We start from the raw sequence: 72,089 nt of genomic DNA, 5'->3' as shown, positions 1-72,089 counted from the left end.
TCGATCACAACAGTCTTGTAACCTCCCAACAACAATTGAAGAACCGTGTGGCTTCCTATGTATCCCGCACCCCCTGTCACCAGTATATTTTGCGACATACCTATACACACAATGTATCTATATAGAGAGAGAGAGAGTGACGAAGGCTGACTCTGTGTGTGTGTGTGTGTGTGTGTGTGTGTGTGTGTGATAGAGAGAGAGAGAGAGAGAGAGAGGAGAAGAAGAAGAAGAAGAAAAAGAAGCTCTGAGATTTATAATTTTGTAGTGATGTGAGGTTTAAGGAGTTTTGGGGAAAGGAGGAACAGTAGAACCACGTGGGTACTAGGATTGTCAGGTTCTTCTCAGTTTGTGAATTGACGGTACTGCCCCTCTGGTGTCTTCTTCTTCTTCTTTTCATTTGATTCATGCCTGATATAAGAATTTTAGGGTTGGCATTTTAATATCTAATTTCCAAAAGGAATTTTATAGCATGTTTTGGTGAATTAAGATATTTAACATTTGAAAATGATTTAGAAACAAAAGTTTTATATTGCAGCAAAAAAAAAAAAGAAACAAAAGTTTTACAAAAAATAAATAAAATAAAAAAAACAGGTTGGAAATGACGCGTTAATGATATTTTTTAATGAATAAAGAGTAAATTACAAATATATCCTCGAAATTTGCTTAAAATACGAATTGTCTCCTGTGATTTGAAAAATTACAAATACTTTCTTATCAAATTTTTTTATTTAACACAATTAATTGAAAAAGTAAAATTTCTAAATGTTCACCTATACAATAATAAAATTATATGAATTATTAATTAAAAAAAACTTTTAACATTATTAAAAACTGTTGATTAACTTGATGATTTATTAATAAAAAGACATATTTGTTATGAAATTAGAAACTTCAGGGGGCATAATATAATTTTTAGAATCACAGGAGGTAATTTATAATTTAAATAAATCTCAGGGAGTGTATTTGTAATTTACCCATGAATAAATTATGTTAGTTTTTCTTGATATCTAGAGAAAGTATAATAAATTTATCGATTATTTGGAATGATTTAAATAAATGTACTTTTTAATTTTTTATAAAAATATGTGTATAAAAGTAGAAATGTAATGTGACAAAAAAAAAAGATTAAAAAATGTACTATTTTAATATACCCCAAACAAGCTCTTAGGGATTATTTGGGAAGTATAAGATTAGTATACTTTTTGAATTTTTACGAAAAAATATGAAATGTGAATTGGAATTGAAGTGATGTGATAGAGAGATGATATAACCCAAATAAGATAACTGTGACCCAAATAAAATAATGAATAATGCTTGCGGGTGGTGATTGGAGGAGCAGGAAAAAAAAGAAAAAGAAAAGGAAAATCTAACCAATGAGAGAGAGAGGGGGTCAAAGGGGGTGGGGGGAAAAGGGGGGATGAATCATTGTTGTAAAATAATATATCAAAATACTATGTACTATTTTAGCACATGCCAAATAAAGTCTTAGTATAATTACATGTAATACCTAATCCTATTTTTATTTGAAATTCGTTAGTCATATAAATAGAAAAATAACGTTATCATTTCATTTAGGGTAAATTACTAATACACCCTTTGAGATTTACTTAAAATACGAATTGCCCTCTGTGATTTGAAAAATTATAAATATCTCTTTATCAGAATTTTTTATTTGACAAATTAATTAAAAAAGTGAAATTTTTAACTGTTCACCTATACAATAATAAAATTATCTGAATTATTAATTGAAATAAAATTTTAACATTATTAAAAACTTTTAATTAACTTCATAATTTATTAATAAAAGGACCTATTTGTTATGAAATTAGAAACTTATGAAGTATAATGTAATTTCTAGAATCACGGGAAATAATTTGTAATTTAAGTAAATGTCAAAGGGTGTGTTTGTAATTTATCTATTCTTTTACATTTTGAATATATACTTTAACTTGTTTGTCCTTTGTGCATTTACATTGTATGCATTAATTTTGATTACTTTAACACTACGAAAGAAAATCGATGTAATTATATTAAAACAAAAATGTTAGAAATCTTAAAAATTCTATTAAAAATTTTACCAAATATCTCACATAGTTGTAAGACATACATGGGACCTACATTGTATGGATCCCATACCCATGTGAGACATTTTGTATAAACTTGATAGAATTTTTGAGATCTCTAACATTACTCATATTAAAATTTTGGAATTTGTTATATTTTCTTTAAATTTCAAGAAAGATTAGTGTAATTTAAGATTGTAAAAATGGTCCGCAGCTTGAGGTGGGCCCGCAGCTTGAACCCAATCCGGGACTCTAGACTTGGGCCTAAGTCGTCATTTTGAAACTTGGTTCGGCCCACCAGTCTGCTCAAGGCCCACTCAAAGCCCAATCCAAGGCTGGGCCCGCCCGTGGCCTAGTGTCATTTTTAGTGAAAAAAAATAAAGAATTTGATGAAAAAAATATTTAAAAAAAAAAATGTTCAGGCCCAAGCCATCAACTTGTCCCGCCTAAAGCCCGAATACTTTCTGGGCCTTAGCCTACTTTTTTGGCCCTTGGCCCAATCCGGCCCGACCCAACCCGAATTTTAGCGAGAGCTCGAACGGCTCGATATGGGCTAGCCCGAGCTCTGACCCAGATGGGCTGGGCCAAATTTACACACCTAATGTTATTTATCATTTTTTAAATTATGAGACGATAGTATGAATTTTGATTAAAAATAAAATAATCATAATAAGTTAAATCATTTTGTATGAAAATTCAGATTTGTCAATATATACTCTAACATATTTAATTGGAGACATTAAAAATAAATGAGAGAGAGAGATTAAAAATAGGGAAAAATATATTTAAAAATATATATATTTCAAAGTTTGATCATTGTAACAAAATAAAATTTTAATTTTAAAATTTATCAATTTAAACTATAATTTTTTTTGATTTTCAATTTAAACTGTCAGTGTGTTTTCATTAAATAAAACCGATCAAAAAAACTTATTTTAGTCATTAAACTCAATGTATTTAATGACTAAATATTATTTTTTTTGGGGATCAATTTTATTTAACGAGAATAAGCATATGGTTTAAATTGAAAATAAATAAAAAAAATTAGAATTTAAATTGATTAAATTAAAAATTAAAAATTTATTTTGTTAGAAGGATCAAATCATGAGTTTATTTTTTATAATTTCTATTTAAAAATGAGAGAGAGAGAGAGAGAGAGAGAGAGAGAGAGAGAGAGAGAGAGAGAAATTAACAATAAATTAAAATTTGGAAAAAAAAATAATTCAAATAAATTTTTTCAAAGTAGGACTAAAACTTAATGTATGTAATTTTAACTTCAATTTTATATTTATATATATGTGTGCGTAAAAATAGTACAGAATAAGATCGAAAACTATAGATAATTTTGTTAACTAATAAGTTCGAATACTGATAAAGATGAAAGTTGGATATTTTTCATTCATAAAATTAAAGTAATTTGATTGAAGTAAGTGAGTGTTTCTGACCTATCATGCGATTGGCAAATACTTGTAAAATTGAATATTTATAATATAACTATAAAACCAGCAATGTTTTATGAATTACGACCCAGAAAATATATAAAAACAACTTCATATCTATTAAAATATAAGAGGCTCCAAATGCACTCCACACAAATTGTTAGGCACCCCATTTCCTAGGACACTTCAAATCTAAATTTGAATTTTGTTGAACACCCACCTTTTCTTCCTTCATTGCAACCTCTCTCCCTAGCCCGTTTCCATCAAATTTTTCATTTCCACTTCTACAAACCGCAACAAAGAGAGATAGAGAGAAGTTATGACGAATAGAGATAGAGAGATTGCAAAGGTAGGACATAAAGAAAGAGGTTGAGGTAGCAGGGGGGATCACGATGGTGGAGAGGATAAGGGGGTAGGAGACTATGCTGGCGGAGAATTGCAAGAGCAAGTATGCGTAGGCAGGGCCGGCCTTGGCTTAAGGCCAATAAGGCATGTGCCTTAGGTCTCAAAATTTTGACCTACAAATAAGGCCCTCAAATTTATTAAAATGTTATAGGCCTAATTTTTTTTTTTTTTTTAAAATCTATTTAAAGGGCTCCAAAATATTTTATTGGATCCATATATAGTTTAACCCATATTTATTTAAAAGTGTAGTTTGGCCCATATTTATTAAAATGAAAATATATATTAAAAAAAAAAAGTGTTTGGGCCCAAGAAGAATAATACATACAATATATGTTCCCTAATTTATTTATTTTTACCTTCTTTATCTATTAGATTTTAGTGGAATAAATAATTTTGCCCCAATTTTTTTACCTAGGTTTTTATCAGTTTTAATTGAATAATTTTTTCCTAATTTTTTTGCCCTAATTTTGTTTCATTAAATTGTTATGTTTATAATTTTAATGATTATATGTGCAAGTAATTTTTTTTATTGTTATAAACAAATAAAAAAATTATAACTTATCGTTTTATTTATAAATCTTTTTTTTCAATGTAAGTGAGCCCCATTTTCAAAATTCACATTAAGCCCCCTAAATCACAAGGGCCACACTGTGTCCAGGAAATGGAGAAAGGTTAGGAGCAAGTGACCAGAGATATGGAACGGATCAAAGATGGCTGGCAAAAATGGTGGTAGCAACAATTGTGGAAAAGAGAGAAGGTGGTGGCCAAGGTTTTGAAAAGCGGTTGTGGTTATCGTAACAGTTGTGGTGACATGGTTATGATTGCAGAGTGTAAAGGCCATAGTTTAACAGTTGCGATAACAGAAACTGTGAATTTTTTTATTTTTTGTACAATTTGAAAAAAAATTACTAATATGCATTCCCCCCAAATCACATTTATTAGGATTTAAAACAGGTTTTAATCAATTTTTGTTAGTTTATGATTCAATATATTTCATATTTTTAAATCACTATAAATTGAACTTTTTACATTTTATTTCAATAGTTAATAACTTTGAAAATAATTGATTTTAAATATCTAAAAATTATTTTTTACCAATATCTAAACTAACTAAATAAAAAATATTTACAATTATTAAATTAAATGATTACAAAAATAAAAATTGTGCTATAAACAAGAATTATTTTTGAACTACTGATTTTTTTTATTTTTTTAAAAAAACAATTTTTAGGCAACACATTACGATAACAAATAAAAAATATTTACAATTAAATATTAAATAAAAATTATAAAAATAAATACAACCACTATTTATATATATATATATATATTTATTTTACATGCTAATATAATGAAATAAAATTTTTTAAAAAAATCATTAAGAAAAAAAATTCATGCAAGGTTTTTTCTTTGGGTTTGGATTACTTAAATATTCGTTCTTGTTTTTGTAAAGTTTTTTTTTTTTTTTTTAAATTTAGAAATGAAGCTATTTAGAATATTGTAAAAGTGTATAATAGTGTGTAATGGGCCGTTACGATACCATTATGGCCATTATGTAACACCAAAATGGTCATTACACATACGAATTTCTATCACACCGCAAAAGCGAGTGTAACGAGTAGTGTTTACCACCACAACCTTATCTAGCACCGCTTTTTGAAACCTTTGTGGGGGCTGAAAGGGTATGAACAACATATAGAATGAAATAGGAGGTTAGGATTTTGTCTTTGGTTCCAAAGTTTTGAATTTATTTTTCAGAAAATTGAATATTTTATTTTTCGTATTTTTTTATTTTTACCGAATTTTTTTTAATATTTCAAGAAAAATTTTTAGTTTTTAAATACATCTAAATATATTTAAAAAATATAATATTTGTGGAAAACATCTTTAAAAATTTTATTGAATACCAAACATGCAAAGAAAAAATATAAAAATTTAGCACATTTTTGTATTCTTGTATATATATTAATTTTTTAAATATTTTTTTTAATATAAATATTTTACGTTTTAGGTAAATCTAGGTGATGTGCATCTAAAAAATAAAAAATTTGCTTAAATATTAAAAAAATTCACTAAAAATAAAAAAATTAAAAAACTCAAATTTCAAAAATTTAGATCCAAACTTCTGGAATCAAATAAGGTGATGGTACTGAAAAAAAAATTGGGATGTCCAATAATATTTCTGGGGCGCATTTAGAGGCATCCGTAAAATATATAACTAGGGCCTCGTTTGGGAACAGGCTAATTTAGTAACTTTTTGGCTATTTGGTTAAAAAAGTAGGTAAAAAAAACTTATATGTTTAGGATGACTTTTTAGCTAATTACGAAAAGATGTGCAAAAAGTAGAGAGAAAAGAGAATCTTTGACTTTTTGATATGAGTTGTTGACTCTTTGCCTAAAAAGTAACTTTTTGACTTTTTGGCTAAAAAGGTAAGTCCCCCACGGGGCCTAGGAGTTTTTTATGCACAAATTATTCCGCAACTCTCACTTTCTTATTTTTAAATTTATAATTTCTTTAATTTTCTTTTTCTCTTTATTTACATGTTTTTTTTTTTTTTGGGAGATTTATATATATATAAATTCCATTTAGTAGACTTATAACTCAATAAATTCATAAAGTTTTTAATATTTCATCAAGTTTTATATATTTAAACTTATATTCAGCCTCCGTTTGGGAAGTGGGTTGGCTTTTTAGCTTTTTGACTTTTTTGGCTATTTTAGCCTGGCCTTAAAAGTTTGGTTTGGGAAGGGCTTTTTGGCTTTTTGGCTTTTTTGAGTTTTTTTGTGAGAGAAGAATGTAATGATTATGGGTTGGATGTGATGTTTTGTTTGTTATGGCTAAAATAACCTATTTTGTTTTTTGTGGCTAAATTAGCCAAAAAAGTCCAAGAACCAACTTGCCAAACAGAGGCTCAATAGGTCCTTTTTCTCCCATTAAAATTATTGTGTGAACTATTTTACCATTAGGCCCTATTTGTTTTCAGAGATAGAATAGAAGAGATTCATAGAGATAGAATAGAAGAGATTCATAGTGAGGCAATTGTTAGTGAGGGGATTGATAGTGAGGGGATTAAGTAAAATTGTGTTTATTTTGATAATAGTTGTTAATGTAGGAATTGTTAAATTATTTTTATATAAAATAATAAAACAAATAAAAAATTAAAAAATTAAACATTAATGTTCAAAAAAAAATTCCCAATATGTAAAAAATAAGAAAATTAATTTTTTTTAATCCCCTCACTATTTTTCTAATACCACCTCCACCTCTTCCATCCCAATCTCCCTCCAACCTCCATGTTAATTCTCTCCTCCATTATAATCCCTTCCCAACACTACAAACAAATACAACACTAAATAGCTTCACCTCCATCCTAATCTCATTCCATCCTTTACACCCCAAAACAAATGGGGCCTAAGACTTTTATTATAATATATGTATATATATATTATACCATATCTAGGAGAGAGAATATCAATTATGAGATATATTTTATTTATGACATATATAAATCATTGTGTATAGAATATGAAAAATCATTATTCTTAGCATTTTCTTTATATCAATGTGAGCGATTTAGTTAATAGGAATGTTCCTTCACCATTACTTTGCATTAAAGTCCTGCCATAAAAGAATATTTGGGAGAGAATGTTAGTTGTGAACCAATAACAGAGATGAAGATGGACTCGCAACAGAGATGATGATAAACTAGCGATGAACAATCATTTTTTTACCACTGTTACACATAAACCGTAATATCTTCGTCGATTTGTGTAGTCACCGATATTGTGCACTTTATTTACCTGTATTATACACGCATTGATTATATACATATTTTTTAAGGTGCATCAATATATATGAACTATTTTATAATTTTTTATATATTATTTGATAATTTTTTGTATATTGTTTGTTACTATACTTGTTATTTGAAAAATCTTTTTTTGTTGCCATTAAATAATTGGAATAGCCGATTTTTTTTTTTTCAATTTTGTTTCATATTTTCATGTTACAGTGTAAATGTTCACATTGGTATGAATTTAGTTTTTTTAAGGCTAACTATATGTTAATGTAAATTGTGAACATTCACATTATATTTTTGTATAAGTTTTTTTTTTTTTTTTTTAAATCAAAAGTTAATTATATGTTTGTTATTTTTATTACTATAGTTGTCGGTTGAACAATCATTTTTGTTACCATTGAACAATTGAAATAGTCGATTTTCACTTTTTTTTTTTTCAATTTTGTTTTATATTTTCACATTATAGTGTAAATGTTCAGTATGAGTTTATTTTTTTTAAGAATAGTTATATGTTAATTGTAAATTGTGAATATTCACATTGTATTTTGGTATGAGTTTGTATTTTTTGAAAGTTAGTTGTATGTTTGTTGTTTTTGTTACTATACTTGTTAGTTGAACAATCATTTTTGTTACCATTGAATAATCAAAATAGTCAATTTTTACTTCTTTTTTTTTTTTTATTTTAAAGTTTGTTTTATGTTTTCAAATTACAGTGTAAATATTCACATTGATATGAGCTTTTTTTTTTTTTTTTTTTTTTAAAGGTTAGTTGTATGTTTATTGTAAACTGTAAACATTCAAATTGTATTTTGGTATGAATTTTATTTTTTCGAATGTTAGTTGTATATTTGTTGTTTATTGTGAACATTCACATTGTATTTTAGTATGTGTTTTATTTTTTCAAAAGTTAGTTGTATATTTATTGTTTACAGTAAACATTCACATTGTATTTTGATTTTCGTTTATATTTTTTGTTGCGTTATATTTAAAATTTTTACATTATAAAAAAGTTAAAAATTCATAATTTGAGATTTTCTCTGTAGAATAAGGGAGAGATTTTTTTCTTTAAAATGAGGGTTTTCTCCATAGAATAAGAGAAATATTTTTTCCTTACAATGAGAGAGAGACTTTCTGCATTAAATGAGGGACTATTGTTATTTTTTATTGTGTATTAATTTCAAAATAGAAACATATGCAAAAAAATAAAAGGGTGATTTAGTCACATTATATTAAATAAGACCTAATGAAATACTTAAAAAAAGAAAAAAGAAAAGATAGATTAGGTATGGAATATAATACTTAGAAAAAAATTATCAAAAAATAATCCTAATTTTTTTTTTTATTATTATTATTTTTAATTCGTAAAAGATCAACCGGTTGATTTTTATAGCATGCTCATGCATGATTAAAACAACAAAATCAAATATAGTAATTCGCCTAATAGAAATTGATGAATCCAGATGTTTGCTGAGATCGAACTCGGCTCGTTTACTTATCGAGCTCGTTTATTGAGCTTAAGTTCGGCTCAATAACTAATTGTGTTCGAATTTAGTTCGACCCGATAAGATTTGTTATATTTATATTATTTAAATAAAGTTATATTTACAAAATTATTATGTGTATTATTTAATTCATAAATTATGTATTTTGTTATTATTTATATATATTTATATATTATTTAATATTTATATATATATATATAATATATTTATTAAATAATTTAAATAAAGATAAACAAATCGAGCTTGACAAGCCGAACTTGAGTTCGGCTCATTTACTAAACGAACCGAACCCTTAATGAGCCGAGCCAACTCGCAAATATATCTTACGTGATATACCTTTATAATTCTATTGGTTATATCCCATTACTTTCTTTTCTTTTTTTTTCTTTATGTGTTTTATAAAATAATTAATACAATTAAAAAGATACATAACCTAATTAAAATTCATGAAAGACATGAATAATGCCTCCATGATACGAATGCCAGCACATATGAAGGATCTTCGTCCTCCTACAAAACTTTCGTAGTCTTTTTTTACACACACACACACACACACAAAAAAAAAAAACTTACTTGCTTTTCTTTTTGAGAATGCAAAAATGGCATCATATCTTCGAAAAGTATGAGAAAATGAAACGGAAAAATTACAACTCAGTGTAATTTTAAAAAATTAATATTAATAATTAAAATTATGTATATTTTTATCTCTATAAAAAAAATTATGAAATACCCACTCAATTGTAAATTCCCAAACAAAAATACTAAATAAGAGAAATAATATATAATAATCAATTCCTACATTTATTTAAGGGGTATTTTTTTTAAGGTCCTTGATATTATGATTTTATAGTATAAAGGACATCAACTATTTTCATGATGTCTAAGGTCCCTCAACATCAATCCAGAGAAATTTCGATCCAAAGAAAATTCAACCAGAGAAAATTCATCCAGAGAAAATTCAATCCAGAGAAAATTCATCCAGAGAAAATTCAATCCAGAGAAATTATCTTCCTCTCTTCAGTGCAATATTTTCATCTTAGACACCATCAAACCTGTGAAAACTCAATGAAACCTGTGAACTCAACGTTCTGACCTTTATGTTTTGTGTACTGCAACAAGAAAGGATAGATATATTTATAGATTGGCGGTGTCGGTAGCATTTACAACTATTAATTCACGGATGAATGAAGAAGAAATTAAAAAACAAAACCAGCCAAGAAAATCAAGCCCAAACAATTGAAAAGAAGATCAATGAATTCAAAAAACACTGGGACACCAACTCAAAGAAGCTTCAACATCACCTGAAAAACCAAAAATTTCATGTTAGATATACCAAGCAACAGCATAAGAGAGAGAGTAATCAGAAAAATTGCCACTCTAGCCTAATTTTTATATGTATAATAGACAACAACCTTGCAGCTTCGGTAGAGTTGGATCAACAAGAGGCAATTTAGAGTTGGACCCCCTTGCTCGCCTCAAAAGAAACCGGTCAAAATGAACCCAGAGAAATTTGAATTTTCTCTGGGTTGAATCCAAAGAAAATTCAAATTTCTCTGGGTTGAATCCAGAGAAATTTGAGCAATTCTTGGGGCATGAGCTCCAAGACAGACCACAACCTTGCAGCTTCGGTACAGTTGGATCCCAATTTGGATGTTGAAGCTTCGTTGCAGTCTGCCAAGTACTTTCCAGAAACGTTTTCAAGCCTCAGCTGACCTTCCCTAAACCTCCCACTGTAAATTTCTCTGCCCTCCTGGACTCAACACTCCAGAGAAATTTGAAAATTTCTCTGACTTCACTGGCCTTCCCACAAAATTACCTCTCCAGAGAAATTTAAAATTTCTCTGGCCTCCTTGGCCTTTCATGGACTCTCCAGAGAAATTTCAAATTTCTCTCCCTTCCATGTGCTTCCACCGACACATTTTCTGCAACAATATCATAGCTCAGAACATTCAATATGAAATTTCATGAAACACATTAATACACACCAGTGGAAAAACCATTTTGCCACCCTAAACATTTCCAAGCAATGTAAGGCATGGAACCTTCCCAGAACCCCATCAAGCTTTGAAAGTTGAGCATAGACTACAACACTAGCACTCACCCTTGCCTATAGCAAATATACATGACATTAGTACATAGAAAACCAGAAAAAACAACAGCAAGCCACAAATTCAATAGACAAAAAGTGTTTTAAATTATGTAATTTTTTAAAAGCTTCATACCACCAGAGAACTTTGGTAAGTGGCAAATATGACCAGAGAATTTTCTGTCCAGAGAAACCTCCCAGAGAATTTCTCAGAGAAAATTTACACAGTGGCCAAAATCTCAGAGAATTTCTCTGGACAGAAATTCTCTACAAAGAAAATGGGTTGGCTCTCTCTCTCTCTCTCTCATGATTTAATGAGAGATTGTTCAGGCCAAGTTCTATGTAATAGATTGAGTAGATGTAGGAGTTGATTCAATACACTGCACTTTTCGTTGCTTTTTATCTGAAATTTCCTAATCATGAATATATATTTCAGTCAACCTTTTTAATTCATAAATATATATTTCAGATAAACATCATGAATATAAAGCCTTTGCAAGCATTTGCTGGTAAAGTTCTTCAAAATGGGAAATATAGTAATTGAGCTTGATGAAGAACTATACAAGATATGGAATGAACCAGTTAATAGAGGAAGATGGAGATTGAGGATGAAGATATATATATATATATATATATAGAAAGAGAGAGAGAGAGATTGCAATCTTCCCCAAAACCTGCGTAGCATCTGTGTGTAGCTGAACATTCAATTCCTTGCAAATTTTCCCAATCTCGGTTGTAGATGGATTGAGAACTTTGTCCGTCGGTGACTGTGATTGTGCCGTGGAGCTTCTCTCCGTCGATCAAGCTCCGCGAGAACCTCCCTAAGCCTCTCCACCGACACATCTTCTGGCGACATGGCTCTCTCTCTCTCTGTGCGTGTTTGATCGTGGTGACGAGTGAGAGTAGACAAAAGGAAGGGGGCTGAATTTCTCTGTGATAGATGGGAGGACCTTAGACATCAAAAAATAATTTTGTGGATCTCTTCCCTTACGAAAAGTGGGAGAGGGACCCTAGACCAATTTTCCCTTTATTTAATCCTTTGATTTTACTTTTTGAAAAAAAGGTTGCGGTCTGTCCAAGCCTAACTTTTTCTCAAGCGAATTTGTCGTGAATTGACAGAAGTGTCGTATATATTAGTATTCTTTGATGGACCAGAAAAGGATGTTTTCTGTCAATAAACATCATTATTAATAAAGATACATCATATGATATATATGCATTACAAGAGGACTTCTAGATTCCATATGAATCCTAAATGCATTACAAGAGGACTTCTAGATTCCATATGAATCCTAAACTCCAGAAATTATCCCACGCGGTGAAGTAACCTCCAAATAACGTGGACTTGCAGGTAGAATGGAGAAGTAGATCCATATACACACACAAAAAAAAAAATAAATAAATAAAAATTCTGATAATTGGTGAAAAGTCTATTCTTATATGAGCATATGTTATTTGGTTTAAAGTTTAAAAGTAACTAGAAAAATTATTGGCACCGGAAAAAGTTGTTGGGTGAGGTGAACATATAGGTAACATTAAAGAAATAGGCAAATAGATAGATGTCACTATAAGTAAATGACATTTGAACAAGGAAAATGTTTAAGATTCACAAAAAATCTCTTACAATTTGATCCACAATGATGTGACATGATACACGTCAATTTTGATTTGTCACATACTCGATTATATGGGACCTATCTCTCTTGCCACATCACTATGAATAAATTTAGGGGTCCAATTTGTGGGTCTATATAGACTTCCCATTTTGACTGACCCTAAGATTTCGTGCGCTTGCAAGCCTCCCAATGATGAAATGACTGACTTCATCTTCAGAATATTTAATGAATGTTTTGGAGTTATTGTGTAAACCTGTTTTGGCCAAAAATCATTTTTTGCAAAAATGACCGTTTACCCTTGAACCCATTTTTGGCCGAAAACCAACTTTTTATTTCCGAGAAAGAGAGGGAAGTCCAATTATGCTTCAATCAATCATATTTTTCAAAATTAGTGGCCAATTTTATCAAAAATATTGATCATAATGCAATTTGGGCTTACTTGTGCTGCAAGCAAGCCAAAGGCATGGGACTCCACACTTGTACATGCATGCATGGCACGTGTACCAAGGAAATTGGTGTATGCGCAAGTTAGCTATATGTGCGCACAAGATTGGTGTGTGTGTACGTTGACTGTGCATGAGCGTGAGACTAGTGCATGCGCACATCAAAGCATCATAGAGTTATGTATGGAAATTTAATCTTAGCGCATTTTTTGAGGAAATGGCAGAGGGGAAAGCAATAAAACTCTAGGAGGGTTCCAGAGCCTCCCCCAAGCTCTATAAATAGAGCCCCTCCACCTCTCTTTGGAGAAAATTAAGTACTTGAGACATTTTTTAGAGGTTTTAGGGCCAAACACCACACATCTTCTCTCCCCTTCCTCTTAACTCTGAAAATACCCTATCACATAGCAACTCTTAAGTCTTTGAAACCATCTTAAGGCTTGAAGAACCCGAACTAAGTCATAATCAAAGCTTGAGGGAGGCTTCCAAGTAAAAAAACAAAGTTTACTCGCTCTTTCTTGTGCTTTCATTAAAACAACAGATAACCACTCATCTTTTTGTTATTTCAGTACTTCTTTTTTCTATATTTTCAATAGTTAGTCATATTTAGGGTGTTACTTTATCATTCTATCATGTAGTTTGCATATTTCATCAAGTTTTTTTTTATTTTTTTATTTTTTTATTTTTTTTATTTTTGCATGTTTTCTTCCTTTTAATCAAAACATGTTTTAGTCATATAATAATCATACATGGCCCGATTTGATCATCATGCAGTTTTTTAGTATTTTTGCCTTTTTATGTGTTAGTTGTATTTTATGCATATTCATCATACTAGTGGTCTCAAACCGGCCTAGGATCATTCTTGTATGCATTAGTTGCATATTAGGGTCAGATTTAATTTATTTATATATAGCATGTAAGACTCTGAAAGTGGGCAACCAGGTAAGTCCTCTTAATCTCCATAACATGTGCATGTCCTTATTGCATTGCCCTTTAAATAATCAAAGTCTATATGTTCTTCATGTGCAAAATTGTATGTTTTGGATGTTTTATAAATATTGGTAATTTTAAATTGGGTTTATAGCCATGGATTGATAAAATCCATTTTTTATTAGAAAAATCATTATTCTCTTCAAAATATGGGTTTATTCCTCCAAATCTAAATGAATTGTATTCATTTTTCTTTAAATCACATAGTTTAGATTAGTTAAGGGTTTTAGGTCTAAAAATGTATTTGTATGAATAACTAACCACTAAAATTATAAAATAGAAAGCAAGTAGAGGCCAATTTTTGGATTGAACAAAAAAGAGTGTTTCCATGTAAATGGCATTCCTTTTTGTATCTAAGCTTTCGAACCCGAAATTCTCTCATTTATGACAGACTAGGCTTTAGTTTAGTTTTCATCGTTAAATGTTTCTTAATTCCCCTTTAAAAATTAAATGACGACTCTTTGTTGATCAAAGCAAGTCGATGTTGGAAGTAATGCCTTATACTCGAAAAAAGTACGGCATCCACAGTCTCTATCACTATTCTTTGAACAAATAGTTAGACATGTAATAACACGTGTAAAAATATGTCTCATTTTGAACAGATAGATGACACAAGTATTTTTCGGCCTAAAAAGATTTAAGTTTGGGCCTATTGACCTAAAAGTTTCAAAAATAGACCTCTAACCTGAGTGTTCTAAAAAGAAAGGCTACGTCTTTGATTAGATAGATTACAAATTCTCTCTATTGGTCTCAAAATATCGGTATCTCAATAGAATTACAAAGAAGTATTTATAGATATAGCCTTCAAATAAACCTAGGACGCACCAAGTATTTATAGTTTAATTATTAAAACCAGATAAAATAATGATTTTCAACATGCACCAAATTAGTCAGAACACTTCAAAATGAAGTTCCTCAAACTCTAATTATTAAAACTGGGTAATTTTTTGCGCACAACAAGTCATTCAGAACGCTCCAAAGCAACTTTCCTCACTTGCCTTGCTCGAATGCACAGCTGAACCGGCCTCTTTGCCAAAACCGTACACACAAAGCACTCTATCAGCGTACACGTAACAGCAATCAAATGCTGTGTCATAACAGCAATAGAATGAACCTTCCATAGGTAAGAAGAGGAGAAAGAGAATATATTTCGGGTTGGTAGGGTCCTCCAGTTACTTGGACTGGATCAACAGAAATGCCAATTAGGTTGCTAGTTGACACCAAATTGTTGATAGACAAAAGGCCAAGATAAATGCAGTAGATTCATTCTGGATAATTATGGACCACCTACCATTTTAAACTTCCATATTTATCAACTCAGTCAATGGTATGGATCTATTCTTAAATTCCCGTGTCCTCAGGTCTCAATGCACACCTAATCATTAATTACATTATGCTTCAAGATTCTCACACGATTCAATAGTTAAGAATACATTAGGACATGAAGCAAGGGGATTTGGGGACTTCTTGGAACTCAGTTACATCTCCGGAGGGCTAAAACCTCCAAATAGATCAATAATGCTACAAAACTAACTTATGTTATTTCATAACTGGGGGAAAAAAAGAAGAGAAAATCCATTTATACAAAGATTTCTACATAGCAACACTGCACAAAGTGAATACATCAAATTTTGGATCAAAATATGGTTTTGCTTTACAAAAGAAAATGTCAATGTAATTTGAATACTGACGTCACTCGATGAGCAAGTAGGATGACACAACCAAGCACCTGTTTTGCGTTTCCATCCTCCTCCTTTCCCCACAACCATGAAGAGTTTTCTTCCCGGGGTATGATGATGATTGCTTATCATGTTGTGATTGCCTTTCTATCCAAGAAAGGAAATCATTTAGTATACGACATTAGATTGGATAATAGTGATAGGAAAACAAGTGAAAAGTAGGATGTTTGGATAGAGTAAATTACCAATTATACGTCTAAAACCTGTTCACTGGATGTGGTTTCAGAACTAAGAAGTCTTTCAACCTCATCATTTGCCTCAGCTTGGATTCTCCATCCCTGCATGCAATGACAAATGATTAAGAACCCAAACTTCATTATCTTGCATTCTATTCTACTTAGAGAGATCCACTCTAACTACATTTTATTTTATTTTATTTTTAAACTTCTCAATTTCCTATTCCTTATGTATGTTAGATGTAAGAGAAAATGCTTCCAAAACATGCCTCTTCAAGATTTTCAATCTCCATGATTTGCTGTATCTGTTCAGCGATACTTTCCTGCATAAAGGAATAACAGAGTCAACAACTACTATCCATTTACAGTTGAACTGATAAGCGAAGTGTGTGTGTGTGTGTAATATACTGAAGTTGTGCATACTGCATTGCTAGCCGCTTCAGCAGCAAGAACATCAGAATCCATCTCTACTTCAATTTCAATCATTGAAGAAATCTGAAAAAATAATAGTATCATCATGCATTAACCAAGCTGACAAGAGTTGTTTGCATTAAACTTCTGTTTCGTTTCATGATGCAGGAAACATACTCTAGCATAGCTGTCAATCAGTTCAATTCGTTTCCTGAGGGAATTTTTCAAGCCTTCACGCACCCTTTTGACTCTACTTCTCCGAGCACTGAAAACAAAAAGGCTAGTGAACTTTGAACAAGAGACATCCAAAGCTAATCCTTTTTTTTGCAAGATGATAATAAGTTCAGTGATTATAACAAGAAAAGAGTACTAAAAATGTTTATAGTGTTTCTAACCGATAAGAAGGTTCTCCCACAGCAAAAATTTTGATCTCCAATTGGCACATGCGAGCTAGCATCCAAACCTATAAAAAAAATCAAATCAACTAATCTATATGACAAAAGGGAATAACAGGTACGAAATAATGAGGGCATAAAATCATTGTAACATTATTCTTTGGATATAGAAGGGCATTAAAAATACCTTTGAATTAATCCCAGTTAAAAAATAACAATAGGGTCTGGGCTCGACCTCCCAATGTATCACATCTTATCACATTCCAATATTATAAAGAATTGCCCACATGAAAGTCCTTAGTTCAGATTCCTAGAAATTGTCTCATATACTTCCAATGCCACCGTAACAAAAAAGATGCCTCTCTTGGAAAATTCACTGATGAGGCACTATAATCTGTAAAGTTAGTAGTCCTTATGTATGAGAAAATTGAGTAAATTTGACACTAGGGTGAATTTTTGTGGACACAGGAAGCATCAACGTGTTCTTTCATAACTAAATGTGATGTTCACTTCTTTTCTTGTTCTCCTCCTACAAATATGAACTAATTTACATGAACTCAGTGGTCATTGGTCACAACTTTCTTCAAAGTCAGGATCAATTTATTTGGTTTAGCAGAAATAGAAGATTAATTTGACTACATCTAAACAGGAGCTTTTTATCTGTACAAGTCAGACGCAAACTAAAGAACATATTATGCCACACAGCTGGACAGGGCATGTAAACAAACAAGGAAGCAGGAATTGCTTGTTTTTAGGGGCAACACCAGATATCAAGAGCCAAACTTTATACTAGAGAAAGCAGTTGACATCAAGTCACAATTACTGTGGCAGGGTACCTCATTTTCTGCAGCTTTTTTCAAGTCCTTGATGCGAGATTGAAGTTGGTCATATTGCGATAGAAGTTGCTGCCTGATGGCAATTGTGTCCACCAACCTCTGAGGAAGCTGTGGGCAAGATAAGAGCTAAGATAAATAACTAGATGCATTTATGTAATTTTTCTGAGGGAACTCCATAAAAAAAATGTACATAGTAAAATCATATTGTAAGAAAATTCAAAACCACCTAATTTCATAAGTAGTCTATAACTCATTCAATTAGAGTGTCAGTATCTTGAGAGATGTAAACGGTCTAAGAAAGCAGGCGAACTGCTAAAATAATTGCAAACTATTGTATTTTTGGCTGATCTTAGGTACATTGCTTTAAAAGAAACTGAAACAAAATGTACCCCCAGTTTAGGGTTGTTTTGGGAAGTTGGTAAAAAGCTGACTTTTGGCTTTTTACCAAGCTTTTTGGCTTTTTTAGAAGTGATTTGGGAAGTTGGTAAAAAGCTGACTTTTTACTTTTTAGTTTAATATTTATTTATGGTGTCAAATCAAATTAAAATGACCAAAATACCCTTACCCAACATAAGAGATTTATTTTTTTATTTTTTTTTCATAGGCCCTAATTTGTAATTTTACGGCTGCCATTTTGACACTTGCCAAATGGTTTTTTTGGCGTTTTTGGCAGCCACGTTTTTGGACATTTTATGGTTTTATTTATGGTTTTTTTGGGACCTTTTGTCCAAAAACGTGGCTTTTTACCATGTTCCCAAAATGGCACTTAGTCCCCATTGGATGGGGGTTTGGGAGAAATAGATAGGGTCCAGACCTAACATTTGGCATAATTTACACAAATGGTTGCCCCAACCAATGTTGTTAGAATCAACTTATCATAGTGGACCGATTCTTAGACTCTTGGTTGAGATTGGGTCTGTTCTTCAACCAATTTGAAATAATTTTTCTTTTTTTTTAAAAAAAAGGAAAAGAAGAAGGAATTAATTAATGCTCCCTCCATTCCAAAATATTAGTCCTTTATTCCATTTTTCATTGTCCCAAAATATTAGTCCCTTTTCAAAAATCAAGTACAAAAATAATATAAATTTCTCATTTTGCCCTTCTTTTAAATTCATTAACATAAAAAATACAATTATGACATTGATATTCCCCAAAAAATGTACTATTAAAGGGTAATTTTGGAAAATCAATTATTTTAAAGTGCAATAATTGTACTACCAAAAAAAGTTAGATTCCTCAAAAGGAACCATTATTTTGGGACAGAGGGAGTAGCATTTTCATTGTTGTTTACCCCCACCCCCTTCTCAAAAACAGTGTCATTGGAACTAAATCATCATAGTTGGGTCGATTGTCTTTCACAGCAGAGTGCAGAAATGGATCTGAAATTCTCAGCTGCCAGGTCGTGTTGAATACATCTAGACATTTGCCAATGGACAAAACTAAAATCTCAATGCCATAAATAGTTCATGAGAGCCTAAAAATAGTCTTAAAAAGATACTATGTCAGTAAAAGCTGGGGGAGGAAAACAAATGCCACATAAAGTCTTAATAGAACATTAGAGACTGACTTACCCGACCCAACTGGGGGAAAACCAAAGTGTTCAAAGTGGCTCCAAGAGCAAAAGATGAAACTGCAGCAATGGAAATGAACTGAGGCAAGCTAGGATCAATTATTCCAGAGGCTGCATCTCCAGTGGCCAGCACAGCAGCAAGTGGAAAGAGGATGGAGGGGTTAAGTAAGGATGAGCCTTCATTTTTTATGGGTGCTCTTAGTAACAGTGATTCTCGGCCATCTGTATGGTTTGTCAGGCACATAGGCTCTCCTGGATAGACGTTGGGGGATTTTGGAATAAACTTTAAGGGACCCACCTCTCTATAAACATTTGATGGAGCTGCTAGAGCAATCGTTACTCTTTCTCCTTCCTGTGCAGGAAGATCAACTGTTTCAGTAGCAAATCTGTGAGTGCGTGCCATCCCTGATGGAGTCTCCACCTGCAGAGAGGAAATGTAGAGAATTAAGTAAAAAAAAAAGAAAGAGTATACTCGTTCATGTGTAGTATAAAAGGACACAGGCTGTATACATTTGAGCTACGGAACATTGCCTAAGGTATCTTTTATGGGCCCCACCTTTAAGGAAGCCTATCTCTTTGCTTATATGAGGAACTACAGCAGTAAAATTTGTCATAAGAGAGAGGCTAACAAATATTTTGATACATGGACTCTTTTAATACCAAAGTGAACAACAAATTTGATTGCTAAATAATCAAAGATTATGAGATATCATTTGCAATAAACCCATTTTTTTAATGCATGAATCTTGTGATAGTTTGTGAAAGGTAGAGGAAGATCTAATAAATGTTTAAAATTGATGAAGTACATGCTTAAATATAAAAAAATTAGCAAAAATGTACCACAATAGAGTGAACTGCAGCAGGGAAGCTTTGCTTCTTTATTTGCAGGAATCTTAGCCCCCTTTTCCATGCAGGTACCTCCATGCTGCGTTCGGCAGTAGGGAATCCTTAGAAAAAGTGAATATCTCAGGATCAATGCTATATACAAACATACACTTGTGCAGAAACGATGAAGTAAAAAAAGGGGAAGTGCAAAAAATTGAATGTTCTCCATTGTAATTGTTTTACAGAATACTAGAAGTTTGAATACTGATCATATATTAATGGAATGCCAATGTGTGACCTTTAACAAAAATAAGAGAAGGCTCAGTTGCTCAAATGAATACAAATTCAAGGAAGTAAACCAACCTGATTTCTTCTGTCTCAATACTGACTATGTCGCCTGAAACTAGCTCGTACTGGTAGCGGCACTTGGAACAGGACACGATCTGTGGAACAAATGACACTCTCCGCATCACAAAATATCATGAGCAAATGTTGTACGAATAAAGTGTTTCTTTCCGTCCATTATGTCATCAAATTAGAATTCTAAGAGAACCAATCAGACATTAGCATCTGTTGACATGACTTGAACAAAAGCCACAGGCTATTACAAATATACTGTTCAAGTTTAAAAATCAAGAGCTCTAGAAATCCTAAGGAACTAATTGACAGCTAGTTGAAAACTTACCTCAACAAGCAAGAAAAGACCTGATGTCAAAAGTACTTGTTGAAAATAAAAGAAAATATGGAATTGGCATAAGCTTTCCCTGCATTTCGATGATGAGAAAAAAGATGCAATAAAGTCTGCATCCGGACATTATTTATCATGACCTGTTGGGAATCAATCAAATAGGGTCCCTACCAAGATCAGAGAACATAGATAGAAAAAGACTACATTCAGGAAAGGAAAAGAAGGAACTACGGCATATCTCACAATGCTTAGAAATATGTCACGTGGGAACTATAGTTATCTAGTCATCTAATAGTATGCACTAACTTCATCAGATAGACTATGTGATGCAGAATCCAAACAGAGAAATGGTGGTGGTGGTGGTGGTGGTGGTGGTGAAGGAAGCTACATAATACAATTGAAATAATAATAAAACTCAGATTCTTTATATTGAAAATCTCCTTAATGCACCAAACAACTGGTAATTCAACTTGACACTCTCGCTTGTGGGCCACATACGAGGTATATGACTGATGTCTCTCAAACCATCAATACCTAAGTATTCACACAAAGACAATATAAAGATTGCAAAGGTTCCAAAAACAATTCATAGCTCATATGTGCATGCCTGAATACCATGCTGGGGTTGTGCAACAGTGACAGCTATCATACATGTTGGACACCTCACTATCTTACCGAAAGGGACCTGCAGGAAAATCAAAGAAACTGTATTTGAGTTAAGTCAATAACATTGTCACCATTAAAATGAGTAACCATGCCAGCAAATAGGGCCATCAAAACTTAAACATATGGAAGTCAAGAAATTCATACTTGAGGGAGTATTTGGTGTTGTTTGTCGGACAGTGGTTAGTGGTAGAAATTACAAATTTGTGAAAACAATGGGTGGCAAAGTTGTCAAACCTTGAATCAAAGGGTAAGCAAGCTTGTCTACTGGAGCTACGAAACGTACATGTGTGAGCAGTGGTATATTGCAGGCTGTTTAGTTACCTTACCTATCATAAGTTTCCTTTTTCTGGTATACTATCTTGGCAGCTCAAGTGCAGCGTGATTACCTAGTACCCTGTACCCTATTTCAAATCTCCTTTTTGTTTTTGTTGTGCATGCTCAAAGGGAATTTTCTGTTGTGGTTCTTTAGTGATTTCTGCACCAATGAAAATTACCCCCATAGCTAATAAAAAGATGAAAAACTACAACCATAAAATCCTGAGAACTTCTATTGCTAATGTAAGAAACAGATCCAGAAAAATGACTCAAAAGGTTACAATAAGCAATCATTTGCCATTTAAAGTCGAATAAATTTTAAGGCAGAAAAGCATGCTTTGAAGCGAAAATTGAACCTAGTATATAAAAGCAGCATTGCTGATATTCATTTTGAGTGTGAAGAGAAAGGCCAAAGAGAAACATTGCTAGATCATGTAAAGAATAATGGTGTGTTGCTTTGAAAGGCTGAAATGGAATAGCAGAATTCATGTTGCAGTCTGCAGATAAATAGGACAACTTAATTACAATGGCAATCACCAGAAGAAGTAAAAGAACAACGACATCCATACCTCTTCACCAGGAGAAACTCCAACTCGACTAACGGCACCAATAATTTTAAGGGCATCTGAAACTCTCAGTGACGCTGCAAGACCCTGAACTAATAATGTGTAAGTGTGAATATCTGGCCTGGACCACTTCCATCTCTGACTAAATGAAGCCATTTCACCACTAGCTGCCCCTTTATTCATGTTTTGACAATGTCCATATATTAGTTTTCACACAAATAAACAAAAAAAGCAATGAAACTCAGAATTAGCAACAAGGGCAACCTATGTTACCTAGAACGTGGATTGTTCTGGTATGAGGAACAAAAACAGGAACAAAATATGCTCTAAAATGTGGTAAGATACGAGTAAACTTTTTAATTTGACATCAAATAAATTATAGTTGTTTTTTTTTTCAATTTAATCGTTCAACAACACATTTCTATGAATATTGCGACCCATTGTTTTATATTTTGTCAATCTAAAAAACTACACTCCATCACCCAGTTAAGGAGAACTCTTTTTATATATATATATATATATATAAAAAAAGCATAGAAAAAATTATGGGACTTTTTTTTGGAACACTAAATTCACTGTTTTGGAATGGAAGTGTAGGATGATTCAAAACATGAGTTTAATGTTTTTTGGTAACACTGAGTGCAACACAGGAGAACTACACATGAAGTATAGCACTTTAAGTTCATTATTTTTTTTAAAAAAGGACCTAAGAAATAAATATAATACTTGAAAGTCAAATTAGAAAAGAGTTCAAATGTATATATAAATGGGAAATTTAGCTATAAACCCCCTTTACCTTCCTTTCATTGTTAAAAGGACTAAGAAAAAAATTGGGTATGTTTGGTTTGTGTTTGAGAGATGTGTTTTAGAGATAAAAAGTACGAAAAGTTGTTTGGTTTGGGTTTTTTCAAAAGATGTTTTGGAAAATTATTTTGAGAGAGAGTTTTGAAAAAAGTGATTGATTTGATGTGTGTGAGAGAGAGATTTGTTTGGAAAACTTGTTTGGTTTACAAGTTTTGAGAAATTTTTTTGGGAAAATTTGTTTGGTTTGATTACTTTTAAAAACTTATTTGTAGAGAAAATTTCCCAAAATTTTTTCAGAAATACAAACCAAACGAACACATTATATTTTCTAAACCCCCTCATAATTATAAAATTTTGCATAAAGGACAAAATTTATTATTTAAATATTTTATTAGACTATTATACCCTCAACTAAATTTCCTCACCTTCTCCACACTCTCTCCTCACCTTCTTTGCTCTTTTACGAGCTCTCTGTTATGATTCTCAACATTCTTCGATCTCCTCCTACGCCGATTCAGTTTTTCGATCACTCTCCGGCGGTTCATACGCCACTGCCGGTGTCTTCCTCGAGGCGGTGGAATATGATCGAAGCCTCAACCAAGCAAACGCACAAACAAATTCTCTCTTTTCCTTCTCTCTTCCATTCCTAGGGTTTGGATTGAATTCGTTCGAATCTCTCGTGATTTCAACCAAAACTGTGAATATACCTAAATCACTTTCAGTTGCAGAGAATTTTCTTTGAATGGTGCATAGGTTTCGTAGTGGAAGAGATAGTCGGAGATGATCGGAGAAAGCTTCGACGACGTTGACGTATCGCCTTCCAATTCTCATGAAGTTCATGTTCTTGACGTTGATGATAGCCTCGTCGATCAAAAATTCGAATTATGAAAGAGTATAGAGACGAATCGCGCGACTGTTCAAAATTTTCATATTTGAACACAGTTTTTTAGATTTTTCATATATATATGTGTGTGTTTGTGTTTGTGTGTGTGTGTGTGTGTGTGTGTGTGTGAGGGAGAGATTTTTCATCTGGATAGTGTTGTTAAGTTCTTAAATTGATCTATTAATGAGTTGTTACTATGTTCTCTCAACTTTTTGTTGTAAAATTGTTTTTGATTTTGACAAATTTTTATGTCGTGAGTGAGCAATATGGATTGTGTATATGTAATAGATAACAGAGAAGACAAAGAGGTGATACGAAAGAGGCAAGTAACTGTGAAGAAACAGAAGAACAGTGGTTGTGAATGATCTAATTTCATTTGATAGAACCAGAGTAAAATTTTACTCTGATTCTATTGCTCCGTTTTTTTCATTTGACAGAACCAGAGTAAAATTTTACTTTTATATAGAGTAAAATTTTACTTTTAGTTTCAGAGTCTCACAGTTTACTTGTTTTTCAGGGTAAAATTTTACTTTTATACAGAGTAAAATTTTACTTTTAGTTTCAGAGTGTAAAATTTTACTCTTATTCAGAGTAAAATTTTACTTTTAGTTTCAGAGTGTAAAATTTTACTCTTATTCAGAGTAAAATTTTACTTTTATACAGAGTAAAATTTTACTTTAGTTTCAGAGTGTAACATTTTACTCTTATTCAGAGTAAAATTTTACTTTTATACAGAGTAAAATTTTACTCTGAAATACATAGTGAATATGGATTAACAGAAACCTGATCGATATGAGGGTAATATAGTAAAAGAAACAAGTTTTAAAATATCAAGGGTTTTGAAAGTACTTATATAATTCTTGTCCTTTTGAAAGACAAATTAGATAGTGAGGGGGCTATCACCAAATCCCCCTATATAAATCATCCCAATTTTTTTGTTCTTCCCATGTTTCAAGCAAGTACAACCAAATAAAAGCAAGAAGATCAACTGTAACGTCAAACAAGTTCTTGATCTACTTCATTCTAATTTGACACAACATATATATTGTAATAATATCCATCCACAGAATACTATACTAATTGATGACAAGGACCAAGTTAAACCGCATCTTTCCCCATTTTCAAGCACTGTATTGTATCTTGATCATCTTACTATAATTAATAAGCGAATGAATAAAAATAACAATTTAGATAGTTGATAGTTCAATAGTTTCATATCATAATAAGCAATGTGCATTCAAAGCAGCAGTGGCTCAGCATTAGAATAACAAACAACACAATTTACAGCATAGAACATCAATATTCACCTAATTTAAGCACAAATTTTTCTACTTTCAGTTCCAAATTTGGGAAACACAAGTGCATATAGTATTATGTACCAGAATTAAAGCTGGAACGCATGGCGGAGAAAACTGACAATGCCAAGTCGACATTGTTCCGATCAAACGCAGCAGATATAATCGAACAACAATCTGAACCGCTCACAACACCACCACCACCACTTGGATTCGAGTTTTCTGCGATCAAATCCAAGGCTTCATTCGCATGTTTCGATGCAGAGATTAGATCAAGCAAGTCATCATCATCATCATCATTGAACAATTCGGAGGGTTCGGCGACCTCGTTCTGGCTCTCGCTTAGCGAAGCTTTGGTATTAAAGAATTTGTTGGAAGCAGAGAAGGATTGTGGTTTGGATATGGAGGTTGTGGTGTTGAATATGAGGAAAAAGAGAGAAACGCTGGGCTTAGTGTTGGCGGTGGTTGGGAGGTTAGAGAGAGGAAGGCGAGAGAGCCATGGAGACCCCAAGTTCAGAGTCATAATTTACTTTGTTTTGCTTGTTGAAGCTAAGCTGTGATGGTAACGATTCACTCTCTCTCTATATATATATATATCTATATCTGAAATGGTGGTGAATCTGGTGATGAAGATGAGGAACGAGAGGTTGCCAAGCAAGGACAGAAGTGACTATGATGAGGAGGGAAGGGAGGATGTTCGTGTGTTGACCGTGCATGGAAATTATGAATGGACCCGGAAATTGTGGCCGTTGGATTGGTGGGCATATGTGGATGGGCCAATCAAAAAGAGAAGAAAAATGAGAATAGAAAAAAGAAAAAGGAAGCAGGGTGGAGGTGCGGGGAATCGAACCCCGTGCCTCTCGCATGCGAAGCGAGCGCTCTACCATATGAGCTACACCCCCATTTTGCTAATTGTTTTATAGTTTATTATATTTGTTTGCCTTTTCTTTTATTTAAAAAAGAGACATCAAATACGACAATGCTACGTCGCTCGAAATTAGCCTCCCCGAATCCCCCCTAAAGGACGAAACGACGTCGTTTCATCGTTTTAATTTTATTTTTTTTTTCCAATCAGAAAATCAGAAGAGACGAAGAAGAAGAAAGAAAGCAGAGAAGAAGAAAGATGAAGAGGAAGAAGGAAAGAAGAAGAAGAGAGGGAAGAAGGAGGAGGAGGAGGAAGAAGAAGGGACTGGAGCTGCAACGATCCATCTCCGAGCTGCGACGATCGGACGGTCGGCCGGAATGCAAGGGGGCGTCTGTGTGTGTGTGTCTCCCTCTCCCTCTCCCTCTCCCTCTTCCCTGTCTGTGCTTGAGCTCGAAAAGCTTCGAAAATGGAAGAAAAAAAAGAAAAAAGAAAAAAAAAGCCTAATGCCCAAAATGACATCGTTTTGGGCATTAGGGGGATTAGGGGGGGTAAATTTTCGAGCTACCAATCTTTATCCCATCAAATATTACATTAATTAGGGTTAGAGATGATCGCCGATTGCGATGGTTCAGGTGGCATCTTATCCGTCAACCATCCAAAATTAGGTGAATTAAAAAATCTGTCCACTAGTTTGGCGGATGCGAATTGAGTAGGCTGTACGGGTTGACAGATGGATGTGATCGGTTTGGCAATTTAGATTTTACAAATTTTAATTTTTTTTTAATTATAATTCATAACTTTCACGATCTCCAATAATTAATAATTTGAAAAAATGTATATAATTTGTCTATAATAAGCCATGGTACCCCGTATGCATATTTTTAAGGTATTATTTTTCATTTTCACAAAAATATATATTTATTTCTACTCTATATTGCTACTTGTTAGCAGTTTCTTTTTTTTTTTTTTTTTTTAACTTCATCTACGGATGGATCAGGTTTATGCGGATGCGAGATGGTTAATCCATCATCCGAACCGTATCCGTAAATTTTGTAATATTTTATCCGTATCTGTCCATCGAAAGAAATACATCCGCCCAAAATCATTCAGGTTTGATCGGTTTGGTTGAGTTGGGCGGGTTAGACGAATCCATGATCACCCCTAGTTAGGATGAAAATGGTTCAATTCAGTTGCAATTGAGAAAGAACTAAGCACTAAACCAAACTTTTTAATTTTATTAATTGAGAAATCAAAACAGACCGTATAATATGATTTCATTTTATCAAATTTGTTAGTTTTGTCTAATATAAGAATTCTCTTGAGATTTTACGGGTTTTATGAAAACTTATAAAATTTCACATTGGAAATAAATCAAGAAAAATGATAAATAAGTTGTTCTATAAATACACTCCTTCCCTAATTTTTGTTACAGACCATATATTTTTATTACTTATATTCTAATGCTCAAATAATTAAGATATAAATGTATTTAAATATAATATTTCAGTGAATTCAGCTTGTACTGGTGTAATATTTTTTAAAACTGAAACAAATCATAAGTTATGAAAAATAGACCGACTCAAACTTTTTGTCAATCTTAGGGGTCAGTTTAGTTAGATCGGTTTTTCTTACATCCCAATATTACATCAAGTTTCTAAATTTATATCGGTAGGTAGAACAATTGTTTTTTAAAAAAAAAATAATAATTATAATATTGTATTTAATGAGCTTTTGTTTTTGTGTTTTTTTGACAATATGACATAATTCAAAGCGATTGGGATAAATTTGCTTCTTTTTTTTTTTTAGGAAGAAATTTGCTTATTTTGTTATTTTCATTGTTTTACTCTTATTAAGATAAGAATGCTTCAAATCCCATAAAAATTTCATATGTTTAGAATTCCGAACCACTCGCATGAAAGGAATAGAGTTTTGGAAATTTGACAAACAATTTATCTATTTTTCGTGAACCATTATTTTAAAAAAGTCAAATAAATGGAAATATTTAAGATCAAGTACATTCAACATGCATTTCCTGGATTTTACGATCCACTGTACTTTTTTCAATATTTCTAAGAATTTCCAACCCTGTGAGCAAAATGCGGCAAAATGAAAATCCAAACCTTAATTATTTTCCGTTCACTGTTTTCGAATAGCAGGTTGGTTTAAAAATGTCTTACTTCGAAGGAAGTTCATGAAAAAGCGATTCACAGGCCACAATTTAGTCTGTTAAAAATCAATTCAACCAACCCAACGACATTGCTGTGACATAGAAAGCGGAACAATAAGCATTCTGACATGAAAAGGCCATCTTTCCTCAGAACATGGAAGAAAAGAAGAAAACAAAAAGCACAAAAGTTGCATTGATCAGAATCATAAAATAAAAGAGGTCAAATGGATTATTATGGTGATATATTTCGCTAGCAGTTGGCAGCGTAGCAATGTTATCATCAGTTTTAACTAAGCAAAAATAACTTTATTCTGATAATCATGTTGCTACCCCACTCTTCATGCGGGACCTAACTAGCCGAGAAGAAAAAGAACCAAAAAAAAAACACTTCATCAGTTGACTCCATAGACCCACTTCTCTGCATTGCTTGTGTAGTTAACCAACTCTTCTGGTTTGAACCACAAATTGATTTCATCCTTGGCTGTCTCAGGGCCATCACTTCCATGGATGATATTTCTGCAAAGCGCAACATTTCAGATTGAAAATAAAAAGCCCAATACAAGTTGTGCTATTTAGAACTAATGAAAGAAGTTCATGAAGTAAAAATTATATTGTCGACTTCATAAACCTTAAGAAAGGCAACTCTGGAAGTGAAAGACAGCTTGGTAAGAGTAAGGCTCCATTGATTAGAAAGGAAAAAAATGGTATAAAGTGAAAGTGAAAGAAAAGAACATAAATTTCGTACGAGCATTCGATTAGAATGAAAATTTTGCAAGAAAAAGAAAGAGATTTGAAATTTTATAAATAATCCCTTGCATGCACAAATTTAAATGTTCTTGTGCTTTCTTGAAGAAATTCGAAAGTTAGTCACAATGTTAATATGGGTTGGTTGTATTGTAGTTTCCATCACTTTCATGTTAAACACACTCAGAAAAAGTTTCTAGTTTTTCTCTTTCCTTCATTTTCTACTACTTTCATCTGAAACAAACTGAGCCTAAAGGAAACAAAAAATCAGAACTGATTTAAAACAATACCTGCCAACAACAACAGCTAGATCACCTCTAATGGTTCCAGGTTCTGATTTCTGTGGGTCTGTGGCTCCAATGAGCTTCCTCCCATATTTTATCACTCCTTCACCTTCCCAGACCTATAGAAGTAAAAAAAAGTTTGAATTCAGCTAGCTGTTAAGTTGTCAGACAAGGAAATAGGAGTCAAAGTTCTTCTAACCATTGCAATAACAGGGCCAGAGCTAAGGAAGTCGCAGAGGCCATTGAAGAAGGGTCTTTCCTTGAGATCATGATAATGCTTCTGCGCAAATTGCTTTGAAGGAACCACTATTTTGATTGCCACAAGCTTAAACCCTTTTCTCTCAAAACGCGATATGATTTCTGAAACCTGGAACACAAAGAAGCTGCCTTAGGTCAGATATTTCAATTCCACCCAACCAAAAAATAAAAAAATAAATAAAACAACTATTACAAACTGTTACCATGCAACTAGTGGTGTAACATACTAAAGTGTGGTAGTAATCTTACCAGCCCTCTCTGCACTCCATCGGGCTTGATAGCAATGAAAGTGCGCTCCATCTGAATAGTGAAGAAAAGGTGCATTAATTTTTACCAAATAGATGAGGGGAAAATGATGATATATGGATGTTGACTATGGGTAATAATATAGAATTAATTGCTAATTACAGTACCTCTGCAGCATGTGCCTCCTGCTCCTGAAGCATGTAGGCTGCAGTAAAAAGAAAGGGTTACAAAGGAAAAATGAGGATTCGGAGATTAAACAAGCTTTCAAGTGATAAAATCATGCAACAAAGATCCAGTTAGCCATGGCTATCACATAGATAATCACATTATCTGTGATAAGCATCCAAACCCTCTAAACAAGTAGGGACAAAATCGATGTTTGTCATAACTGTAAATAGTTTTGTCAATTATCACCGCAATATTAGTTGTAAATCATAAATGGATAGAAATCAAAAAATTCAAGGTACATGGACTATTTGTGAACATAATAGCATTGATCTATCACGACTATGATTTTTTTCCTGAAAAAATTCTAAAGTTTGTGAAATTAAAGCTAATGAATTTTAATCCAGCTAACAAATTGAATGAATTGGCATGAGATCAGATCAATGCAGGAAGTATGATAGCCCACAACAAATCTTTCAGTTGGGGATCAAGATGTAATGTGGGGAGAAACCCAAGCAAGAGCTCCAAACTTGAAAGACTCCAAACACATTGTTTCAACCCATTGCCATGCTTAAGCACAGTGTAATTGATGTAGAAGAGGTCCCGGATGCCACGATGTTAAATCTTCAACAAGGGACAGGGCTCCTCTTCCTCTCTAACCCAACCTAAGAAAATGCTAATTTTCTGTCTTCTCACAGTGAAGATATAGGACAAGTAAGTGTGATGTTTAAGTCAGCAAAAATCAAATCAAACAGATTATAAAATAGACAAAGACGTAAATAGACCAAAAACATTGAAATGTTAGATCTAGGCCTTCCATTCATTTATCCATCATCCAGTATCTAGTTCTACAAAACAAATGCAAATCAATAACAGGAAGCAGGATCCCAAACAGCCAAATGCAATAACATTATTCATTCTTACAAACCAAAGCCATTATTTCGTTACAAAAGGGCACAAAGTACAATATATCACTTCATACCAAAGATATGAGATTCTGCACATACAAGGTGGTCAAGGTATAATCAAGTACAAAATATCAACAAAAAAAAAAAAATGAAATTCCACGTACTTCTTGGCTTCCTAGAAGCAGGTTAAAAGAAGCTCAAATAGAATTACAGAAAAATATGAATACGTTTCTGTCAAAACCTGCAGCAGGAAGGGCAAGAGCCCCAGAAATCCATCCTCCGGACACTTTTCCAGAATCCCTCCCATATGAAGCTAATAAAGAAGGCAGCTTTCCTCTGAATGAAACTGCTGCAGCTCCAGCAGCAGCTCGACCTTCTACAGTTGTAGACAACACAGTAAGTTAATACATTTATGCATATATTACCATGTATACTTGTACTATAACGTATGCAGAATGCATATGTATCTGATATACGCGCATGAAATGTTTATAACATGTCTAGTTTACAAAAATTCGGTTAAGTAATGAAACGCACAGTAACAAGAACAAAGTCAAGACACTGTGAGCAGAACATACAACATGTTTAAATAGATGAGTGACTAGATCTAAAAAGAAAGAATTCAGATGAATGCACTAGAAGTGGCAATTTACACCCCAAAAAATGTGGAAATTTGCAAAGAACCAACGGGACTAGCCCGCTCGGCCCGAACATCTTAGGAGATCAATGGTTCGAATCTTCCCACCTCGTGTATTTGTTGTGAATATCTGTCCCACCTTTTGGGAATTTTTTGTATTAATTATGTCATGTCATTGGGTTTCATTTTAATATCATATATAAATCTAAAAATAAAAAATAAAAAATAAAAATCTACAACAGAGCTGAATACAGATTCTTATTGAAAGTCCACATAGAACAAACGATTACACAAATTGTAGAAAAACAATACAATATCTTTTAAAATAGGATGAGAATACAAGAATTGAACTGTGACTATTATCAGAACGAATCGCTCAATAAATATCAGATGAAAATCAAGAATTTACCGAAATCAAATAATCTACTATATAAGATATAACAAACGCGTGAATTAAATACTTTTAATAAAACAAAAATCAACAAATTTTCGAAAAGTGCAATTCAAAGGGATTGAAATGTGGGAAATTTTACCAGCAAAAACATGAAAGGTCTGCTTTGAAGAAGAAAGCAGAGACTTTGCAGCACGAGAAGCAGATCTGAATACCTGAGACCTCATAATGGGTGCTCACAAGGTGGTTAAGAAAAGCTCTCTGTTTTGTTTGAAGCTTTGGCTGTAGAGAGAGAAGTTTAGTGTGTGTGTGTGTGTGTGTGTGTGTGTGTGTTTGTGTTGTGAGGAGTGAGAGTGAGGAGAGGAGATGATAGCTTTTTGTGGTGAGATAGTTCCGCTTTATTTGGTTATTTGAAAAGAAATTTTAAAAAATAAAAGAAAAACATAAATAAAATAAAATAAAATAAAATAAAATATAATTATATTTTATTTATTTTTTACCTTTCCCTATTCAAATCTTTTCTAAAATTCGTTAATCAGGGTTAATGTGAAATCCTTTATTAGAAATCTGTAAACGACGCCGCTTGTGCAGCTATATGGATTCTGACGATCATTTTGTTGTTTGGTTATCATGATTGCTGAAAGAAAGGCGGAGGGAATGAGTGTGGGAAAAAGGAATCAAGATTCTTTTGATTCTCTCCTTACTTTCTTATTCGTTGAGTCATTGGGTTTATTTTAAGTTTAATTTTGAAAATTTTAATTATTTATATTTTAAAATTTGTTAATTATATTATATATGTACAAAATTAAATTAATCGGATATTAGAAAACATGAGTTTGAAAAATTGTTTATTAAATTTTAAAAAAAAAAATTTTAGTTCAATGATCTCAACACGTAATTTCTGATATTCGATCAATTTGATTTTTTATAGATATGATATACTCGATAAATCTTAAAATATCAACGGTTGGAATCATCGAAATTAGACCAAAAAATAAACCCAATGGCTTAACAAGTAAGAAAGTAAGGAAAAAAAAATTAAGGAGAGGATCTTGAACGGAAAAAAGGACCTACTCTGCCTCTCTTGTTTCACTGTTTTTTTCTGTGAGAATAAAGGATTTTACTTTCCCAACTAAAAAACGAGAAGATAAAAAATTATAATATTAATTATTAATATTTATGATATTTTCTTACATTTTTATAAATATATTTGACTGATACCGTGTCAGTGTAATTTTTTCAAAAAATAATGATAAATTATTAGTAATATTATATTTATACAATTTCTTTCTTTACAAATCTTCCAAATGAGATGATAAGATATAATACAATTTCTATACCAATTGAAGCGTGTAGATAAAACATTTCCATTTTACTTGTCACCTCATTCGAAGGGATTCAAGGAGAAATTGCGTAGATAAAACAATTTTCATAAATTATAGGTTAAGTTTGTTTCAAATTTAAATTATCTCATTTTGATTATTTAAATTATTTATTTTATAAAACTTTTAACATATATCATTCATTTGAAAAAATATAGATTGATCTGTAACATTTTTATTTTACCACATGTAACTCTACAAATAAGAACGACAAGTATGATTTTGTAATAAGTCATTCATTTTTTAAAAATAAATATAATACAATGAAAATATTATACTTGTCGGATCGACGTAAATTTTTTTTTATCAATCATATATACAAAACGTCTTATAAAATGAATTGTTTGAATCATCAAAACAAAAGACATAATGGGCATCTCGCCCCTCAAGTTTCAACTTCAAATTTGAACTTAACATAAGCTCAAACCTAAACTATACCACATTCCCTAAGATTTAGCAAAAATATATTTAATTTTAGGGGTACTTATGTGTAAATCCTAATAAGTGAACTTATTGTCTAATAGGTCATATGGAAAAAATTTGTCATAAAAAAAGTCACTAATTTTAAGTTTTAGTGACAATTTATAAAAATCATGACAAAAAAAGTTACTAATTGTCAATTTTTAGTGACATATATAAAAAATTATCACAAAAAAATTATTTTTAGGTACAATTTTATCAAGACTTATTTTCAATAGGACTTGATGAGAATTAAGTCCAACTATTAGAACCTATTAGTAGTTTACCCTTAATTTTTATATACTTTTGACATAATTGCATCAATCTCTCCTAATATTTTAATTTATATAATAGTTTGATCATTTTTATCAATAATTCGTTAGCTATATGAATGAAAAAAAAATTAATGTTATCATCTTTTATCAACTTAAATATTATATTTATCTTCATTTATTTCGATATTTATCCACAATTTGCATTAGTTTCGGTCAATTCGTTTTGTTAAAAATAAAATATGTGTAATTATATTAAAAAGTATAGAATTAACTGTAATTTTTTTAAAATCCTAAGAGAAGTGAGTGTAATTTATCAAAATAAATAAATAAATATAGGAAAAGGCCCCTCCCCCCCCCCCAAAAAAAAAAAAAGAAAAAGAAAAAAAGGTCGAATAACACGATCAAACGAAGGACCAGACATATACTTAAATGAATGGATGGGTTTTTTTTTTGTAAAGTGCATCAAGTAACCAATCTTATAAAATCTTATTTACCCATGCATTTTGTGTATTTCCATAATTATAACCGTTTATTTTTTGTAGAGCCCTAAGTGTATATCATTCATAAAGAAAAATAGATTGAATTGATAATCGCAACTTATTTATTTTCTCACATTTGTCTCCAAAAAAATGATGGTCTATTTCAAAAGTATATTTATCATCTATTTTTTCGGAAACAAATGCAAGAAAATGAATAGCTTACAGTTATCAAATCGACATAATTTTTTTTCATGAATGATATAAATAAACTAAAAGTCCAAAAAAATGAAGGATTGTGAGTCCTACAGATCACTGAAGTTCTCTTATGTTAAAATTTAAAATGACGATAAACCCAATTAAAAATACTTTTGATTAATGTGCAAAACACTTTTTCTAACTTTTTCAAATATAAGGCAATTTACCCACAATCTTAATACTAAACAATGGACCAGGATCATTGTTAACATTGATCATAAAACAAATAATAAATTTTCCTGTTAGCCAAAAATAAAAATAAAAAAACCTTTCTATTGAATGATTTGTCTTTGAGAAAATGACGGGGGATTTTTTGTATAGGCTTAACCCCATCAAACTTTTTTATTACTCTTGTTCTTATCTATTTAAGCCAGCAGTCAAACAGTGGAAAATAATTTCGTTTTCACTGTCCTTTTTCCCATGCTAATTCGGTAGCCAACCATATATGTTTTAAAGCTTTATCATAGAGGAAGCTTCCCTTTCCTTTGGCACTATAAAGTAAAACAAACAATACTTGACATATACACATCAAGTGATGTGGACAAAAGTAACATATTCTTGCTAACTAGAACACTTCTAAAAATATAAAAATCAATCATAGAATTAGATACAAAACTTTTACATAATATGAGATCCGTTTCATGCGAAAAAGTTATACTCAATTCTATAATTAATTATTGTGTTTCTTAGACTTTTTCTAACTAGAATTCAATTGTGAGAGAAGTTCATCTTCGTTAAAAATGCATCACTTCTCTTTAGGCCAAGTTTGGCATGTCTTGAAAAAGGCAAAAAGTCAAAAAGTCACTATCCTATTTAAGTCACATCATCTTATTTAAGTCACATCATCTCTCTAACACATCACTTCAAACCCAACCCAAACTCAACCCATATTTCATAAAAAGTCAAAAAGTACACTTATTTAGATCATCCCAAACAACCCTAGTTAACTGGAATCCATCTTAAAAAGGTTAATGTTCCACTTGTATACTTGTATCCTAATATATTTGGAGACATAAAACATCACCATCTATCTTCTCCAATTGAAGCAAATTAATGTGATCCATTGATGTAAAACATCGCTATACCGGAAAAACATGCGTCTAATTCCTCCACAAGCATTCTGTTGGGGTAGTGATCGCAGATCCAACGAGGTAGTTTGGGAGATGTGCCCCGACTTTAATTTTTGGAGTAAAAGTATTTGGTATTTTTACACTTATGACATGCTACTTTAATCTATATGTTTTTATAGTCAAAAGAGAGACAACTATCTCTATATCTTATATCTTTCTGATCATAGTGAAAAATCACAGTGGATGTAACCTTAATTTATTGCGAATCACATAAATTCCTGTATTCTTATGTGCTTGCTTTTTGCTTCTTTTTTTTTTTCCCCCTATTCATTAGGTGTATCAATTCCTAACAAAATCTAGTGACAAGTGGGTATATTGACTATTCTCTTATATTACATAGACATGCAATAAAAAAACCTCTCACAAATTCAACTCATTGAATTTCCATTGATATGTGAATACAATAATTTCCATTCATTGTATTGTTCACTTTGAAAGAGAGATTGGATGAGTATTTACTACTCCACAAACCTTGACATGGTGTAGATGAGGCCGATTCAGATGTTCAAGAAGTACAATGTTGGTGGCATACATGATTCTATTTCAAACTTCTAAACATGAATTTTAATGAAATCAGTAGATACAACACCCTTTATTATTACACCAGAATGTCATGTTATGTACAGAACATTATGATTAAATTTCGCGAAATCACTGCTAAGTTACATGTCGGTTAATCCGAGGTAAATTTACTTGAAATTTTGGACATATTTACAAGTTACTGTTACAGATGAATAAAAGATTTCACTTCTTTCTTGAATCATTGACAGCAGTTCTATCGGGTTCTGACTTGCAGTCAACTTGTAATGTCGTCAACCAAGAGTCCAGCTGAGAAAGAAACAAAAAAAAGTTTAGATGAAAAAAAGTGGAAATTATGAATGTAAGCGTTCATCAAAGAAAACAACTATGATAAAAATGAATGTCTTAATACTAACTGTGCATTACCATTTATTCTTGTGCAAAGAGAAAAAGGGATTGTTTGGAAGTGAAATATCAAATGAATTATGATGATGCCAGTCTCTAGTACAACGTAGAAGTCATTATCATTTAACAGATTGGAAAGAAATTATTTCGGAAAATTTTTCTTTTCTTCTTCCAATAGGGGTAAATAACCATTTCCTAATAAGCAAATTTAGGCCAAGTTTGGCAAGTTGCCAAAAATCTAAAAAGTCAAAAAGTTACTCAAAAAGTTAAAAAGTTATCACTAATCACCAAAAGTCAAAAATTACGACTGCACAACTCCCAATTCTAATTTTTCCCTACACACTAATTTATACAATTTTTTAATACACATTTTTTCATAAAAAGTCAAAAAGTTAACCCAAACATCCATATTTTTTTTCTCAATTTTTTAGTTCAAAAAGACAAAAAGTGCACTTATTTAGCACATCCTAAACAACCCCATGACAATCTCAACAAACATGTACCAACAACACCTTATCACAATGCTCATAAACAAGTGACTGCAAGCTTCGAGTGAGAGAGCATTGACAGTAAAGGTAGAACCATTCAGGCCATGTTTGTTTGGGCGGACTGGATTAGCATTCCCATAACTAATAGTCCTAACACTATGAATCCGTTGGATTATATATCCTATCTTAACTAATAGTCAAATTTAAAATAATTAATCCGTACTTCAATTGTTTAACCAAACATCGGATTAATAATTTTATTGGACTATTAGTCCAATCCCAAGCTCATGTCCACCCAAACAAACATGGCCTCAGTGTGTTTGGTTTAAGTTTTCTGGATTAAGTTTTTTAAAAATTGACTTTTTTGGTTTTCGTGTTTTTTTGTTTTTGTTTTTAGTGAATATTTTTTAAATTTTAAACATTTTTTTTACTTTTTAAAATGCACCTTACTTAGATGTATCTAAAAAGTAAAAAATTTGTGAAAAAATATTTTAAAAAATTAATAAATACATAAAAAATACAAAAAATGTACTGAATTCTTGTATTTTTTTTTTAATATTTTTGGTATTTAGTGAATTTTTAAAAGATTTTTTTTACAATTTTTTTTACTTTTAAGGTGTATTTATGTTAGATGTGTCTAAAAAGTAAAAAAATTGTTTAAAATATTAAAAAAATTCAGTAAAAACAAAAAAACACGAAAAATAAGAAAGTAGAATTTTCTTAAAAGTGTTTTTTAAAAAGTGAAAACAAGCAAGGTTGCTATTTTTTTTTCCTTCAAAATTTAGGAAATGATAAAAAATCAACATTCAATATCATCACCACAGAGGATGTTAAATTATTGGGTGTACCTGTACTTTGGAAGCACTTGAGCACTCATATCGCAGCCCATGAACAGTTAAGATGTAAAAGCAATATCGAGTTTCCCCATCTTCTCGTGTAAAGCATGGCAGAGGACCTACTTCAGTGATATCAGATAGTAGGGTGGAGTCCTGAGGACTCAAATCTGCAAAATATTTCTTTCAAGATCACTAGAAAGCAAGTTTTGTGCATTTCCTCTGAGTTCCAATGATAAAATATGCATGGAGGGATTGTTGGGTGCTCAATAATGAGTTTCATAAAATATGTACTTTGACCCATAGATGGACATGAGATGCATTGGGAGAAGAAACAAACAACTCTTACTGATCATATTACAACCTTAAGTGGTTTCATAAAAATTTAGCATATTTTTTTTTTTGATAAATAAAAATTTAGCATATGGTTTTAGCACAAACAAACTGTGGCAAATTTGAAGCTAATAAGCTAACACTGCTTCAAAGGAAAATAACAAGCACGACATATGCCAGATGTCGTGTATAAACAAAATTAACAGAAGTTAACACTAATTCAATATAATAATTATTAAAAATAAAAAAAAAGAAAAAGAAAAAGAAAAAAGAGAACACTATTAATTTAACTCTCATCATTTATGTTTTTTTATGGATAATCTATTAATTATTTAAATGTAAGCAAAAAGTAATAAACATCCAACATCCATCTAAAGTACAAAAGAAGGGGAAAAAAACTAGTTGGTGTGTCCCCGGCGTGTCTCTTGAAAATAAATAAATTAAATAAAGCGACATGCTAGCTGGCGTGTCCCGCATGTGTCCCTGCCGTGCCCCTATGTCTGACACTACTACAACACCTGTTTTGGAGTGTTAGTCCTTCATAGCATGCCGGATTTCATATATAATTGTAACAGAACATTTAAGCGGGTACCAAAGACACTTGGAAGTAAAAAATTCCAATAAGTTACCTGTTGGCAACAAATAAAAGAAGATACATGGTCCATGAAAGACAAGAAAGCGTGGAAGCCAGTCATCAACTTCAGTATCATCAATAGGAGGAGGTTCACCAGGTAATGCTGCCCATCTCTATCAAATAAAATATATAAAAGATTATCAATGGATGTTAGCAATGTGCACACACAGAGCATTTCAAAAACAAAATGAAAGTGAAGACGAAGATAGTACAGTTCGGATGTATAGATAGCCTGAAAGACGAGAAGATCTCAAAATTTCATCAACATGTTCCAACCTGTATGAAACAAAACGATCTCAATTTTGATAGTTGATAAAGGCAATTACAAAGGAAACATATAATCCAGTCTCAAAAATAAATAAATACGAGAGAGAAAGACAGAGAGAGAGAGTAGTACTGGAATCAAAATATAAGATCCATATGCATGCTTGTGCAGTGTATCCCTCATGGCCAATGCAGATGTGTAAGTTTTATCCAAAGCAGTGTTACCAGAAAATGATTATACCATGTTTTGGAAGTTTGGAACGTACATTCTGAGACAAAGTATATTTTTGTTTCAAAGTGATCGATTTAGTGATTTAAAGCGATCCAAATTTTTTTACTATATATTTCCTTTGAAGGATAAAAAAATCAAATATAAATAAATAAAATCTAAAGAAAATTTAGTTTTGACATGACAAAATGTCATAAAATTGTTATAATGCGCCTAGAAATGTGCTTTTATATCATTAGTTTGAAAAATAATGAACTATATTTTAACATATGTCTAATAGTTTAAAGAAACTCTTTAGAATTATCTTAAATTCTAACAGTGTGATATATACAATCCTACATATGGTGTACCCCGTTCCCGTTCCCGTTCCCACTCCTTGTACTAGGAAGAATTCGCATTCTGGGTAACATAGATCCAAATATCTAAGGCATACACATAAGCTACATGATTTTACCACTTTTTAAGTCAATTTTAAAATTCAAATACAAGTGACACTAACTCCGTCTTTTGTGTTGTGTTGAGAATTTATATCATAACAGGCAAACAATTTTGTCATTGAAAAAGTTAAAAATAAAAGGCCAGAAAAAATATTTAGAAAGAAAACCAAAACCAAGGATCAAATCTCCTTACTGAGCTTTCAAATGAGCTTCTCTTTCTTCTAAATCAGCAATTTCAGATCGAAGGGATTGTATTTCCACAGCTGTTAACACAACCTACAAGTCAAAATCACAGTGGTTATCATGAAATATAAAAGATAAGAACAACCAATACACAGGCATCTAATAGACAATTCAATCAACCTTTTCCTGACCATTGGTGCCAGATCCCCATGGTAGTCCCCGTAGACTAAACAAGTTTAACATGGACACAGCACTTCTTAATTTTCTTCGAGCCCACAAACGGCGATGCAACCTATGCTAATGCAGAATAAGGAAACTAAACCGAAATCAATTTGAAGTATATTGCCTTTTTTCCCTCTTACCACTTGCAAGAAAGAAATACCTCGAAGTGTTATCTGTTCTTGGATGTGCAATAGAGGAAATTTTCTTTTGAAGAGAGTCCACACCAGGCGTTGAAGCTTCAAAATGATCCCCAAAAACTTTTATTCCCCGAGGACCATCATCCATGAAGTTTACTCCCAATTTGAAAACCTATAATCAGAAATAGATAATCCACCTTCATATGTCCTAAAAAAGAACTCAGGTTTAGCATACATGAATTTATTCCTTCAGTCACAATGTCATCTGCCATCAGTTAGATACTTATAAGCTAGCAAGCCTATAGTTGCTGAGGGATAGAGAAGTATCTCTCTCAGGAATGGATAATTTACATTATCACCCTCCAAGTTAAGCCACAATTTCAATTTGGGCCCGCAAGATTTCAATTTTAACAATGTTCACTCAAAGTTGCACCCAAATTCAATGTCATCCGTTTGTCAATAAATGTAATTGAATTAATAGAAATTAGGCATTTGACTGTCCAATAACCTACTTAAAAATATTATTGACCATTAATACCTTCATTTGAATGACAGTACACCATCCAAGTTTACCCAAATTTGAATTTGGCCCCTAAAATATTACCTCCAAGTTTCACTTTCTTTCTCTAGAAGGAATTCACCATCACTTATTCCATTAACAAAACCCATCATCATCATATCCCACATTCTCATTTTACAATAAACTTATCATCCTCCACTAAGCATCTCAATCAATGAAATTCATTATACCTATCGTATTTTTTCTTTCTCAAACAAAATTGACCTCCACATCTCTTATCCCAGAAAAACCGCCAATACTATTTACCTTAACTTATTTTTGTCTACAAAATGAAACCCAACATCCCATTTTCCATTAACAAAATTGATCATTTATCCCTTCTGCATGCCTATTTGTATATAATTTGAAGGCAATGACTGATCAAGATTAATATTGAAATTTTACTAAAAATTCAAAGGTAAGACAGTTGCAATTGAAATTTCAAGGACCAAAAATGAAATTTGGATGAAACTCAAATGGTGGAGAGTGCTAGCCAAAAGTAAGTAGAAAATGATCAATAAACTAATTATTTGATCATATGATAACCACATGCCCAGTTTTAGTCTAACCTAATGACAAGTACTGACAGAGGGATAATATTAGAATTCAAGCATATTTCTAGGAAATGGGGACCAAAGTGACATTTTGGTCTTATTTGGAGGGTAATTAATGAAATTTACCCCTTTTGAAGTTAAGCCTGCTTTAGTGGAATATAGATCATTTTAATTTGCATAAATAAGCTTCACCCCAACTCTAGGGACTAATAAAATGAAGCTAATTATGTTCTACAATTTGGAGCGCAGTGTGACAGAACTAGTAGTTTTGTAGTGACTATGTGGAATAATAACTTCCTTAATGGTGTGTATTCTCAAGAGTTATGATATTCCATAAATGTGCCTTCCTTCCCCAAACCCCGCTTTAGCTGGAGTCTCTTGTACAGGATCGCCTTTTTTTCTTTTTTTAGATGTGCCTTAATGTTGAAATTTCATATTAAAAAAAAGTTCATATGGTAAAGGAATAGAGGGAACTAATAGGTGATGTCCTTAGTTCTCTATGAGTAAAAAGCATGGCAATCAGATGAAACTCACAGCATGACAAGAAGATCGAGTTAATTCATTGCTTATAATAACAAACAAAACATGGAAGTTCTAATTGCAGTTTCCTTAGACACTCCAAACTTACCTAAGAGAGAAGTTCTAATTTTTGCATCCTAACATGCATTGCAAATGTATCCCAAATCACCATTCATTATACCCGATCATGTTCCTCAATCACCTAACATAAATAATCAATACTCCACCTTCTGCACCAATCATACAACCATGGAGCACCACGTGGCCGTACTCCCGGACTACCGACATGTTTATTTTCAATTGCAATATCTTGGACAGATTCAAGTTGAACTCAAACAAAAAATCTCATCCAAGGCCAAACTATTTGGGATCAACCATGCATTGCAAATACCATGTTGACAATCTTCTCCATCTAAAACCTGATCTGCAAACCTTGAGGTTGTGGGTTCAAAACTTGAGGGGAGCCACTTTGTGCAAATATTGCCAAAAAAAATTATGTATGTACCCAATCTAAACACTCGCAGACCTCCATCCAATGCGGACTAAACTGGATGTAATATTTTTTGGCAAATGCTAACTAGTGCCCTTACATTGTTTAATATTAGAATTGGAGTAAAAAATGTCTTTAAAATAGATGAAAATGTTAAAAAGTACATTGAATTTAGTGAAAGTGCATCATGTTTTCCCCCCTTTTTTTTTGTCTTTTTTGTCTTTTTCTTGTGCCATAGGCCACTTGTTAGCAAGACCCATATTTTTTTTGTTCTGCAACAGATTACTTTTACATATCATCATTCATTAGAAAGTATTTTATTAAATTGAATTAAGCTAAGAGTCATCATCAACAAGATGATCAAAGCAGTGTGACAAAATTTAACCCAAAGCTATTGCTTCCCATGTTTAAGAGTTAGACTAACCAACTACAGATGGGAAAGGTTAGAAGAATTAAAAGTTCAATTTATGAAAATTTCCTCAAATTGACAGAACAACCCCATGATTCTCCCTTACAAGCTGAGAAAGAAGAAGAACAATTCAGAGCCTCACTAAAAAAGAGGGAAAAAAGGAACAAATGCTTGGTTGATTTGTTGAAAGGCACAAAACCCAAAAATTTATCTTCTATTAAACTCAAATCAGTTGATATTCAAAAACCCAATTCTACATGAAGTTTTAACACCACAAATTTAACAAAAATCAATAGTATATAACTATATACATATGACTTAGATGTAAAGTAGATTATAATCGGATAAATAAAAAGATAGGTGGAGAGAGAAAAGGGTTTGCACCTTTATGGAACTTTGATAGAGAGATGGAGGACGAGGAGGAAGAAGAGAAGCTCTAATGAAACTTCGTTTGACCCACTGGGAAGCATGATATGTGACTGGTTGGTTGGTATGTCTGATGAGTTGTTTTATTCGTTGTGGTTTGTGTGATATGACCGATTTAACCCCTGGGACACGTTAGGCAATTGGTAACTTTGACATTGCAACTCAGATCTCGTTTCACAATTTAATATTTTAATTTAAAAATTAAAAATTTATTAAAAATATTAAAAAGTGAATAATTGATGTCAAAAAATTAAAAATTTTCTTTTCATTGTGCTTTTTATATATCCTATCAAAATTATTTTAAATATATTAATTTTTTTATCTCTTATTTTAATTAAAATTTTAAAAAATATTAAAATAATCAATTTCCAAACTAATCTCAACGCACGAATTTATCTTATCTGTTAAAAGTTTTACAATGGTGGTCTGTCCACTTAAGGGTAGAGGACCACTTAATTATTATATTATATGGCCTAAAAATACGAGTAATTTATCTTGTCTTTTAAAAGTTTTACAATGGTGGGGTGTCCAATTAACGGTGGAGGACTACTCAATAATTATAAGACTTGTGCCTCATTTTGAAATGTATTATGAGCTTATTTTTATGATTTGAACCGTTCATTTTGTAGGATTTGTTGAGTACTTCAAACCTACCAAAAATCATATTAATCAGATATCAATAACTATATGATCGAATTGCATATTTTTATACTATTTTTCAAAAGAAAAACTTCTTGTCTATTTTTTTTATTATCAATCATATAATTATTGGTATCTGATTAATATGATTTTTGGTAGGCATAAAGTACTGAACAAACCTTACAACATGAACGGTTCAGATTATAAAAATAAATCCATAATGCACCACAAAATGAGGCACAATAGTGGCACAGCAGTGACCCAAACCGATAATTATACTATATGGCCCAAAAATAAGGAATGTTGAATTATTGGGGCTTATAGTTTGAAATTTGTATTATTTTAATTTTTAATTTTTTAATTATAATATATTTAACTTTAAATTTGGAATTTAGTTTTAAATAAAGATAATTGAAGATACCGTTACTCTATTTTAATAGTAAAGTTGTCAATTTGATAAAATATAAATTAGTTTGATAAAAATAAATGTCAAAAAATTATTTGTGAATTTTTAAAAATTATTTCTACTCACCAAAGATAAAATTATATAAAAATGATAAATCTTTTACATTTTTATTTTTTTATTTTTTTACCAAATTAATTTTTAATATGTGTTTGAATGATGATGGTAGTTGTTTTTGTTGATGGTCTTGGATGGTTATTATGTAATAGATGGTTGTATTGTTATTAATAGATATTTTTTGATGATTATTAGACGATTATTAGCCTTTTAATATGTAATCGATATGTTCTATATATGAAATGTTTGTAATTTTAATTTTTTTTTTTTAATTTAACTAGTTGGAAGGTCCATGTAGGTTGCACGTTGCATGTCACATATGAATTGATTTATAAACGAAACAGGAGTCCTTATTTGGATTGTTTTCTCAAATAATCTTGCATTAATGTATTCATGTGAGCTTCCATTTTATATAGTGATTTTATGCTTAATTTACAATGCTGTAATTATAGTTGATTTTGTTGGTACAATTACTCTAAGGTGAAAATAAGTTAAAATACAGGTTTGTTTGGGATGGGCTGCCCATCCCAAGTTAAAATAGTCAATAAAACAAAATATTTCATCACATCACTTTCTCTGTTTTTTTACACATTTTTTCCTAAAAAATTAAATAGTCAACTAAAATAACATATTTCTAAACGGATTTGGTGATCATTTATGAATCTCTAATTCTTTAGAAATGAAGTTAATTTTTAGTTTTTTTTTTTTTTTGTGATAATATTAAGTGCAAAAAAATAGAATATAAAACATATAAAGAAAATGTCTTGGATAGTTAAAATTCATTTTGAGAACATCCCAAACTAAATAAAAAAGTGCACTTTTTTAGAACATCCCAAACTAAATAAATTTCATCCAACACTTTTATGTGTTTTATTTTTTGAGTCTAACACTATATTAAACATCATTATTCCTTCCTTTTTACATAATCCAACTATTGTGAAAATTTTATTGAATACAAAATAATACAAAAATTTAATACATTTTAATATTTTGTTATATTCAATGATTTTTTAAGTGTTTTTATACAAATTATATATTTTTTAAGTGTATATATTAAGTCAATCTAAAATTCAAAATTCAAAATATACAAAGTTTTAGTTCGAAGCTCGATTGCCTTTGGGCCAAAATGAGTAAAGAATTACTAAGTAATCACAGAAACAGAGAACAACCGAGAAGAGAGGGTTTAGCCAGCCCAATTTGCAGCTTAGAAGTATATGAACTTTAGGTTAGGGTGTTTAAGGATGAGCTTTATCCTTAGGTTATAGTCTCAGAAGCTTCTATTGGCACATACCATTTCCCCTCTTCCCACACACTTAATGACATTTTTTTTTATTACATTTTTGTCCTAAAATAAAATTACCAAAATATTCATTTCTTCTTCAACCAAAACCCTAACCCTAATCAACCCCTCTGTCGCCTCTCCCACCAGCCCCCTCTTCTCGAATCAAAGCCTCTCCTCACCCCATCGCTCGTCGCTTACACTCCCCAGTCCCTCTTTTCTCCTGTCGAAGCCCCCTCCTTGTCATCTGCAACTCTCTTTCTCTCTGCGGCCACCTTCGAACCAAACACATTGATTCAGAAGTACAGTGTCGAACCAATGTGTTTTGTTCGGATGTTGAAGGTCAAACTGATGTGTTTTGTTCGGATGTTGATGGTCGAATCGATGTGTGATTTTCGACCCTGGTTTATCGAACGGCAAGTGTGTCGCGATGGTGGGTCGCCACTGCGATGATGGTAGTAACAGGGACGAAGGGTGGTCGGCAGAGGGGTTGGACGGGTGTGTAGGCTACAACGGTGGGTGGAGGAAGCGGCGACTGCGAGGGCAGCCATGGTGTCGTCGACGGTAACTGGTTTAGGGTTAGGGTTTGGAGAATGAAAAAGGTAAGGGAAGGTGGGTGGATTGAGTGTGTTAGAAAGTTGTGTGTGTATGGGTATAATTGAAATAATAGTGTGTGTGATGAGTAAATATACATATTTTTTTATTTTTCTTTTGGTTTGTGAATTAAGAAGGATGTGTATAGAGAGGATGTTGTGTGTGCAAATAGAAGCGTCCTATAGTCTCCTAGTGGGTTGAATTAACAAAATAAATCAGAAACCTACTAAGACTCTATTAGAAATATATAAAAATCTCATGATTCATATGATAAAGGGTAATGCAATTCTAAATACACAACTCTAAAGCTTTTCTGTGTTATTGATTTTAAACTAATTTAGGTATCAGAAGAGTTTTCCGACATACACTTATTAATAATCTCACATGTTCTTTGTTTCACAAATTATACTATATTGTTCGTGAAGATTTAAACTTAATCACGAAGTACTTTGTTTCACAAATTGTACTATATTATTCGTAAATATTTAAACTTAATCATGAAGTATTTACGTGCAAAAAATTTTTAAATCCATACATGATAAATAAAATAATAAGTTAAATGTGACGTATAAATATCACCATCATAACATAACTCATCAACTACCATGCTCACAATTAAGAACAATAACAACCCACCGTCTTTGCTCGCTATATTGTTTGTTAATGAACTGGGAAAAGGGAAATTCATTGACTATTTTAATAAATAAAATTGAAAAAAACGATGTTCACATTTTTGTTTTGGATAATATCAAATAAATATGAAATACATCTAACTACAGATCATTAAAGTATAAGTGTAAATTCAAATCTAAAAAAAAAAAGAAAAAGAAAAGGCATAAGTGTAAATTATGTGTGATGTAGCTTTTTGTAACTATTTAAAAAGAGTAATGTTAAGGAGTATACAAAAATTATTAAATATATTACATAATATTTATATACATTGAACTCACACTTATATAAGTATTGTATAAAATTTCTATCATTTTCAATTTAAAAATAAAAACCATGAATTTATAATTAATTTCTGATTTACTAGTCCTTACTATTAGTCACTCTCCTCCCCTTTCAGGTTTTTTTGTTTTTATGTTTTTTTTCTTTGAACACTTTTTTTCATCTCCCCTTTAGCAAGGGTAGTCTGAGCCTTTAAATGTATTAAAAAATTGCTATCCAACTTATCTCTTTAAAAAATTTAAAGCCATTTTACCCCTTAATAGTCCCAATTCCAACCAACCCTTCTTAGTCTTTCTTGCCATGTCCCAACCCGTCCCAACCGTCTGACGTAACCTCTCAACCCTTTTCACCCGCCACAACATCTCACCCCCTCGATTACCTCCTTCATTTACTTGGAGTTAGGATTAGGATTTTAAAGGAAATGAATGAAAGAATGAGGGTGTTGGGAAGAAAAGAAAGATGTGATGAACGGTAGGAAGGGGTGGGAGTGGGAGGAATTGAGAGGTAAGGGAATGAGGCAACCACAGGTGAAAAAGGAAATGGGAGAAAGGGGTCGATGAGGCAATAGTGGAAATAATGTCAACTGTAGAGATGGTTAGGGTTGCTAGGGTAGCTTTCTAATCAATTGAGGTGTCAAAGAAATTTAACAAAATTCAAATTTCATGATAGCATAGCATGTCTTAAGAAATGGATTTTTATCTAAATTTTTAAGGTGCATTTAGAAACTCTCCTTTCAACTGCCTCAACTGGTAATGCTATTGTCATGGATTTAACAAATATATTTGTGGGACATATTTTGTGAATGACAACATGTGGCCAAGGTGACGCCGAAGTGTCAGTCGAGGTGCTACGTGTCTTGGTCATGACACCGAGGTGATCTCAGCTAGGCCGAGGTTATCTGCGGAGATACCAGAATCTAAGATGAGCAGATAAGGGACAGGAGACCTAGAACTGGGGAGGACCTTAGTATGGATAAAGATAAAGTTCTTAGGAAGTTTATCTTTATCTAGCTGGGAGTCCAAGATGAGCATTGAGCTAAAGTCCATTTAAGCTAGGCTTCTACAGGGATCAGGTTAGTGCTGGCTATAAAAGTAAGGCACCCTCGTGGGTCTGAGGTATGTTTTTTATGCTCTGTCTAGTGAGTTAAGCACTATTGGCTATCTTTGAGAGATAATTACTGACTTGATCGTTGGAGTGCCTCCGGGTGGCCGAACCACCGCCATAATCTTATCTTTCTGTAACAGGTTGTTCGGGCTTAATCTGTTCAGCCGGTGCTCTCTTGCTGAGTATTCCCTATTTGGTTGTGTGGTCAAAAATCAACACCCACAATTTGGCGCCGTTTGTGGGAAACGTAAGGAGAACAGATGGCTAATGACGGACAGAAAGAGAATATTGGGGACGACATCCCTACTGGGAGTGGTAAGCACACTGATCCTAATGTAGATGAAGAGAACTGTAATGAAAAATCTCGAGAGCAGAATCCCGGGAAAAAGGACATCGGCCAAGAATGAGACGTACCAAAGAAGGTAGGCCGAGGTGAGTATTACAATGAAAACGACCTCCAAGTATGGAAAGATAGATGCCTGAGGAGGGACGACGAGATGAAGAGAATGGAAAACAAATTGGCAGACCTACAATCGATTGTCAACTTTATGATGCAGAACAACATCATGCAGCCATCGTTTCTATTGGAGGACACGTTGATTCCAGCGGCCAAGAATGATGCCCAGAAAGGGGGGCAGAAGGTAATCCCTGCAGTCCCTCAGCATGATAGGGCAAAGGAGCATTTGCATCGACCTTCGCAGGAGGTCAGGCGAGGAGAATCGATGAGAGAAGAGTCTCAGAAAACACCTTGTGCCAAGGAAACTTATGTCAAGGAACATCGGCATGGTCAAGGGAAGGAGCTTTGTTTTGACACGATGAATGAAGGGAGGTCCAACAAGACTCATAACGACACTGGGAGCAGCGCACCAAAAAGGCTGAAATCCGTTGACAACCGAGCTTCTGGACGGACTAAGGAAGATTTAAGGGACTACCTCCAGAGGAAATGACAAGATGCCGAGGTCACATCTCCGGTCAAGCCGAGAATGCTGTTCTCAGTAGAATTGGATAAGTTTGAGGCCCCGAAAAGGTTCTACATGCCGAGATTCCAGATATACGATGGTAAGTCTGATCCTAACTTTCACGTCGGTTTATATTTGAACTCAATGGCACTATATACCGGGAACAAACTGTTGCTCTGCAAGGTGTTCCCCTCATCCTTTGGGGAAATCGTATTTGATTGATTTCATAAGTTACCGAAAGGATCTGTGAAAAGTTGGGAAGGCCTGGCCGAGATGTTTGTGGCCAGGTTTGTTACAAACAAACTGCAGCCATTACTGGTAGACTCCCTGATGGCTTTGAGAATTGGCGAGAATGAAAGCCTCAGGGCTTATACCAAAAGGTATTACAAGGTGTTTAATCGAATACCCGGGTGCAACCAAGAGTTGGCGGTCGTATCTTTCAAGAACGGTTTGAACGATGACTGCATGCTTCGAAAGTCATTGGCAAAGACATTGCCAAAAAGTATGGAGGAACTCATGGCCAGAATCGAGAAATATGCAATAGCAGAATAAGACACGCCAGGAACAAAGGCGTCAAAACAAGAGAAGAGGAAAGGCTCGCTGAAGCGAAACCGAGGTAATACAAATTTTAATAGACAAGAAACAGGACTGAGGGCTACACAGGCAGTCACTACAGTGTTCCGAATCCCGGTTTACAAAGTCCTAAAAAGGATCAGGAACCAGCCGTACTATAGAGCACCAAAGAAGATTCTTGGCGAATTTATGAAAAGAAGTCTTGGGAAGCACTGTGCCTACCACAATGAGGATGAACACCTAACTCAAAGGTGCAGAACCCTGAAGACACATTTGGAAGATCTGGTCAGACAGGGCCACTTGAGAGATCTGGTAGATGAGGCTAGAACGAAGGAAAAACATGCATGACTGCCCCAAGCATCGGCAACACCACCTCTACCAGCACCGCAACCGTAAGCAGACGGATCTTGAGTGATCAATGTGATTCACTCGAAGGACAATGAGAACGAGGTACGTGGGGAGACCCAGAGGGTGAAACATTTACAACATGTGTATCAGGTCCAACAAAAAAGGCCTAGGACAGACGAGTACTAGGGACCAATGGTGTCTTTTACTGAGGCCGACCCAGACATGGTGTAGCATCCACACAATGATGCTCTGGTGATATCCCTCAAGATTGGAGAATGCCAGGTAAAGCGCATTCTGATTGACCAAGGCAATTCTTGTGACATCATATATGTCAGATGTTACAAGGGACTTGTCCTTCACCGAGATGATCTGGAACAGTCCAACAATCCAATGGTCGGGTTTAATGGAACGCTGACCTAGCCCCCTGGGAGCAATAAATTTGGAGGTGTAGGCAAGCACTAAGAAGGTAAGCACAGAGTTCACAGTAATTGACACCCTTTCCCCTTACAATGTCATCTTGGGAAGGCTGTGGTTGTATGCAATGGGGGTTGTTCCCTCAACGTTGCATCAGCTGTTGCGGTTCCCAACAGAGCATGGAATTGAGGAGATCAGAGGGGATCAGGTGCAGGCAAAGAATTGCTCCATGGCAGCAATGAAATCCACCTACAATGTACAAGAAGCAGAAACAGTAGAGATTGAGGATGAGGACATGGAGGTCCTGGATGACGTCAGTAAAGAGCCGGCCGACAAAATCGAGGAAGCCTTGAAGAAAATTCTGGTCCAGCAAAGGGATGAAAAGCGTTTCTTCTTTTTCAGTTCAAGCTTGGCCGAAAAGGAGGAAAGGGAGTTAGAAGCATTCTTGCGAGCAAACATAGAGGTGTTTGCCTGGACGCCCTACGAGATACCTGGCATTGACCCCGAGGTTACATGCCATAGACTGAACGTAGATAGGTCAACTAGACCCGTTATTCAGCGAGCAAGGAGGCCGACGTTGATTTATGTGGAGGCAGTAGAGGAGGAAGTGGACAAATTGTTAAAGGCCAGAGCCATTCGAGAGGTAAACTACCCAACTTGGTTGTCAAACACAGTTTTTGTGAAAAAGAAGAATGAGAAGTGGAGGGTCTGCGTAGACTTCACTAGCCTGAATAAGGCTTCTCCCAAAGACAGTTTCCTACTCCCCAAGATCGATTAATTGGTGGACGCCACTTCAAGGCATGGAAGGATGAGCTTCCTAGACGCTTACAAGGGGTATCATCAAATAGCAATGTTGTAGACACCCCATTTTTGACCGACCTTAAGACTCAGCCGTCATCGATTGAGCACTCGGTGATTGTGCATGTTGAGCTCGTTTTGAGGTTCTGAAGTTTTGGTCGAGTGCCTTGCCTCCGACCTCTGAACTCTTTGTGCTTTGGCTCAGTTTGTGGACCAAGCCTTGTTTCTCTTCCCTGGAGGGAGGGAGAGGTCTTGTAGACCACCTCTTCATGGTCGTAGACCACTTTTCTCATTTGGAGACCAGTTTTTGATTTTCGAAGCCTTCGGCCGCGCGCCTTGACTCGGGACCGCTTAACGTTCTCCGTTTGGCATGGTTTTCGAACCAGACCTTGTTGCCTCTACCTAGAGGGACACTGTGGTCCGGGAGATCATTTTTGTGGTTGTAGACCACTTTTGATGCCCGTAGACTAGTTTTCGAGGCTTTCGGCTGCGCGGCTTGACTCCCGAACTTTCGTCTTGCATCCTTTTTGGTTTGTTTTTGGTACAAACCTTGTTTTCCTTATTTGGAAGGTGGTACAAGGGTGGGAGACCAGTTCTTCTCCTTGGAGACCACTTTCCTTCCTGCCAGCCAGTTTTCTGGTCGACCAACTGGTTTTCTTGGTCTTTGGGCCACATTTTCTGGTCGGCCACCACACCACTACATTGTTTTCATGCTCTAGACCTTTTCCCACCATGGCCGACCACTTGTTGTCTTGGGAGACCACTTATGGTGGTCGGCCGACCACTTCAAGTGGTTGGCTGCTTTTCATCACCTTTTTGGAGTTATTTTCATCTAGCTGTCACAGCTGGAGGGCACTAAAACCATCCTCCATACACGTGTATAGAGGGATGGCCTTGAACCCTAAGCTTGTCTAACAAGCTTGAGCATTGGTTCTCTATAAGAGAGAACCTCCCCCCTCCTCCTCTAGGTTCAGATTTTTGTGCTGAAGAGTTATAGATACACCCTTGTATCTATCTTGCCCTTTGTTTCATATTTGTGCTTCAAAAGTGTAGTTTTATCACACTTTAACACACAAACACACACTCAAACACCATCATTTTGTTGTTGAGGCACCTAGGAGCTGGTTTTGGAGTTTTTGGTTTGGTCTGAGCCCAGAAAAGCTGTTGGAGTTGTGGCTTTGAAGAGGTTCTACAAGGGTGAGCCTTTAACCCCTTAAACCCCTTGTTTTGCTTAAGCTTTTTGCCTTATTTGCATGCTAATTTAAGCTTAACTCTTAATTACAAAAATTTCTATTTTTGCATGCTTAAAATGTTTGCTTAAGGTCACTTTTTTGTTAGGGGTGGTCTACCCCCTCTTAGGCCTTGTTAGGCCTTGTTTTGAGCCATCCTTTTTGGCTCTTGTTCTAGCCTTTGCATGACCTTTCTACCACTGAAATCCAGAGGATTTTCAGTGGTGGAAATGTTATTTTGGGGTCCCAAATAGGAGAAGGCCATCCCCTCTCCTTGTGTTTTGTATGCTTGCTTTGAATGCCTTATGTTTGAGCATGTTTATTAAGCTTGTGTTGGCTTATTCTTAACATGTATTTGGGGTTATTTTGAGATGGCATGCCACTGTTTTTGATTGTCTTGATCATCCCTTGCATGCATAATACACTTGTAGTGTAATCCTCACAAACTAGCTTTGTATGCTTCATGAGGTAACATGTCTTTCTAGCTTATTTTGAGTCCATTTCAGCATGTTCTTGGTGTTGTTTTACCATGATATACCTCTGTTAAGGTTTGGTTTAATGGCCCTATGCATGCTCCATGCACTTGTAGTGCATTTCCATGAATTAGCCTAATGTGTATCATGCTTTAACATGTCACTCTAGCATGCTTTTGGCTTAACTTCAAGAAGCTTTTGTCCATGTTTTAGCATGCTCTAGCTCTGATTTGTGTTGTTTTGGTCATGCATGCCATGCTTTGTATAGCTATAGTGCATTCTAGCTTGTTAGCTTTGTGTATCAAGTCCACTAGCATGCATTGCTTGGCCTATTTGAATGATTTGGAGTCATTTGTTATGAGCTTTCAGTGCATGTTTCATGGTCATGCACTTGCATCTTCCACTTATTCAATGCGTTAGAGGGTTTGCCTTTTATGCCTTAACATGAACCATTGCGTATGTCTTCATGCCTAAGCTTGCGAGCTATCATTTCAATGTATTTTTGGGGTTATTTTGCCATGATATAACTCTGATTTTTGTTGGCGAAGCCATCTCATGCTTGGTCTTGGTAGGTGTAGTGTAATCCACCTTATTTGCCTTGCATATTCCGTGCCTTATGCCCTTCATGCTAGCTTGTTTTGGCTTCCTTCCATACATGTTTTAGACTCATTTTGACATGTTCTAGGACTGTTTTGGGTTGCTTTTGCCATATGTTTCATGTTTTGCATAGTTGTAGTACAAATGCCTATGCTAGTTTCAAGCTTTGGGTACCATAGCATGCTTCATTTATGTTGTGTATATGATTTGGCATCATTTACTATGACATTTCAGAGCATGTAGTATTGCCATGTTCCCACTTCATTCACTCTTTGATTGCCTTTGAGTGTTATGCATTATTGCCTTGTTTGTGGCCTAGCTTGTATGCTTACATGCTTGCATGCCTAGACCTTTGGGCCCCCATCTCAACATGTTTTGGTCTTTGTTTAGACCTAGTTGAGCTCTGTCCATGATTGGTTCATGCATTTGTGCCATGTTTGGCATGCCTCCTATGTGTTGCTCTTTGCTAGCCTTATGCCTTAGGCCCTCTTGCATGCTTTACTTGTGTTGTTTGAATGATTTGGCATCATTTCACACTTGATTTTAGAGCTTATAGTGTTGTTACACTTCCATGCTTGTTACTCTTTGAGCACTCTTGAGAGTTATGCTCTTATGCCTATTTGATGGGCCAAAGCATTGGGCTTGCTTGTCTTGATCTTCATGCCTTAGTTTCATCATCATGGCCACTGTTTTGGGCATGGCTGAGGTCTGCCCACATTCGGTTTAAGTCCATTGAGTATTGTGTATGCCATGTTACATCGCATTGTGCATGTTATGTTGTTGTTTGCATTGTGCATGCTATGTTCTTGTTCGCATTGTGTATGCCATAATCACATTGCATTGAGTATACCATGTTATTCATTGCTTTAAGTATGCCATGTTGCATTGCATGTTACTTGTCCCTTGCATTACATGTTTGCATGCTTAAATTGCATTGCATTTCCATGTTGCATGTTGTTGCATTTTGTTTGGATTAGGTGTTAGTCCAAATACGAGGAACGAGGGACGTTTCATACTTGAAGTGATGAAACGTGTCTCAATTCTCGGTCGCCAACGCTCTTGATCATACATGATAGAGTTTTAGGCCTTATGTGTTTATGTGTGCATTCATTTCATATTGAATTATGCAGTCTTGCTTCTCGGCCATCACGCATTGAAATGCACGATTGGTGGCCCGAGGGTCGAGAACCACACTCCCTTGAGCTTATGAAATGCTAGGGATGGTGGTTGTACACACATATCTTGCAAATACATTTCCATGCCCTTTCTTGCTCTCTGTTGTAACAAATTAGAGAAGTGCAGTAACAACTGGTTGGCCAACCAAAAAAACTAGCTGGCCGACCACTTTTTCTGGTCTGCAACAAAGATAGGTGGTCGGCCAGTGGCTGGCAACACCCCTAAGTGGTCGGCCATGCTCCCACAGGTCCCCAAGGTGAGTTAAAAGCTATCTGGAGCTTGGTGCAAGGTTCTGAGAACAGTTGCAAACAGAGGCAAGTTGAGGCATTGCGACGGATTTCCGAACGAGGCGACCGAGCATGCGTGCACTCCTCATCCCGAGGACCTCTGTTTATTGCTTTCCTTAGCTAGTTTATGCTTTGGTTCTGTATTTAATTAGTTAATGCGTTTAGCTACTTATTTGATCTGTAATAGTTAGTTAACTAGGGATAGTTAATTAGCATTGTTTTGTAATAATTAGTTTAATTAGCTTAGATTAGCTAGTTAGCTTCTTATTCAGACCCTCCGTCGAGAGGGCCAACTGTTGTAATAAGCTGTGCGTGTGTGTGATGCATGTCTTCCAACCTCCATTTCTTTCTTCCTTTTATTTAACCGCTTACGATGGTTAGTTTTAGGGCATCTTTCGATTAGCATACCTTATGCTTGCATGCGTGCATCCATTCATCTGTTTTGCATGCACCAGGCTCGGCGCATCATACTAATTGCATTGTATTTCAATTCCAATTTGAATACATGTATCGAATTGTTGCATTGATATGCCATTTTAGAATAGCCGAGCCTATTTTAGTTGCATTCTTGCATGTGTTGCATTAGCCATCTTAACATGAACTAGGATCATGCATGATTTCTAACTAGTTCTTTGTTTTGGCTCGGACTACACTGTGAGTATTTACGCTTTAGCATACTGCATGAGATATGTATGTTGCCATGATAGCATGCTTGCCATGAGGCTAACTGCTTATTTGATTAACTGCCTAAATGCCTGTGTGTGAAGGTTGGATTACTTGAATTGGAACAATTCATTGAAATCCGTGATTTAGCCTACTTGCGAGTTATACATCTAAATCATTTTCAAACAAACGAACATGCAATATTTTGTTCCAACTTAGGCGATCTAGTCTATACTTGTGTGCTGTGCGCATCACATAGTAATTCTAAGTTAATAACCGGAATAAGAACACATGTGTTTTCAAAAACAACATATCATGTTAGTAAAGGCCGATCTTTTGATCGGGCAAGCGGGGGTGCTCATTGCATGACCTTCCCTTCTCGTACCCAAGTTCCTGAGCTGAGGCAACTTTGGTGATGACGGACACGTGGCCTTAGGCACGAGTCAGGGTTTCCTAAATTTTCCCAAAATAAAATATTTAGGTGACGACTCTGTATCTGGCAAAGCAGTCCATGTTTGGCACTTCTTTATAAAAATCAGTTTTCCAAAACGATTTGCCGGATTTGGACTCTTTGGTGATTTATCGGTCTCGCATTGCACTTTGTGAGATTAGATTCAGAATCATGACACGAGTCCGAACTTGTAGTAGCTAGAGAACAAAACGGAATTCACGCCCTCGCAGCGCGGAGCCGGAGAGTTCTCGGGGCGATCTACAAATGTACCCCCCTGATAAGGAGAATACTGCATGTTCCCTAAAAAGGCTGTATTGCTATAGAGTGATGTCCTTCGAGTTGAAAAATGTAGGAGCAATCTACCAGAGGTTAGTGACCAAGATGTTTAAACATTTGATTGGCAAAACAATGGAAGTATACATTGATGACATGGTTGTGAAGACCAAAGAACTTGAGGATCATCTGGCCAACTTGAAGGCAGTTTTTGACATCCTTAGAACATATTGGCTCCGACTCAATGCTTCGAAATGTGCATTTGGAGTTGGGTTTGGTAAGTTCTTGGGACACTTGGTTACCAGAAGGGGCATAGAGGCAAGCCTAGATCAAATCAAGGCTATCTTGGACTTGAAAAGCCCAACGTCAGCAAAACAAGTATAGATGTTAATAGGAAGGGCCGCAGCCCTCAATAGGTTTATAAGCAGAAGTTCAGATAAATGTAAACCATTTTTCAGTCTATTAAAGAAGGCCACAGATTTTTTATGGACAAAGGAGTGCGAAGTCGCCTTAACCGATTTGAAGAAGTACCTGACAATGGCTCCAGTTCTGTCAAATCCAGTGCCTGGAGAAGAGCTACTATTATACTTGGCGATTTCGGAGCATGCAGTGAATGCAGTGGTGATCAAAGAAGAGAATGGAGAATAAAAGGCAGTACACTATGTGAGTAAAACCCTAGCAGACGTAGAGACCAGATACTTGCCCCTAGAGAAGTTGGCACTGGCCTTAATGATGGCTTCCAAGAAGTTGAATCATTACTTCCAAGCCCACAAGATTGTGGTATTGACTGAGCATCCTTTGAAGTCCTTGCTACAACAAGGAGATCTGACAGGCAGGGTAACCAAATGGGCAGTAATATTGGGCCAATACGACCTGGAATTTAGGTCCAAAACAACAATCAAAGGCCAGGTTCTGGCCGACTTCGTGGCCGAGTTCACACCTGGTGCCATCCCATGTCGGGCTCTGGTGAGACGCGACTTAGGGTGTCCAGGGGAACAAGAAGAGACCCAGCTGGGAATAAAAAACCACACAGCAGAGCAAAAGAAAGAAGAGAAACTCAAACCCTATGATCTTTACATCGACGACTCCTTCCACCTATTTGTTGATGAGAGTTCAAACCGCCAAAGAGCGGAGGCAGGAGCAGTGCTAGTATCGCCAGATGGGCAGATGTTAGAACAATCTATTCGTTTGAGGTTCAAGGCCTCAAACAATGAAGCAAAATATGAAACACTGGTCACAGGATTGAAGTTGACAGCAACAATGGAAGTCAACGAGGTGGTAGTCTTCTGTCATTCCCAATTTACTATGAACTAGGCAACATGTGAATATGTAGCCCGGGATGAAAGAATAATAGCCTATGTAAAAGAGGTTGTCAGACTGTTAGCCTTATTTCAGGATTGCCGACTACAACAAGTTAGCCGAGATAACAACAACCATGCCGATGTCTTGGCTAACCTAGCTAGTGCAATGAAATCAGGGGAGGTAATGGCAATAATGGTTGATGATTCGTCTGGCCCAAGTGTGGAATCACTAATCACAGAGTATGAAGCAATGTGTGTGGAGATGGGTCCAAGTTGGATGATGCAATAGTAATGTTCCTTAGAGATGTGAAGCTACCAGATGATCGTAAAGAAGCACACAAGACCAGACTGAAGTCGGCTAGGTTTAGCTTAACAGCAGAAGGACATCTCTACAGAAGGTCTTTTACTGGTCCCCTTTTGAGATGTATGCATCCCTCCCAAGTAGAAGACTTGTTGTATGAAATACATGAAGGAGTATGTGGAAGCCATGCTGGGGGCAGATCACTTGCTCATAGGGCCATAACTCAAGGGTACTGGTGGCCCTATATGTAGAAGGATGTTGAAGCTTATGTTAGAAAGTGCGAGAAGTGTTAAAGGTTCGCACCTTTGATATATCAACCCGCAGTATATTTGAACCCAGTGTCCAGCCCTTGGCCATTTGCCCAGTGAGGCATGGATCTTGTTGGATAACTACCCCAAGCAACTAGACAAAGGAAGTTCCTACTGGTAGCAACTGATTACTTCACAAAGTGGGTAGAAGCCGAACCCCCTGCGAGGATTCGAGATATTGATGTGAAGAACTTTATATGGAAGAACATCATCACCACGTTTGGGATCCCAATGGCAATAATAGCAGACAATGGTATACAGTTTGACAGTAACCTAATTAAAAGCTTATGTGCAAAGTACAAAATCAAGAATTACTACTCTACTCCAAGTTTCCTTCAGAGTAATCATCAGGCAGAAGCATCTAATAAGACTATCTTAGATGGGATCAAAAAGAGGCTGGCAGCAACAAAGGAAAAATGGGTGGAAGAGTTGCCCAGTGTACTCTAGGCATATCGGACTACACCGAGGAGATCAACTAGGGAGTCTCCATTTGCCATGGCTTATGGCACTGAAGTAGCTATTCCACTAGAAGTCGACATTCTAGGGATCAGAACCCAGGAAGTAGAAAATGGTACTAACGAAGCATTTCTAGCCCGAGATCTAGACTTTCTGGAGGAGAAAAGAGAAAGAGCAGCAATTTGGCTGGGGGCATACTAGTAACAACTTGCTAGGGCTTACAATAAGAAGGTTAACCTAAGAGAGTTCAAAGTTGGGGACCTTGTGTTGAGGAAAATGGTCGGTAACAAGAAGGATCCTAGGGTGGGCAAGCTAGGGCCAAACTAGGAGGGGCCTTATAGAATTATCTCGGTCACCAACAACGGGGCATATCGGCTTGAAGACAGTGAGGGCAAAGAGTTACCAAGACCCTGGAACACTTGCAACTTGAAGTTTTTCTATCATTAGATTTTTATTTTTTCAAAGTTTATGTCGTTAGCTGAATTAATAATAAAATTTTAGTTTGATTTTGAAATTTGTGTGATAGGACTGACCAGTCATTTGGCGATGTTTCTGATTGAAACATGACGAATAACTTAGACTTATTATATGGCAGAGTTAAATTATACTTGCATATAATAAAGTTGAACTAAGTTGGCTATATTTCTGATTGAAACATGACGAATAACTTAGACTTTTTATATGGTATAGTTGAATTATACTCGCATATAATAGAGTTGAACTAAGTTGGCGATGTTTCTGATTGAAACACGACGAATAACTTAGACTTATTATATGGAAGAGTTGAATTATACTTGTATGTAATAGAGTTGAACTAAGTTGAATTGAAACTAGACTTGCCATATCGGCAGAATTAAACTTAGAATGGAACTAAGTGCATTTCAGTTAGATTAACAAATAAACCAAGGTTGAGAACCTCGGCTAGTCTTTGTTTGAATCTGACTTCGGCGAAAGACTATACGTACTTAATGTGAGCATAAGTGAAACTTAGGTTCACATTAGCGGGGCTAGAGAATGATGAATAAGCTTAAAAAATTTGAAGTGCTTGAGACTTGTTGTAATTTTATAGACAAAATTTACAAGTCAGAATGGGCATTAACACTTGTTGAAATTCCAGGAAAATTTTCAAGTTGAAGTTAGCCAAGGTTATATTATAAAAAGTATCCGAGATACATAATGGCCAAGGTGTCCAACTAGGTTACCAGGCTTGGAAAGGGTAGAAGGAAGAAGTCTTGATAGAAGATAGCATGTGAAAGTAAAAAACAATACTGAATAACACTTGTAAAAATATTTTGATATTTTTAAGTGTTAACCAAGGTATTCTAATGGTTGGCCGAGGCAAACAATCAAGGTTTGTATCCGAGGTATTATACCCCAGAGTTATTATACAGTTAAAGGTATACTTTGAAGAAGTGCAAAAATATTCTAAGTATGGAAGCGTGAAAGGCATGAAAGAAAGCAGTAAAGCATACATGAAACAAACATTCAACACTTGGAAGAAAAGAGAAGACTTACATTCAAAAAAAGGCACTTCGGCCTGACAAAAGACAACTTGTTCAAGGTACAAAAGAGGGCACATCGGCCAAACTAAAGCTGACATTGTTCAAAAACAAGAAGAAAAAGTACAAAACAAAGAAGAAATATCCTAAGCGTTAGGATTGGTCTGGGATTGCTCAACCTCGGCTGATGGAGTCTTGTCGGCCTCGGTTGGTAGCATTACATTTTTCTCCGCCGCTACTTTGGCATCTATTTCGAGTTGAGTCTGGTCCAAACTCCTTTCAGTGCACTGGACCTTGGCCTCAGAGGTGGTTGGTTTGGGAGAGACGCCCTTGGAAACCAAGTCATCCTCCTCATCTTGAGTCAAGTCTATTTACTCATTGAGGGTGGGAGACTTGGCATCAGTGGCAGTCTTCTCTTTCACTTCATCAGCTTCACCATCCTTAGCATCATCTTCGTCGGCTTCATCGCCAGAGTCTTTGGGTTCTGGAGGGAATGGCACTTGAAGCTGATTGATGTCTCGGAGGTCGAAGTCCATTGGAACAGATAACTTGTTGAGCACCGCCGTCCAACCAAGGTGATAACCTCGGTTACAAGCCATGTTGACTTGTTGTTTGTATTGGTCGCGGACGGCGGCCTGCCTCTCTTCAAAAGATTTTTCGTCAGCCGCCTTGACTTCGGCCTCCTTTGAGCCAAAGGCCTCCTGAAGCTTAGCCTCTAGGTCAGCTGCCTTGGCCTTGGTAGCCGCAAGATCGGCTTTCGCGACCTCGGCTTCATCATCGGCCAATTTGGCTTTTTTCTCGACCAAATTCTGAGTAGCTTTGGCAGCCTTAGCCTGATCCAACAGAGCTCGATTGTTGGCCTCAGCGTGATTGAGTGAGGATAGGAGTTTGGCAGCTTCCTTGGTTTTCCTTGCCAACTCCTTCCTTGTCATCTCGGTCTTGACAGCATATGAGTGAGCATGCTTGATAGTCTACAAGAAGTAAAACACATTAGCGAGATTTTACTAAGTATAGAAAAACTGTAAAAGAGTTAGTAAAAGAGGATTACCAAGACTGAGTACTACATCATAAGGGTGAAGTTCTCATATTCATGCAACTCAGCCATACGGTTCATGTCTTCTGGTAAAAGAACAGCCGTTGACAGGGCTGCGCTGACTTCAAGATTCATCATGCTATCACCAGCTGTCAAGGGTCTGTCATCCACCATAACCTCGGGCGCCCAAGTCATGGTGCGGGGAAAGTTACTGCCTTCGGGGTGATCAGACCTCGATTTCTTGGCCGGCGGGGCGTCAGACGATGGGGCATCGACTGGCCTTTTATCGGCAGATGGAGTGCTCTTTTTAGCCTTGACCAGCTTGGAGATTGGTACAGTGTCCTCAGAATCAATCTGAGTCACTGTAGCCTTGACCTTAGCTTTCTTGATCCTCTTTGGCTTAGGCTTGGATTGAGAAGGCGAATAAGAGGATTGTACAGTCACTACCCTTGGGATGTTGGCTAGAAGGTCTTCAACAACTGCCGGTTTGCGGCCCATTTCATTGGTAGTGGAAGCAACTGTTACTTTAGTGGCAAAGTGTATTGCTGGAAGGGCGGTAGGAGGATTAGATGGGTCGAACACCGGTGTGTCAGAACCTCGGCATCGGCAGCTTCGAGTCCTCCTAGCAGAAGCATTAACAGGAACTCGGCGACGGCATTGGCGCTGATGTGGAGGAATCAATTAGGGAGTAGAAGTGGATGGTTGCTCCACAGGACCAGAGGTAGATCCCTGATTTGGCCTTGGTGGTGATTCAACCTGTGGAGTTGTAGCAGAAGAAGGGGTCCTGCTCTTCTTGGGAACGTCGGATAGTGCAGACTTGTAAGTTGGAATATAATTAAGCAACAGAGGGGCTTTGCGCTGGTCAACTGGCAAGCCCAACAACCTTTTAAGGTCTTTACTAGGGAAGAAGGTTTTGTGAAAATCTTTTGATGGCTGAGGGAGAGCTGCAAGTATAAAATTCAGACGTTAGCACAGATAAAGGGAATAAAGTGATAAGTCTTAAGCAGAAAAGTTGACATTTAGTTCTTACCTTCATCCTCTTTAAACACCGATCGACGCAGAGGATAGAGATAAAGGTCATCGTCAGGTGCAAATTCCCAGTTGCCTGAGACGATAAAGTAATCATCTTTAGCACCTTTGTTGGAGTCTGGAAGGTCGGGTATGAGTTTGTAGGCTATTGATCTCGGCTTAAGGTAATAAATGTAGCCTTTTTCAAATTTTAGGCCACACATGGTATAACAATATTGGATGTCGGCTAGTGTTATCCTAGCATTTTCTCGGCTAGCTAGAGTAATTATACCATTGATGATCCTATAGGAGTTAATGGCCAGTTGCATCGGGTTGAGCTTGTAATAATGAAGGATTTCTTGGAAAAGAATGTCTAAAAGGAACCTAAGTCCACACTCTATGAAAGCAACTACTGGAAAGGGCATGGAATCCCCATCAGACATGATAGAGTCCTCCTCTCTAGCCAACCTGAAGTGAACATCGGCTGGGATGGAGAACTGTCGACAGAAATATTCTATTTTTTCTGGGGTATCTACTTTCCACCTGAACATACCCATGATGTCGGCTTATGAAGATTAGGGCAAAATTTCAAAAGAGAATGTTCGATGTGGATTTAAGGACCTTGACTAAACCCTAAATAAGAGTTGGGGCAAGGGTTTTTCAAGATCTAGGGGGAATTTGTTTCAATTTCCATAGAGAATGTTGTTTCTATCAAATCCCAAACCTAAATCTATACGGAAACAGGAAATCAAGGGAAAGATCTGGAAATAAGCAAGAAAAACAGAAAATGACATGATTCAGACTCAAGAAAACAAACAGAAATTCAAGAACACTGAATAAGTGTGTGCAGATGTACAAAAGCTAAGAACAGTGACAAATTGCTAAAACATCAAGTATATGAACAATTCGCATGAGTATATGTAGACCCGGAGACAGATTGAACAACACAAAATCGCAAACAAACATGTTTGACACACAAATGATGAAATTCAAAGTAGATTCAATAGCAACAGAATGGACAGATGGTAAAGAAGGAAACGTATTCAAAATCATGGAGGGCTTAAACTGTCACGACCCAAACCTGCCCCTAAAAGTTTGGACATGATTGGCCTAACTCGAGGCCTTAACTTAGCTGTTTTAAATGTTACTCAATCTCAGGGCCTGAACGGAAGCAAAATAATAGAAGAATAAACATTCATTGAGCTGTGTCTAAATGCCAGGATCATGTTGCATTACCATATATACATAAAATTCCATGTACCATTCACATTACTGAATACAAAAAGGGAATCAACTCGACAGTCAAGTGTTAATAATATCTATATACATATCTATTGTTCCCAAAAATTATAATAAAACATGCCATCATAGGGATTTTCCAAAATATAACAAAAGAGTCACTTCAGGTGACTCAGCAAAACGGGTTTAGCTATAAGCTTCTGGGCTGACTTAGGGTTGACCCGCAAGCTGCTTACCTACAAAACATTCAGGAAAATAAAGTGAGCAAGGCTCAGTGAATGATAGTAGTACAACAAATTAAAAGTACGAACATGGGTTAATAGTGCATATTCACAAATTATAATCTCACTCGTTTTTCCCTTTCTAAACGACCTCGGCCCACAAAATACAGAATGACCTTAGGCCCATTATAATAATGAAATGGCCTTTGGTCCAACAAAATACAGAACGGCCTTAGGCTCATCATATTAACAAAACGGCCTTAGGCCCACCGTATTAGCAAACAGAACGACCTCGGGTCCATATCTCATATGTCAAAGCTCAAACATATATCAGACATATCGCATATAACATAAGGTACTCACAAAAGTTCATAAGATCTTAAATAACATATACTAACACAAAATGTGAATAGAGCATGATATTACGCTACTATCACTCACTGTGATGTGGGTGAACGCTGGTTCCCTCCTGCGGATGCCCTACACATAGCACATAAATCGTAAGCACATCACTATTCTTAGTTTCCATTCAATTCTCAATTATTCGATTCGTTACGTTTTACGTAATTAAATACATTATAGGAACATCGAATGGACATAATAACACATTCAGAGGGTCGAGAAGAGCGAAAGAAAGTTTCAAAAATTTTCCAGTTTGGGCCGCACGTGCGGCCAGGTATGCCGCACGTACAGGCCACACGTGCCTTTATTTCAGTGTAGTCCATTCCTTCTCCCCTGTTTTTTGCACGTGCGGCTGTGAGCCCCGCACATGCGACTGTGCCTCCCGTACGTGCGGCCAAGGGCCCCGCACGTGTGGTTGTTTACCCTGTTTGGAAATTCGAAGCTCCTATGGTCCAAAGCTTGCAAGGGTTGGTCATAAAGCCAAAATCACATGAAATTTACCTAGAAACCATGACATATAACTCATGAACATATAATAGACTTGTTTTATTTAGGCACAATTCTTTCAATTTCAATTTCAAGCAACTAAACATGACATAAGGTGATCAAGGTTTCCATTACACACACCCTTGAGGGACATAATTACTTACACAATAATAACCCTAATTTTCATGGATGATACTTATTTTCAAGGCTTGATTCAAACTAATTGGAGAGAAATTAGGAGCTTATTAGTGATTTACACACCTTAGATATGAACTCTTACTTGAAATTCCTCTAGTAAATTCTTTAATCTCCAAACTTGGTTGAGCTTCTCTCTCTCTCTCTCTCTCTCTCTCTCTCTCTCTCTCTCTTCAAAATTCTCTACCAAGAAAAGTGTTGAGTTTCTCCACTAAGTTCCCCAAGGGCACACACACACACACACACATATATATATAACACATACCATTAATTCTCTTCATTTGAGTTAATGGGTCTAAGTTACATCACTTAATTCTTTACGAATCAAATTTCTGTAAAAGTTAATATTATATCTTAAAAATTATGCTATTCATAAATTCGAAATTAGTTTCAGGTTATCGCGCCTCTAAGGCTTCCAATTCCCAATCCAATTGCCTCAATTTTAACAGATTTTCCAATAACCAACAGATATACTTCCATAATTAAATAATTCACATGTGAAAACATAACTCTACATGGAATTCCACATTAAATAAGCAAGTATTTAGGCAATTAAAAAAAAATGTAACGCATATAGGAGGGTCGGGTTATTACACTCTCCCCGCCTTAAATAAGTTTGGTCCCTCAAACTTGTTTTATCTCAGGTTGTAAATAACTCAGGATACCGCTGTCTCATGTCCTATTTTCTTTCCCAAGTTGCCTCTTTTCCATAATGTTCCTGCCACTCTACTTTCACCATAGGAATTACTTTACCTTGTAGTTGATTCATCTGTCGATCCAGAATTTGAATTGGTTTCTCATCATAAATCAATTTATCATCCAAGGTAATTTGTTGATAATCTATAACATGAGATGGATCTTGAAGGTAACTTCGTAACATTGACACATGAAACACATCATGCACTTGCTCCATATTAGGCGGAAGAGCAACACGATAGGCCACGAGACCTACCCTTTCCAAAACCTGGAACGGACCAACGTATCGGGGTGCCAACTTACCCTTCTGGTCAAATCTTGAATGTCCTTTTATTGGTGTGACTTTCACAAAAACATGTTTACCCACTTCGAATTCTAAATCCCTTCGCCGATGATCTGCATAACTCTTTTGTCTACTTTGTGCGGTCTTTAACCTTTCTTGGATAATTTTAATTTTCTCAGTTGTCAATTGAACAATTTCGGGTCCAAACAATGACTTGTCACCAACTTCAGTCCAGCACACGAGAGAGCGATATTTCCTTCTGTATAGAGCTTCGTAAGGTGCCATTCCTATGCTTGAGTGGTAACTATTGTTATATACAAATTCCGCCAACAGTAGGTGAGTTTCCTAACTTCCCTTGAAGTCCAAAGCACACATCCGAAGCATGTCTTCCAACGTTTATATGGTTCTTTCGGATTGTTCGTCTGTTTGCGGGTGGAAGGCTATACTAAATTTCAATTCGGTTCCTAAGGCATCCTGTAGACTTTGCCAAAATCTTGATATGAACTTTGGATCTCTATCAGACACGATTGAGACTGGAACACCATATAGCCGCACAATTTCATCCACATATATGGTAGCCAGCTTATCCGCATTATATTGTGTCTTTACAAGGAGAAAATGAGCTGACTTAGTTAGTCTATCAACAATGACCCAAATGGAGTTCATACCCCGGGGAGTTCGCAGTAAACCCACAATAAAATCCATAGTTAAATGTTCTCATTTCCATTCTAGAATTGGAAGCGGTTGTAGTAGGCCCACCGGTCATTAGTGCTCCGCTTTCACTTGCTGACATTGTAAACATTTTGAGACAAATTCGGTAATTTCCCTCTTTATTCCTGACCATCAAAAATTTTCCTTCAAATCGTGGTACATTTTTGTGTTACCCGGATGCATTGCAAATCTAGAGTTATGCACTTCCTCCATGATTCTCTTCTTGATTTCTGGTACATTAGGGACACACCATCTGCCCTGGAATTTCAATACCGAATTTTCAATTCTGAACCCGAGCCTTGGTTTCGTTTCTATTTCACTACAAATTTTCTGGAGAAATTCATCTTCCAGTTGCCGTTGTTTAATTTCTTCCATAAATGCCGGTTGGGCTGATATCGCTGCTACCATCCCATTTTGGTCATGCAACACAATGTCTACAATCATTCCTACTAAGTCACGTTGTAACTCCTTCTGCCTCGTGAGCAAACTTACCAAATTCCATGTACTCTTTCGACTAAGGGCATCTGCAACCGTATTAGCTTTATCGGGGTGGTAATGAATTTGTAAGTCATAATATTTAATAAGCTCTAACTACCGTCTCTGACGCATATTTAGTTCTTTTTGAGTGAAAAAGTACTTAAGACTCTTATGATCGGTATAAACCTCACATCTAGCCCCATACAGATAGTAACGCCGTATTTTCAAGGCAAAGACCACTGCAGCTAGCTCAAGGTCATGTGTGGGGTAATTCTTTTCATGGGGTTTAAGTTGACAGGAGGTGTAGGCAATAACCTTCCCATTTTGCATAAGTACACAGCCCAAACCTTTGTGAGAAGCATCGCTATAAATCTCAAATCCCTCGTTACCAAATGGTAAGACCAGTACAGGTGTTGTAGTTAACCTTGTCTTCAATTCCTGAAAGGCAGATTCCCATTGCTCCGACCATTCAAACAAAACACCTTTCTGGGTTAACTGAGTAAGCGGCACCACAATTTTGGAAAAGTCTTTAACAAACCGTCAGTAGTATCCGGCCAAACCCAAGAAACTACGCACTTCTGACACATTAGTAGGCGTCGGCCAATTCACAATAGCTTCAATCTTGTGCAGATCAACAACAACACCTTCTTTCGTCACCACATGTCCCAAAAATCGCACTTCATGTAGCCAAAATTCACATTTCTTTAATTTTGCATACAGTTTCTTGTCCCGCAGAGTCTGAAGAATTAACCGTAGATGATTCTCATGAGCCTCCATACTTGTTGAGTAAATGAGAATGTCGTTAATAAACACAACTACAAAGTCATCCAGGTAGGGCTTAAAAACTCAGTTCATCAAATTCATGAAGGTCGTTGGTGCATTAGTGACCCCAAATGGCAAAACTAGAAATTCATAATGTCTGTAACAGGTCCGGAAGGCAGCTTTCTCGACATCCTTAGCTTTAACCTTTAGTTGGTGATACCCAGACCGCAAATCTATCTTAGAGAAGACTTGTGCACCCTGTAATTGATCAAACAAATCGTCGATCCTGGGCAAAGGATATTTATTCTTTATAGTTACTTTATTGAGCTCTTTATAATCCATACACAACCAAAGGGTCCCATCTTTCTTCTTTACAAAAAGGATTGGTGCACCCCAAGGAGAAGTACTCAGACGAATGAATCCTTTGTCAAGGAGGTCTTGCATTTGGACCTTCAACTCTTTCATTTCAGCGGGAGACATTCTATAAGGAGTCTTAGAAATGGGCTGAGTTCCTGGCACAACATCAATTGTAAACTCAATTTCACAATCAATAAGCTCTCCCGGTAACTTTTCTGGAAAAACATCCGGAAAATCCCGTACAATTGGGATTGCATCAATGCCCCGATCCACTGGTTGTTCACTCAAAATACTACACAAATACCCTTGACACCCCTTTTGTAGTAACTTACATGCCTTTATTGCAGAAATCAAATAGGGTGGGGATACTGCCCTTTGACCCTTAAAAATAAGCTCAAATTGTCCTGGGAGTTGGAAAGTAACTTGTTTCGACACACAATCTATAGTCGCGTGATACTTGCTTAACCAGTCTATCCCCAAAATTATGTCAAAATAAGCCATGTTGAGAGGCAGCAAGTTGGCATCTACCCAAACATTCCCGATTAGGATTTCACATGCAAAATAGATAGACGCGTATACCATGAACTCCCCCGATGGTGAGGATACACACAAAACATAAAGTAGTGGTTCCATTGGCCTATTTGACTAGCAAATGCTTTTGATACAAAAGAATGGGTAGAGCTTGAATCAAATAACACATGTCAGAATGACCATTAACAGAAAATGTACCTGATACCACAGCCTCGGTATTTTGCACATCACCCAGAATTAGCGCAAATACCCTTCCTTGTTTGGCGGTATCTTTAGCATTGGTGGGTTTCGTAGCTACCTTTGTAATGGGGGTAGGGGCTGATCCAGTTGAACTTGTAGTAGTTCGATTCCCATTCTGACGATCTTTTTGCGGGCACTCTCTGGCCAAATGACCTGTCCTGCCACACTTGAAGCATGCTCCTATTACCCGATAACAAATCCCACAATGTCTCTTTTCACAATTCGGACAAATTAGTGCAGAGTCATGGGTAGAGGCAGATGTATCAGAAGATCCTGAGTTTAATTTCTTACTTGGCGGTGTCATCGAGCCCCTTGAGGTTTGGGTATTCAGTCTTTTCCCTTTCCACTCCGAGACCCGGCTTTGAGCGACAACATTACTTTCAGCGATCACTGCCCTTTCTAGTACATCGACGTACGTAGGTAATTTCAACACATTAATCTGGTCGAGAATAGTAGTCCGTAATCCTCTTTCAAACTTCCTTGCCTTCTTGTAGTCCGTATCCACCATATGTGGTGCGAAACGGGCCAATTCGGCAAATTGAGCCTCATACTCTACAACAGTCCTATTCCCTTGCCTCAAGGTCTCAAACTCGGTCACTTTCTTATCTCGCATACTTTGAGGAAAATACTTGTCATGGAATAACTCCAAAAATCTATCCCATGTTAACCCTTGATGTGCAGTTCTCGTGAGCATCCACCACCTCTATGCCTTGTCTTTAAGCGTGAAGGCAGTAAATTGCACTTTTTGGGCCTCAGTACAAGGAAAAACCTCGAGTAACTTTTCTATACCCAACACCCATGTTTCTGCTTTCATTGGTTCAATTCCTCCTTTGAATAAAAGCGGCTTCATCTTTTTGAATTCCTTCGTGAGTGTAATTGTTCGATCCTCAGCTTGATACTCTTGTATCCCTAGCGGTGGTACAGGCATGGGTGGTGGTGGTTGTTGCTGTTGCTGCTGTTGTTGCCTCAGCGTTTCTGCCATCTCCATAATCATCCTTTCCATTCTATCCATCCGTACGGTGGTAGCATCTTCGGGATCATTCGTCCTTGTTCTCACCATGATCTACATAATGGTTAGTTATAATACATACAAAAATGCACAAGTAAGCATACTTATGTATATCAATGATTACTATATGCGCAGTCTAACTGCTACATATCATTTTGTACACATTGAACTTCACAGGCATGTAACGTAAGTCTTTTCTAAATGCTCCAAAGCTCAATGAACTCATGTGTGGATAACAACTCATGCTCTGATACCAACTGTCACGACCCAAACCTGCCCCTAAAAGTTTGGACATGATTGGCCTAACTTGAGGCCTTAACTTAGCTGTTTTAAATGTTACTCAATCTCGAAGCAAAATAATAGAAGAATAAACATTCATTGAGTTGTGTCTAAATGCCAGGATCATGTTGCGTTATCATACATACATAACATTCCATGTTCCATTCACATTACTGAATGTAAAAAGGGAATCAACTCGAAAGTCAAGTGTTAATAATATCTATATACATATCTATTGTTCCCAAAAATTATAATAAAACATGTCATCATAGGGATTTTCCAAAATATAACAAAAGAGTCACTTCGGGTGACTCAGCAAAATGGGTTTAGCTATAGGCTTCTAGGCTGACTTAGGGTTGACCCGCAAGCTGGTTACCTACAAAACATTCATGAAAATAGAGTGAGCAAGGCTCAGTAAATGATAGTAGTACAACAAATTAAAAGTACGAACATGGGTAAACAGTGCAAATTCGCAAATTATAATCTCACTCGTTTTTCTCTTTTTGAACGGCCTCGGCCCACAAAATACAGAATGACCTTAGACCCAACAGACTACAGAACGGCCTTAGGCCCATCATAATACAGAACGGCCTTAGGCCCATTATAGTAGCGAAATGGCCTTAGGCCCAACAAAATGAAGAACGGCCTTAGGCCCATCATATTAACAAAACGGCCTTAGGCCCACCGCATTAGCAAAAAGAACGACCTCGGGTCCATATCTCACATGTCAAAGCTCAAACATATATCAAACATATCGCATATAACATAAGGTACTCACAAAAGTTCATAAGATCTCAAATAACATATACCAACACAAAATGTGAATAGAGCATGATATTACGCTATTATCACTCACTGTGATATGGGTGAACGTTGGTTCCCTCCTGCAGATGCCCTACACATAGCACATAAATCGTAAGCACCTTACTATTCTTAGTTTCCATTCAATTCTCAATTATTCGATTCGTTACATTTCACGCAATTAAATACATTATAGGAACATCGAACGGACATAATAACATATTCAAAGGGTCAAGAAGAGCGAAAGAAAGTTTCAAAATTTTTCCAGTTTGGGTTGTACGTACGGCCAGGTATGCCGCACATGCCTTTATTTCAGTATAGTCCGTTCCTCTTCCCCTGTTTTCTGCACGTGCGGCTGTGAGCCCCGCAC

General features: G+C 35.2%; 4 protein-coding genes and 1 non-coding gene across 8 annotated transcripts in view; all 5 read right to left on the bottom strand.

Moving 5' to 3' along the window:
- LOC114285624 (UDP-glucose 4-epimerase GEPI48) overlaps positions 1-278 on the bottom strand; it is a 12,217-nt gene extending 11,939 nt beyond the window's left edge. Inside the window, exon 1 of the mRNA XM_082902645.1 lies at positions 1-278. This exon is cut by the window's left edge and continues 85 nt beyond it. Coding sequence (XP_082758771.1) covers positions 1-98 — 98 coding nt within the window. The 5' untranslated portion in view covers positions 99-278.
- A 15,582-nt stretch (positions 279-15,860) lies between these two features.
- Positions 15,861-26,406, bottom strand: LOC114285622 (Pentatricopeptide repeat (PPR) superfamily protein). Of its 4 annotated transcripts, none has more exons than XM_082902643.1 (13): positions 25,595-26,406; positions 22,532-22,701; positions 21,589-21,666; positions 20,657-20,736; positions 20,309-20,393; positions 19,470-19,889; positions 17,899-18,006; positions 17,063-17,130; positions 16,845-16,932; positions 16,665-16,751; positions 16,526-16,579; positions 16,266-16,358; positions 15,861-16,167 (listed from the first exon to the last, which is right to left on the bottom strand). In XM_082902643.1, exons 1-12 carry the CDS (start codon positions 26,031-26,033, stop codon positions 16,269-16,271), a joined length of 1,767 nt encoding a protein of 588 aa, XP_082758769.1. In that variant the 5' UTR covers positions 26,034-26,406; the 3' UTR covers positions 15,861-16,167; positions 16,266-16,268. The 4 variants fall into 4 exon arrangements, with proteins under 4 accessions (XP_082758769.1, XP_082758770.1, XP_028084488.2 ...); XM_082902644.1 differs by having other exon boundaries at positions 15,861-16,163; XM_028228687.2 differs by having other exon boundaries at positions 16,680-16,751.
- TRNAA-CGC (transfer RNA alanine (anticodon CGC)) lies at positions 26,340-26,412 on the bottom strand. The gene has a single exon. It is a non-coding gene; the product is annotated as a tRNA-Ala (tRNA).
- Positions 26,413-28,748: 2,336 nt separating this feature from the next.
- LOC114285620 (uncharacterized) lies at positions 28,749-43,876 on the bottom strand. Its single transcript, XM_028228685.2, has 15 exons — positions 43,755-43,876; positions 40,863-41,011; positions 40,661-40,772; positions 40,491-40,573; positions 39,580-39,643; positions 39,363-39,480; positions 38,416-38,570; positions 36,924-36,983; positions 32,318-32,390; positions 31,389-31,523; positions 30,242-30,279; positions 30,078-30,128; positions 29,770-29,937; positions 29,577-29,689; positions 28,749-29,058 (listed from the first exon to the last, which is right to left on the bottom strand). The coding sequence occupies exons 2-15, from the start codon at positions 40,985-40,987 to the stop codon at positions 28,935-28,937; spliced, it is 1,419 nt and encodes a 472-aa protein (XP_028084486.2). The 5' UTR covers positions 40,988-41,011; positions 43,755-43,876; the 3' UTR covers positions 28,749-28,934.
- A 24,710-nt stretch (positions 43,877-68,586) lies between these two features.
- Positions 68,587-70,243, bottom strand: LOC145805520 (uncharacterized). Its single transcript, XM_082900675.1, has 2 exons — positions 69,589-70,243; positions 68,587-69,131 (listed from the first exon to the last, which is right to left on the bottom strand). Exons 1-2 carry the CDS (start codon positions 70,241-70,243, stop codon positions 68,587-68,589), a joined length of 1,200 nt encoding a protein of 399 aa, XP_082756801.1.
- Positions 70,244-72,089: the final 1,846 nt, after the last annotated feature.

This window comes from Camellia sinensis, chromosome 13, assembly GCF_055761805.1.
Source record: "Camellia sinensis isolate YWXY chromosome 13, ASM5576180v1, whole genome shotgun sequence".
Classification (NCBI taxonomy): domain Eukaryota; kingdom Viridiplantae; phylum Streptophyta; class Magnoliopsida; order Ericales; family Theaceae; genus Camellia; species Camellia sinensis.
Note: the sequence above shows the minus strand (reverse complement) of the source record. Positions and strands in the feature narration are given on the sequence as shown.

What these genes read in the sequence shown, in the direction of transcription:
- LOC114285622 (XM_082902643.1), bottom strand. Translation starts at nt 26,033, where the DNA reads ATGACTCTGAACTTGGGGTCTCCATGGCTCTCTCGCCTTCCTCTCTCT. An exon ending in ATTGAGACAGAAGAAATCAG is followed by an intron (nt 20,394 to 20,656) that starts GTTGGTTTACTT and finishes TGCCGAACGCAG; the next exon opens with CATGGAGGTACCTGCATGGA. An exon ending in AGATTGAAAATCTTGAAGAG is followed by an intron (nt 16,359 to 16,525) that starts GCATGTTTTGGA and finishes CATTGCATGCAG; the next exon opens with GGATGGAGAATCCAAGCTGA.
- LOC114285620 (XM_028228685.2), bottom strand. Translation starts at nt 40,987, where the DNA reads ATGGATGATGGTCCTCGGGGAATAAAAGTTTTTGGGGATCATTTTGAA. An exon ending in CAGAACCCGATAGAACTGCT is followed by an intron (nt 32,391 to 36,923) that starts GTCAATGATTCA and finishes ATGAGGTCTCAG; the next exon opens with GTATTCAGATCTGCTTCTCG. An exon ending in TCTTGCCCTTCCTGCTGCAG is followed by an intron (nt 30,280 to 31,388) that starts GTTTTGACAGAA and finishes TTTTTACTGCAG; the next exon opens with CCTACATGCTTCAGGAGCAG.
- LOC145805520 (XM_082900675.1), bottom strand. Translation starts at nt 70,243, where the DNA reads ATGCGAGATAAGAAAGTGACCGAGTTTGAGACCTTGAGGCAAGGGAAT. An exon ending in TACCGAGGCTGTGGTATCAG is followed by an intron (nt 69,132 to 69,588) that starts GTACATTTTCTG and finishes GTGAACAACCAG; the next exon opens with TGGATCGGGGCATTGATGCA.